The sequence below is a fragment of the Phragmites australis genome, chromosome 1, assembly GCF_958298935.1.
Source record: "Phragmites australis chromosome 1, lpPhrAust1.1, whole genome shotgun sequence".
Lineage (NCBI taxonomy): Eukaryota > Viridiplantae > Streptophyta > Magnoliopsida > Poales > Poaceae > Phragmites > Phragmites australis.
Genome location: NC_084921.1, coordinates 43922692 through 43983639, shown reverse-complemented (window position 1 = coordinate 43983639; position 60948 = coordinate 43922692). Strand labels below are relative to the sequence as shown.

At 44.8% G+C, this 60948-nt stretch overlaps 7 protein-coding genes and 1 non-coding gene across 9 annotated transcripts in view; 4 read left to right on the top strand and 4 right to left on the bottom strand.

The window, feature by feature from the left end:
• The first annotated feature begins 510 nt into the window (after positions 1–510).
• On the top strand, positions 511–18421 carry LOC133921301 (probable protein ABIL5). 2 transcript variants are annotated; one of them, XM_062366124.1, is made up of 8 exons: positions 511–856; positions 947–1029; positions 16098–16245; positions 16474–16573; positions 17032–17071; positions 17165–17265; positions 17692–17771; positions 17954–18421. In XM_062366124.1, the coding sequence occupies exons 1-8, from the start codon at positions 713–715 to the stop codon at positions 18044–18046; spliced, it is 789 nt and encodes a 262-aa protein (XP_062222108.1). In that variant the 5' UTR covers positions 511–712; the 3' UTR covers positions 18047–18421. The 2 variants fall into 2 exon arrangements, with proteins under 2 accessions (XP_062222108.1, XP_062222102.1); XM_062366118.1 differs by having other exon boundaries at positions 17671–17771.
• Positions 18422–21721: 3300 nt separating this feature from the next.
• Positions 21722–25736, top strand: LOC133885181 (homeobox-leucine zipper protein ROC9). Its single transcript, XM_062324849.1, has 11 exons — positions 21722–21784; positions 21928–22184; positions 22803–22920; positions 23010–23213; positions 23302–23700; positions 23841–23942; positions 24019–24231; positions 24554–24728; positions 24804–25081; positions 25159–25245; positions 25341–25736. Exons 1-11 carry the CDS (start codon positions 21722–21724, stop codon positions 25734–25736), a joined length of 2292 nt encoding a protein of 763 aa, XP_062180833.1.
• Positions 25737–26889: 1153 nt separating this feature from the next.
• On the top strand, positions 26890–31661 carry LOC133921292 (aspartate aminotransferase, cytoplasmic). The gene is made up of 12 exons (XM_062366108.1): positions 26890–27172; positions 27326–27397; positions 27499–27560; positions 28156–28239; positions 28430–28529; positions 28618–28738; positions 28969–29132; positions 29270–29407; positions 30171–30292; positions 30409–30503; positions 30945–31065; positions 31327–31661. Exons 1-12 carry the CDS (start codon positions 26972–26974, stop codon positions 31406–31408), a joined length of 1362 nt encoding a protein of 453 aa, XP_062222092.1. The 5' UTR covers positions 26890–26971; the 3' UTR covers positions 31409–31661.
• Positions 31662–32050: 389 nt separating this feature from the next.
• On the bottom strand, positions 32051–35164 carry LOC133921284 (rop guanine nucleotide exchange factor 9-like). The gene is made up of 8 exons (XM_062366096.1): positions 34614–35164; positions 34274–34512; positions 34000–34116; positions 33774–33928; positions 33607–33681; positions 33164–33439; positions 32716–33036; positions 32051–32626 (listed from the first exon to the last, which is right to left on the bottom strand). Exons 2-8 carry the CDS (start codon positions 34506–34508, stop codon positions 32225–32227), a joined length of 1581 nt encoding a protein of 526 aa, XP_062222080.1. The 5' UTR covers positions 34509–34512; positions 34614–35164; the 3' UTR covers positions 32051–32224.
• A 524-nt stretch (positions 35165–35688) lies between these two features.
• TRNAY-GUA (transfer RNA tyrosine (anticodon GUA)) lies at positions 35689–35774 on the top strand. The gene is given in 2 exon segments: positions 35689–35725; positions 35739–35774. It is a non-coding gene; the product is annotated as a tRNA-Tyr (tRNA).
• Positions 35770–36695, bottom strand: LOC133889714 (uncharacterized). Its single transcript, XM_062330175.1, has 2 exons — positions 36373–36695; positions 35770–36259 (listed from the first exon to the last, which is right to left on the bottom strand). The coding sequence occupies exons 1-2, from the start codon at positions 36508–36510 to the stop codon at positions 36116–36118; spliced, it is 282 nt and encodes a 93-aa protein (XP_062186159.1). The 5' UTR covers positions 36511–36695; the 3' UTR covers positions 35770–36115.
• A 9164-nt stretch (positions 36696–45859) lies between these two features.
• Positions 45860–49837, bottom strand: LOC133921275 (nucleobase-ascorbate transporter 2-like). Its single transcript, XM_062366084.1, has 14 exons — positions 49341–49837; positions 49159–49256; positions 48859–49035; positions 48677–48777; positions 48451–48526; positions 48271–48330; positions 47991–48175; positions 47478–47574; positions 47296–47382; positions 47150–47208; positions 46977–47068; positions 46808–46885; positions 46547–46707; positions 45860–46428 (listed from the first exon to the last, which is right to left on the bottom strand). Exons 1-14 carry the CDS (start codon positions 49429–49431, stop codon positions 46219–46221), a joined length of 1572 nt encoding a protein of 523 aa, XP_062222068.1. The 5' UTR covers positions 49432–49837; the 3' UTR covers positions 45860–46218.
• A 2949-nt stretch (positions 49838–52786) lies between these two features.
• The window catches only part of LOC133921267 (uncharacterized), a 9660-nt gene continuing 1498 nt past the window's right edge, over positions 52787–60948 (bottom strand). The window contains exons 3-8 of the mRNA XM_062366071.1: positions 60112–60368; positions 54680–54881; positions 53958–54077; positions 53778–53863; positions 53587–53699; positions 52787–53115 (exon numbers count right to left, since the gene is read on the bottom strand). Coding sequence (XP_062222055.1) covers positions 53049–53115; positions 53587–53699; positions 53778–53863; positions 53958–54077; positions 54680–54881; positions 60112–60368 — 845 coding nt within the window. The 3' untranslated portion in view covers positions 52787–53048. The remainder of the gene's footprint in view (positions 53116–53586; positions 53700–53777; positions 53864–53957; positions 54078–54679; positions 54882–60111; positions 60369–60948) is intronic.

The window sequence follows — 60948 nt, the reverse complement described above, 5'->3', positions numbered from 1 at the left end:
GCTTAGGTCGGCACGGGCCCGGCATGCATATACCCGATTGTTTTCTATTTTTTATATATATTTTTAATTTTGTAGCTATTTTTATCTATTTTTTATATTTTTATCTATTCTATATATATTTTTAATGTTTTCGGGCTATTCCAATGGACCGCCTGTGGCTCTGTGCCCACCGGACCGACTATGCCCGCCGGACCGACCATGCCGCCGGGCCGAAATCGTACCCGGAACGGCTCGACAAGACACGGTGACCACCAGACCGTGCCGTGGGCTGGGCAGAGGCACATGAACCGGCACGACATGACCCGTTACAGTAGATGAGCCGTTCGGGGCATACTGTAGGCGAACCGTGTCGAGCTAGGCTCATACCCATCTCTGATACTTGGAACGAAACAAAACACTAGACACAAAATCCAACCGGCACCACCTGCTGCAGACTCGCAAGTTCATAACCGCGCGCCCGTGACGAGCCCAGCACCAGCACGGCGCTTCGTTTCCCCCTCTGCCGCTCCGCGCCAAGGGGAGATCACGTGACCGCCTGCTCGCGTTGTCTCCTTGCCCCCTCACTTTACGCGCGTCTCCATCAGCCGTCTCAGTAGCAGTACTCTTCGTAAGCCGGCCGAAGCAGAGGGTGCAGGCAAGCAGCGCGCTTACCACCCGCTGTCCTCCTACAGTGCTGTTGGTCCTGCTCTCCACGTTCCAGAGACATCCGGAGATGGATGCAGAGGCCGGCAAGGCGAGGGTGCAGCAGCAGGGGGCGGCGTCCAGCGCGTCGACGAGCAGCTCGGTGGTGCCGTTCGACAGGTCGTCGCCGCGGCTCGGCGCGCCCGGCGCGGAGAGCTTCCACGGCGCGCTCAAGGTTGAGCACTGAACAGTTCGTCAGTTTCGCTTGATCGTGTCGCGCCGCATGCTTGTAGTAAGCTTACGGATTGGCGCGTCTTGGCTACAGGAGCTCAAGGATCTGCGGTTCCAGCTGCAAGAGGCCGCGGACTGCTGCGAGAAGGCGTTCCTCAACACTGAGAAAAAGAAGCTGTAAGTGCAAAGCTTATCCCCCATTCTCTGCTGAGCTACCTCTTAATCTCTCGTTCCTGTTGCTCCATCTCTCTAAAACATTGTCTCACACAGCACATCCATGTTAGATTTAATTCTTCACTTAACCATCATAATTGCTAGTCCTAAGATCAAACACCTCAAATACGGAAGTGTGAGTTGTTTACCTGCGCTCGGTGACGTCATCTTGATAGGTGTTGATGGTGAGGTGATGTAGAGCGTCGGCGAAGACGTGCTAGTCGATGAAGCCGAAGGTCGTCGACAATGTTAGCTGGTGAGGAAGTAGTCGGTGTAGACGAGTCGTTGCAGTGCCGGTGTGATGGAGTCGCTGACCACGACGGTGATGCGACGGTAGCCTTTACCCCACTGTTGCGCACGTCAAGATCGAGTTACCAATATAGGGGTGTTAAACCTAGCACCTACACATCTCGCACAGGCCTCGTCACCCCCCTTTTATTTATGGCGCACAGCGCGGGCCGCAACCAAGAATTGGTTGCTCTTCCGATCAGAGCGCGTGTGGGGATCAGCCTTCCCCTTATTTCTCGATCAGTTAGGGTGCACGTTAGGAGATAAGACCAATATCAATATTCAACATTTTCTCCCTTGATCGTAAGGCTAACATTATGAGCTCACTTTCAATGAAATAGCATACCAAGGCAAAACATTACAACGACTAATAAAATGTCACTGAAACTCAAATACTTATAGTATATTATTCCATCTCAAAATGAATATTTGTTATGTTTAATGGGAGTTGGTTTGCTTTAAGGTTCTCTTATCCAGAATCACAGGCTTTTCAATAATCACAAAAAAATATGAGGTGGCAAGATTTTAGTGAGCGGCGTCGTAAGCATTAACTTAGTATTTACATGCTTGACATTGATAGTTTAATTCTGGATTCTATCCTTCATAATATAATACTTAATGTCGATATGTTTGATAGTACCACTCGACTTGTTATTACTCGTATAGAAAAACTAAGCATAACATAAGTAGATTCATAATACTGTCTTACATTCTTAACTCCGAGATAACATAAGTTTTTTAGTCATATAGCCTGCTCGGTAGCCTCATAACATACCACAAACTCAGTTTGCATCGTTAATGATATCGTAAGTGTCTGTTTGAAGCTTTTTCACGATATAGCTCTTCTAGCGAGGGTGGGGATAAAACATATCATGGATTACTTAACATACACATACCTCACAAACGTATTCTTAAACATGAGCACGTAGTGCTTAGTACCTAAAAAACACGAAAGGATTTCTTAAGGGCTTTCCAATGATCCAATCCTGAATTTTATTGATATTTGTCAAGAATCTTGATTATAAAACTAAATTAGGGCGTATACATAATGCTTCTTATACCTAAACCACAAACAACTGACTTCATTTGATCAGTTTCATAATGATTCATCAGACATCATATATTAAAATGTCTCAAACTTATTACCTTTACAATAGGAGTAGGCGAGGCAGAGCACTTATGCATATTGTATTTCGTTAGTACTCTGTCAATGTATGTCTTTGGACCTATCTTGGTGAATATCATTATAAAGGACGTAAAAGCTTCACTGATATTCTTCTTATGACTAAGATGGTTAGTTTACTCATTCTAAACTTTACTTAAATGCAGTTATCAATTTTCTTATGATTTGAACCAAAACGAAAGAAAACATTAGTTAAGCTTTATTATTATCAATCCCTTCTCTTTGAGCGTTGCTTTGAATCTTTCGATGTTTTCCTATAGAATCACTCTTTGTTTTGTAGACCTATTTACAGCCTACTGTTTTGGCTCTATCGGGAGTTTCTACTAAGTTTTATTCAACATTATCGCTCATAAACTTTAATTGATCCTTCATGGCATTAATACACTCAGGCGAACATTCTTTAGATGAGTTGGCATTTTCTGGGGCTATGAGGCTCATCGTTAGGTATTTCATTAGGAATTTTAGAAAACTCAACAACTCCCCCTCATTTATGCAATGGTCAAAGTCAGATGAGTCTAAAAAGGTGGAGAAATGATTCCTTAGTGATTATTCTTCCCCTCAAAATATGGTCAAAAAGACTGTCACGGTTTTGAGTAAGTTTCATTATTCACATCATAAATATTCAGAGATATCAAGAACTCATTCAGTGGAAGTAAGACTAATAATTTCTTAACTTAATGATGCAATTATTCTCTCCAAAATTACATTAATAACCATAATCGCCCAATGGAAAAACTAAATAAATATTCCTGTGAGGAACTGTCCAAATAGTATTCTAATTAATCATCAGGACGATCATTTGATTAATCACGGCCATGATGATTAACCGGAATACCATCCTAGTAGTCCCGCACGTGTTTTGTGCCCAAGATCGGAACACATATCTTTCCAATATTTAGCATCACAACAAAGCTTAAGAAAGAGCACATAATTAAATTCTATTACAAATTCTTAAGCATTCGACCATTTACAACAATTTACAATAAAATATTAGAGAAACTACACATCAGAAAAGTAACACCTATCAAGACCAAAAGCTAGGTGAAACCATGTACCCTTAGGCTCTATCCAAAAGCACGCCGCACGAGTAGATAGCATTACTCTTGCCCGCCACCAGTATCATGAAAGAGCAGTGTGAGTGCGAAGGTACTCGCAAGACTTAATCCATATTGGGTACATATAATAACCCGACTCCAAAGATTATACAATTGAGCCATTATCAAGGATTAGGCCACAAAGTTCAATAAATTCATATGTGTAAGCAACATTAATACCTAGATGTGAGCACCTATACTAAACCACAACTACCTTTCTATCTTGTAACCATCCACTTGTACATGAAAGTAAGTGGAATCATCTCATGTAAACAACTAACATCACCCATCATAACCAACATGCCATACCAAAACCCCAAAGTGGGAACTCTACGACCGATGCATATGGACAAAAGCTTGCTCAATAACCGAGAGAGCGATAATTCGAATTGATTTTACACTGTGCAGGAGGTACTTCTGGACCCACATGACATGAGACCACCGCATACATAGTCTGTCAGCTGCGAGTGATGATTCACATACTAGCCGTTCACGTACCCACCCTAAACCTTTGTCCCCATGCCCGATGTATGTGGAGGCCACAGAGACCCCGAGCATACTACGATCTACCGACGCTCTACAAGCCCTTGGTTGAATGCGGCGCCTTACGATACTTGACTTACCCATCCTATATCCGAGTAAATGGTAAGTACAGAAAAGTGCTAAAGCCAACAACACCGATGATCAGTGCTTAACCGATGCAAGTGGTCTATGGTATCCGGGATTCTCTCTCGATCTACCCCTAGCACCACCCACATCTCGTCTCATCCTCACATCACATACCACCCAATATCATAATCATAATCAGTATGAACATTAAGCAAACCCTATGCTCATGAACAATGGTTGAACTATTGCTCGTCTTCTACCGATGATCTAAGCATTGCTAAGCATTTCAAATAACTCCTAAGTTAGACATCAATAATGTTGCCAAGGTTACAAAAATAGGGATAACCAACAACTCAAGGTAGAGGTAATGCAATTCATCACATAGGTTCTACTCATCTAAACCCAACAATGGACTCACTACTCATGCAAACATACATAAAATATAATTTATCAAGTTATACAATACGAGATCCAAAGTAGTAGGTTAAGTATGTCTAGATGTTTGCCTTGCTGCTGCAGGTGCTTCGCTCACGTTCAGAACCGATCCAGCGTCAATCTCGACCATGAACAACGACGACGCATCACTCTCTAAACAGAATGCGAATGCATCGAATAAATAAATGAATGATGAAAAAACGTGCACAGTATCCATGCTTGAGTATTAAGAGAGCGCCGATGTCGGAGGGTGAACTCCTCAAGCAGAGATCCGGAGGGACCCCCTTTGAAATTCGGCCGGGGGGGATGATTCTGAATCTGTTTGCGGGTGAAATAAATGGGCGTAAATACGATGGCAGGTGGAATGGAAGGATCGAATGCAAGAGTAGTAAATGCACAGGAGGTTTTTTAGACAGGTTCGGGCCGCACTGAGCGTAATACCCTACTCCTGTGTGTGCTATAAATGCACTGAGAATGTCTCTCAGAGATATTACTGGTTACAAGAATATTTGTCTATCCTAGAGCTTCGGGCTCATTGTTCTTCGGTGATCTCAGCTTCTATGCTTGTACTGGACCTCTGTCTTCTTCCTCGGCTTCTTCCTTGTCCGAGAGTCATCTATCTGTCTTCTGAGAGTCCTCTCTCTGTGTCGACCGACCCTTCCTTAAATACTCGCCGGTGGTAGCGTGCCCAGAAAGGGATGGCACGAGTTCCAAGGCGCCATAAATGGAAAGCAACCATCATGAGCTGCTGCGCGAAGTGACGGGGGGGGGGGGGGGTGTTGAAAACGCGCCCCCATCCGGTCTTGTTCGTCATGATGTCGTTCTGCAACAGGCGCCGCGGGGAGGGCCCACCGGGCAGCCACTGAACGGCCCGGCGTGCTCGCTCGGTCTTGCATACCTGACACAGCAGGGCGGCAGGCGGGGCGCCTTAGGCTTCGCGATGTTATCCTGAGGCGCGCCGGATGATGCGGGATGGGACCCGTGCATTAAATGTCCCCACGCCCTCCTGCCAGAATGTGACAGGGACTGCCAGCAAGCGTGGGGGGAGCAGTTGGAGGCGACAAGGCCACGCGCCCTCTTAAATGCGGCATCGGGCCTTTCACCAGCTGACACCTCACCACTGGGCCTCTGTTGGGGCCACTGGCGAAAGACTTCTTAGGCCGTCGGGGAACCGAGTGCTCGGGGGTCGCTGTTCACAGCCCCGAGCACTCTCTCCCGGATATGCCCTTTCTTGGTCCTCGGGGAACCGAGTGCTCGGGGGCCACTGTTCGCGACCCCGAGCACTCTCTCCCGGAATCTGACTGATCGGGTCCTCGGGGAACGGAGTGCTCGGGGGCCACTGCTCGCGACCACGAGCACTCTCTCCCGGAACTGACTTCCTTTGGGTCTTCGGGGTACTCGGGTGCTCGGGGGCCGCTACTCGCAGTCCCAAGCACCCCCTTCCCGGTACTCGGCTTTTCTGGTCGTCGGGGGACTTGAGTGCTCGGGGGCCACTGCCCGCAACCCCGAGCACTCTCTTCCCGGCACTTGGTCTTCTCGGGTCATCGGTGAACTCGAATACCCGGGGACCACTATTCATGGCCCCGAGCACCCTCTCCCGGGACTTAGTCTTCTCGGACCTCGGGGAGATGATCCCCGCGAGGGGGCGCCACGTGACAACTTGCTGATCTGGCCTCGGGACTCGGGGACCCCTGGTTCCTGTGTCACCGACAGCCGAGTTTCGAAAACATTTGCAAACGATCGTCAAATGACTCGGGTTGAAAAAGGTTCGAACCTCCAATAAGGCGACCTAAGCTCATAAGGATTTGAGTAACTGGTTGTCAGACCGCAGGTATTTTGGTGGTCATTGACTGAGGTTCTGATCTCCAATATGGCGGTTAGACCGACCTGATCGGCGATCTGACCACGAGTCCATGCTGACATCACCTTTGCAAAGTCGCCGGTGAAGACTCTGGCGAAACCTTTGACTACGAAGGGTACCAAAACGCTCTAGGAGAGTAGTGGAGTGCTTCTAGGATGGTTGGATAACTTTCACCGAGGCAAACATAGAAAACACCACTAATGGGATCTAAGCCAAGGTTGAGCTTGGGCCTAAATGAAATGAGGACCGATTCAAGCTCGAAAATGACTGGGAAATGGTAGGGGATGTCTCACCTTAGTGTAGGGAATCTTGCTAGCGGACCAATCCACTCTGGAGAAGCTCCGATTTGGAGATCGAACTCTAAGATGGTGTATGGGCTTGCGGTTGGATGAATTTTCCTCCGACGAGGGAGAAGAGGGGAGGAGCTAGGGGAAACCTCCAGGAAGCTCGAGGGAGTCCCCTTCGTCAATCTCCGGTCGTCGAAGCCATCGAGGTGATATCTTCTTCTCTCTCTAGGGCTTGAGTGAGGGGGAGAGTGAGAGAGCAAAAGAAAAGGATAGAGCGAGAGAAAGTGTGATCGATCTCCTTAATGAGCGCTCTGTGTACTGGCGGTTAGACCGTGGGGAGCCCCGGTCGGACCACAGTAGCGGTTTGGTGCTGAAAACTTGATTCTATTCCCTAATTTCTATTATTCTTCATCTCCAAGACATTTAGGGTTTTCCTACAGAGCTCTAAACTATCTCCAAGTACTTTTGAAACATGCTTAACTCAATTTAATAACCAAATACATATAAACATAACGTTATGATGATTGTACTTGCTTAATTACGTAATTAATGTGTTGGGACGTGACAAACCTCCCCCCTCCCCTTAAAAGAATCTCGACCCGAGATTCGGCAAACTCAGGAAAAAAAGGTGATGGCGATAAAGTGGAATGGTATCTCCCACAAACGGAAAGGAATTTTGTCAAAATTCATCGATGGAACGAAATGATAGTTATTGGGCCTCATAGGAGCTGGTGTCCAGACCGTAGCTATGCTCGGTCAGCCGTGGCTTGGTTAGACTGTGGGGATAGCGGTTAGACCAAAATCTATACAGAGAGTTTTGGATTCTAAACGACTCTGGCAATCAGACTGGCAGACTAACAGTGGTCAGACCGCCAAGAGTATATTCTCCCGGTTCGAAAGGTTTCTAAGTGCAATCCCTTGGGAACAACTTTCCATTCCACATGGTGATAACTATAGACATGATCCTTTGGGAACAGCTTTCCATTCGACATGGTGATAACTATAGACATGTGAGATGTTCTAATCGTGCAAAATTACAATGATATTCACTATTCTCAAAAAGTTTAGGATATTCGGAGTGGATTTGATCCTCACACTCCCAAGTCGCTTCGTCTTCCAAGTGATTGCTCTATTGGACTTTGATGAATTTAATATAGTGCTGTCAAGTCTTGTGTTCCGCTTCATCTAAGATTCGAATTGGTCGCTCGCAATATGAGAGATCCGGTTGCAATTTTTGATTTTGCAATTTCAATGACTTCGATTGGAACTTAAAGACATTTCTTTAGTTGCGAGACATGGAACACATTGTGAACGGTAGAGAGGGATGGAGACAAGTCCAATTGATAGGCCACCTCTCCACGTCGAGTAATGATTTGGAATAGTCTCACATATCAAGATGCTAGCTTTCCTCTGACTTGAAAGCGTCAAACTCCTTTGAGTGGAGATACTTTAAAATAGACGAAATCCCCAATAGCGAATGCAAGCTCTCATCAGCGATAATTCACATAACTCTTCTGTCGTGATTGAGCCGTGAGCAAACACTGGCGGATAGTCTTGACACGATCTTCTGCCTCCTTGACCAAGTCTGGACCCAAGAAAACCCATTCGCCGGACATGGACCAATTTAACGGCGCTTGACATCTCCTCTCATAGAGAGCTTCAAACGGAACCATCTGGACGCTGGATTGATAACTGATGTTGTATGAAAACTCTACAAACAGCAAACAAAGCTCCCATTTCTTCCCATAGGTGAGCACACAAGCCTGCAACATGTCTTTCACAATTTGATTCACCCTCTCGATTTGACCATTGGTTTGAGGATGGTAGGCCGTGTTGTGGAACAATTCGGTTCCCATGGCCTCTTGGAGGCTTCTCCAGAAGTGAGAGGTGAACTAAGTGCCCCGATCGGAAACTATCTTCTTTGTAATTTTGTGAAGGAAAACAATCCGCGAGAGGTACAACTTAGCATACTACTTTGCATTGTATTGAGTCTTCACAGGAAGAAAATGTGCAGACTTGGTGAGACGATCCATGATAACCCAAATGGAATCATAGCCTTGAGAGATCTTGGGCAATCCGGTTATGAAATCTATACCGATCTCCTCCCACTTCCAGGAGGGGATAGGTACGGGCTAAAGTGTACCGGCCAGCTTGAAGTGTTCGGCCTGCAACCTCCAGCAAACATGACATTCGGCAACATACTGAGCAATCTCACGCTTCATGCGAGTCCACCAAAATATGAGCTTGAGGTTTTGGTACATCTTGGTTCTCCCAGGACGCCAACGAGTGTTCGGCCTGCAACCTCCGGCAAACATGACATTCGGCAACATACTGAGCAATCTCACGCTTCATGCGGGTCCACCAAAATCTGAGCTTGAGGTCCTGGTACATCTTGGTTCTCCCAGGACGCCAACGATTTTGTGGTCGCTGCTCTGCTGCCCCCATGTCTGGGTATGTTCGGCGGGTGCACCCGAAATGCATCTGTGTTCCCCATCAATCCAGCAGTCATCTTGATGTGCCAAGCATGTCACGGCGTGTTGAATCATGTTTTCTACTCGACCTCTACAGGGCGCTCCCGGATCTACAGCGACGCAACTGGAACGTGAGCCCTAATCCTAGCACCACCATCCTAAGCCACCGCCGCTTGATCTCCTACTCTGGTTAGTTCCTGGCTGTTCTACCTTGTCATGACATGTTCTAAGAAATATCAAAACCTTTTATTCAAACTATTTCTTGAATATCACAGCCAATCTTCGGAAACACGCATGTCTTCTTCGCTATGTCTGCGCGTGGCCACCACCGAACCTGGGAGCGTTCGTTGATGTTTTGCCACTACCTCATAACTCCTCTGTCAAGATCAACCATAAATCTGAGTTTGCCTTCTCGCGTTCTACACCATGCTCTCCTCAATATATTGAAACTCACTGCTGCTCGACGTTGACGTCAGTGACTGCCACCGCCGTCGCCTGTGTCCTCCATCGCCGGTGACACCGAGAGCCCACCGCCGGCCATCGCCCTGTTCTGTTCTCTCTGTCCTCTTTGTTGGTATGCGCAATTGCAAGAAACCCCCTCCCTTTCTCTCTTTTAGTTATGTCTTTATCTCCTTTTCAAGATGTCTACATGTAGCCCCTGCCTTCTATAGTCAATTTTGATCCGGTCTTCATAATTCAAAGAGAGTTTATCATTTCAAATCATATTCAGCGATATTCAAATAGAGTTTATCATTTCAAATCTTTTTCAGCGAATTTCATCTAAATTCCAAGCCACTTTGTAAATTCATCTAAATTTGGCAAGTTTCCATCAAATCATCCTTGTTCATGTCCGATGATTAATTGGTCACGTAGTACTATATAATTCTATATATTATTTTAATAGCTAGATGCATATCAGATGGCTTCAATGTGTAGCTCTCACATATTGTTGCACATAGGATATGAATTCAATATTAAAATAATATTTATAAAATTATATAACATCTCACATGTCAATATTCTCGGACATATTTGTACGTCCTTCTCTGACAAAACCCTAGTTTTTGTTGTCTTCATGTTGAATCCAATCAACCCAGCTCTTTCTTCATTGAAAGCCTCAATCCTTGTTCTGTCCTCTTTTGATTTGTAGGTTTTATTTTGTATTTATTTAGTTTTGATTTTTATTGCATGTCTTCGCGGGTAGAGTACGACGTGTCTGTAAGAATCGATGATCTGCAAAGTCAAGACTTCGAGATATCCTAGGACCTAGTTTATGAAGATCCCTGAGCAGCATACAGGCAAGTGTCCTTAACATCTTGCACCTATTTTAGGATATTTATGTTAGTTGTTTATCCTTCTTGCATGCTTGTCTAAATTGAAAACCTATAAGTAGGGTTTATTAGATTTTGTCTGATTATCCTTGTCGTCGTTGATCAAGTCATGAGAAATAAATGGTAGATATGCTAGTCGTTGTCATGGGTGGGTTATGAGTTAAACTTGACTAATGATTATGCAACACGAACTGGGTATGGTAATCTTTTGTAGCAACATGGTATAGAGATCCTAACAGGATGGTTGGTTTGAGGATGGTGCAAGAAGGCGCATGTGTTGTGTTGCATAGTGGGAATGTGTTTGTTCCTGTGTTGGATCCTAAGGACCGGTAAGCATGTAACCCGGCTAAACAGCGCAACCACGAGGCCTATATGGGTACGACCTGGCCAATTAATTAGCCACCCCTATGATTCTATGGGCACCAGTGGACGGTTGAGTGGCACAAGAGGGGACTTTTGTAGTGTGTAATCACTGTTAGCTGTGAAATCTTAGTGGATACTTACAGGTCAGCGGGAGCTTTATAAAGGCCTTGTAGTGATCTCCTAGCAGCATATCATAGGAAGTGTGCAAGTGCTTGATCAGCACGGCAACATGGAGACTGTCACCTGGTAACGCGGGTGATGAAATCACGACTCATGGGTAAAGTATGCAAACTCTGCAGAGTATAAAATTGATCAATCAGTCGTTCTCACGGTCAAGAGCGACTTGGACTTCTTCTTGATTAGTTGGGATCTTAGATGGTTGGCTTTGGTAGTAGGGTGGTGGTAAACCCGATGAGTTGAGAGCCGGATATGAAATATCTAGTGAGTTTGGTATTCATATGAAATCCGATGAGTTGTTCCTCTTATTTAAGTTGTGTCTTTATACCTAGCAAAGAGGATGTCTATTTCTTGGGATTATAGGTTAAGGTTGCTTAGTGCAGTAAACTAGTGTCTAACTATTTTCTTGACTTAAGCCTCATATCATGCTTTTCTACACTTGCGGAGTACGATATGTACTCACACTTGCTATTTCAAATAATAAATGCTGATCAGTTGGAGAATACTACGCGGATATCAAAGAAGTTGAAGGCTACAATGAAGACAGAGCGTCTTAGGTCGTATTGCCCCCAGTCGATTGTCTGTGATGTGCCCTGAAGCTTTCGTTGGAGTCGTTGGAGTTTTCTCTTGTTCTTTCACTGCTATTTTAAAACTCTGGTATTTATTATAATAAAGTTGTTTTTATTCGATACAGTATTGTTTATCACTGATGATATACATGTATGATAAAATTTATCCTAACATATATGTAGTTTGCATACGATTTGGCCTTATAAAATCGGGTGTAACAGAAGCTCCTTGGGAAGAACACGAATGGACCAAGCACATGAATTGTAGAGGAATCACAATCATTGCATGAGACAAAAGTGACAATTCTGCGCACAAGTGTTGCTCACTGTCTCCATCAGAAGATTGTTCCTCCCTCTTGCGCTTCTTCTCATCTTGATACATCTTCATTTTGTACTCCACCATAATAGATTTGATCACCAACATGTTGAAATCATCAAAGCCATGTGTGGAGAGCCTCTCTTGCATCTTGGTGGAAAGCCCGTCCATGAAGTACTCTTGCTTTCGCTTGTTAGTGGAGACAAACTCGTGCATATTGAGCCAAATCGTTAAACTCCTGCACATAATCCATCACAGACTTGTCCCCTTGCTTTATATTAAGGAACTCCTGCCTTTTGATGTCCCTCACACCCTTAGGGATGTAGGAAGCACGGAAAGCTATGTGAATTTTTAAGTACTTTTGAAATATGCTTAACTTAATTTAACAACTAAATATGTATAAACATAACGTCATGATGGTTATGCATGCTTAATTACGTAATTAATGTGTTGAGACGTGACAATTCCTTCTGAAGGAAGGAATATGAAAATATTATTAAGTTGAAGAATGAAACCACCATCTAATACTAATGGCAGTGCTCTGACGGCTCCAACTTCATCTTTCTTCTATTGGCAACTCTAAGACTTGCTCCTCCTCTTTTATGGTTCACACGGTATAGAATGTCTGCAATGAGTTGGCAACATACGCAATGGTACCTGAGTCAATGAAATAAGGGAGAAATTAACATAAGAAGATTCATGAATAAACGTTAGTATATTATTACCCTTTCTTGCAAGCCACTTCAGTAAACTAGGATAGTCCTTTTGGTAATATTCTTTCTTATTGCAGAAGTGGCAACCATCATTCTCAGTTTCTACAGTGTCAGGGGTAGAAGGAGTAAGTGTCTGGGGCGCCCTCTGCGTTGCCTTGTCGTGCTTAGCAATGAAAAACAATTTCTTCTTAGGTTTATAATCCGCTTAGAATTTCCTTTTGTATTTTGGGTTGCTTACTTGATTAATATAATCTTTATTTTCAGCTATCAGTCTCTCTTCCTCTTGGACACATATTGTGATCAAGTCACTCATGGTTCATTTTTCTTTCTAAGTATTGTAGTTAATCTTAAAGGGAGAAAATTTAGGAGGGAGAGAGGTCATAATGAAATAGATAAGAAAATCATCAAAGATTTTCATTTTCATGCTCTTGAGTTTGGCAGCCATATCTATCATCATCATGATGTGTTCTCTTATACCGTCGAACCCATAATTGTACTTAGTGTTAGGGAGCTTCTGAATCGATGCACTAGCATAAACCTTGGAGGTGCCTTTGAATTGCTCTCCGCAGATGCTAAGTACGTCTTAGCTTTTTCTGAGGTTGGGACTGCTCCCCTTATAGCTTCTGAAATCGAGTTTCTCGTTATCATAAGACACATACGGTTGAACCGCTCCCACTTCTTAGAATGTGCATCATAAGTTTTATTTACATCATAATTCTTCACACCAATGACAAGAGCAGTGGGAGTATCAACCAGGAGTGCATAGTCAAGGTCCAAAACACCAAAGACAACCATCACTTTAGCTTTCCAAGCGGGGAAGTTGTTCCCCCTAAGTTGATCTATATCGTCAATTGTGGTGGCAACAGAGAAAGTGTTAAGAGCTGAAGAAAAGATTTGGCAAGATTAGAGAATCATCATGAAATAATATTTGCACGAAATTATTCCTATGTTGGTCTGTTTAAAATCATGCAAAACTCAATTCCAATCCGTATCACTGTTGGGCAGAAAATGGAAAAAAAATTAATAGATGAACAATAAATGGCCCACAATTATAATCAACGTTGGTCAAAAAGTAATTATGGAATTTCATCAAATTAATCGTAAAAAATAGCACATGATCGAAAAAAACGTTGGTCAGTACGCAACCACAGCCAAAATAACATCAAAATTCTCTACATAAATTTTCCCGTTGGTTCCAATATATCCAGAGAAATATTCATAAATTTTGGTGCATAAAATGTCATTATTCGGGCCATCATGAATTTTTGTACATTATAAATTATTTATTTGGGCCAATTATCATCAAAAATAAATTAATTACGGTGCATGAAGAAATAACGTTATAAATCCCTAGAAAAATTACTTCAGAGAAGTAACCTTAAATTTTGGTACATTAAAAAACATTAAATTTGGGCTATAATCCAGTGTATAAAGGTTAAACATTATTAAATCACTGAATAAATCAATTAAATGGAAGAAGCCCAAAAAAAACCTTCATGAAAGCGGCCCAAAAGATTATGTGGCCCATAAGTTGGCTCAGCCGGAAGCGCAAACGAGCGAGGCGGCCCAAAGAGTCCTGTGACAACCCTTTATTCTCGCCGACCCATCCAACAAAGAGAGCATTCGGTCGTCGTTGGATCAAAATCGATGGTCTACCGGCAATTTCACGAGGTCAAAACCTCTGGCTGGTCGGAACCCTAAACCTATAACCATTCCCCCGTCTCCTCTGAGAAAACGCGGCGACCGAAAGAGAGAGGAGTGGCGATGGAGAGCCATTGTCGTCAACCATCCGCGAGAAAAACAGAGAGAGAGAGAGAGAGAGAGAGAGAGAGTGGCAATGGCGAGCCACTACCGCCAGTCACCCGTGGGAGAAGGCAGGAGTGTCGGAATGGGCCTACCCGTCGGAGCGCGTGTGCGGCCAAGGTCACGCACGCCTACGTCAGTTGGTCTGTGGTGGTGCCCATGTAAATGGTGTGCTAGGCGAGAAGGCGCGCACTCAAAATTGACGGTGGTTGCGAGGCGGAAACACCGCCAACTTAGGAATCCACACGTGCTCAAGGTGGAGAAGACGGATCCACCGGAGAGGATGTGGAACATGGCTCTGGCGGCCTCAAGAACAACATCAGCGCGGATGAATACGTAAGATCTGCCTCCTCCTCTTAGATTTAGGGTTCTGATTTGGGAATTTAGGGTCGGATTTAGGGATTAGGTTTCGGATTTGGAGATTTGGTTTCGGTATTGGGGGAATTGGGGATTTCTTAGGGTTTTGCCTTAGGTTTTCTTGATTTCCTCAATTCCCCTCCATCTTACATGCTTGCCCGAACTTAACCCCCCACACCCCAAACCGAATTCATTTAGTCTATCCTGAGTATAAAATGGCATACACAAACACACATACATACATAAACATGCTATAATTTATTATCAAAAACTCTAATCCGAGCCTAATTATCTTGAAACATGAACATATGTGCCTAATTCGACGCTAAATTAGGGAAAATCATCACTTGAACATGCATAATTAACATTAATCCGAGACATGAACAACCTAAAACATGAACTTTTGCATTGATACGAGCCTAGAAGTGAACTTAAATCGCATAATTGATCATCAATGTACTTAAACCGATAAAAAGATTGGGACTAAATGACCACTAGTTGATGTCAACCGATCATAATACAACATCATTAAACTTAATTCAGTTTGATAAAGGCTAGTTAAGCTCTGATACCAAATGTTAGACTTAATTCTTCACTTAACCATAATAATTGCAAGCCCTAAGATCAAACACCCTAAATGCGGAAGCGTGAGGTGTTTACCTGCATTCGGTGATGCCATCTTGATGGGTGTTGACAGTGAGGTGATGTAGAGCGTCGGTGAAGACGTGCTGGTCGGTGAAGCTGGAAGTCATCGACGATGTTAGGTGGTGAGGAAGTAGTCGGTGTAGACGCATCGGTGCAGTGCTGACGTGATGGAGTCGTTCACCACGATGGTGATGCGGCAGCGGCCTTCACCCTGCTGCTGCGCACGCCAAGATCGGGTTGCGAATATTAGAGGTGTCAAACCTAGCACGTACATACCTCACATTGGCGCCGTCACCGCCCCTTCTATTTATGTTACGTAGCACAGGATGAGACCGCAACCAAGAATTGGTTACGCTCCCAATCAAAGCACGTGTGGAGATCGGTCTCCCCCTTATTTCTCATTCAGTTAGGGTGCACATTAGGAGATAAGGCCGAGATTAATATTCGAAAATCAATGGTATCCCTTTCGAGTTTATTTTCCCTTTTTCATGGAGTTAACAAGTATGTGCTTCATTTCCGTGCATATGCAGGATTCTGGAGGGTACAAAGAGTTACGTCTGCGGTGCGATTGTAGCTGTGATTGATCACTTGGGGACTGTTTCGTCCAAGCTTGAGCACAAGTTGCAGGAGAAAACAGACATCACACCGACAGAACGAAAGATCAACTTCTTGAAACAGGTCGCGGTATTCTTTAATTGCAACAAACAATGCTAATAAACAGACAACAGTTTCCAACATCGAGCCGTTCTATGATCACAAAGTTGATGGAAAAGAGTACTCGTTACTTCAGTGATCTACATCATGTTTTTCTCATTTCAAAAGTTATTAAAACTTTTCTATGACTGCCAATGAACAATGACCAAATGATACCTTAATGGTTCACTGATTTTCTCTTCTTGGCACCAGAGGCTTTTGACATGCGAACATTATGCAATTTCCCTGAAGCTTTTGACTGCACGAGGGGACCCTGATGCCATTAAATATCATCGTCGTTACATCGCACAATGTAAAATTTCTTAATTTTGCTTGCATACTATATTTCATATCTCAGTTCTTACTAGTGAATAATTAGGAGATTGCTCTATGATAGCAACTGCAGCGTGAATTACCTACCTTGAAAATGTAGCACATATTCATCACAAAAGAATGAAAGATCGTAACATTCCTTATGCAATTTATCAACATATTTATGTAATCATATGATCAGATATGATTCCTGTCTGAATATTGCTAGTCACGTGAAGCTTATTTGTTTATAGCATCGACTAGATTATTTGCATCAATACACGTTAAATCAATTACCATCTTTCATATAACCTAGCCACTTCCACCCCTCAGTTCTAGCGAAGAAGGATTGCATAATTTTATTCAGTCTTATTTTGCTCGAATCTATCAATATTAACTGGTTTCTGGATAGCTTCGGTTGTGCTATTATTGACTAACTACTGCTATATTCTTCAACAGGTATTCAAAGGAGCAAAGAGGAAAATTGTGCTACCTCTAGGTTTATTCTCATTACTTGTTAGTTTGATCATTTTATTTTATTTTTTATGTATGGTCTGCATTATGTAATTATATTTCCAATATTGTTTTACAGTAAAGATGATCCAAAACTTCCGGAAATTTTCCGCCCAAGCCCAATAGTATCTGGAGCTACTCTTATCAAGCCATATGATGTTCAACTTCAATCAGCCATTGGTAATACTAATATGTAGTATTCTGGTCATGTTAATATTAAAAAAAATGTGGTTATTAATACGATCAGTGTTTAATTAGGTTATAGTGTTGCTCATTTAAATAATCCCTTATCATATCTTCATTCTTCTAAGTATTCCTTTCTAAAGCATTGACTAAGCAAAACTTAGACAATGTTATCTGAATAGGTATTTTCTTGCGAGAGTGTGACCATAAACAAATCAACAGAGGGGACAATACTGTCTTTAGATTTTTTTTTAAAAAAAATCGTATGAATGTTCATCATTTCTTCAAATTGCTGTCAACATATTTTTGCAACTTTACCTTTCTTTTTGTAAATTTGTTCATAAGAGAAAAACGGTATACTTTTATTCTTACTCGTTATCATGTTTCCATGAATCACGATAGATGTACCAAAATTCTTGTTAGGGAAAGAACATACCATGGCAACTGCAAATGTTGATGAAAGCCCAAGGGTCATAAGAAGGTCTTCTTCTTTTAGAGCAGAGGTATATATCGCTTCTTTTAGTATGTTTTTCGACAAGTGACAATTATTTCTACCTAATATGTTCTCTAGGCACTATATTCTATAGACACAACCAAATAAATCAAATTCTATCGAAACTATGTAAAGATTTTTTGTGACAGTTTATGCTGATGATAAGAAGATTTTTCTTTGAACTTTTTGCAGAATGTTCACGCTGTTCTAGTTGATCACAAGAAGAAGGCCAATCATGGGAGTAACATCTTGTCATTTCTAAAGAAAACTTGGCGACATGCATAGAATCAAAAGAGCGCCAACAAGATAGTGTAGTAGAATTGGTCCTACCGGCCATGCAATGCTTTAACAAGAGCACTAGTACTGGATGCATTTGTGCAATGGACTAGGTCCTCAGAATTCTTTGAACCATTTGTCCATTTTTTTTGTTTCGTATAAATAGGAAAACAGAGGACTAGCAATAGGAAGATGGCCACTGATCATTTTGTATTTTCTGAGTTCTGCATAGGAGCAGCAAAATTAGGGATGCAAGTGGGTTGGGTTTTGTGGGCTTTGAGGCCCGTTTAATCACAATTATAGTTATATTTTTGCATCTACTTTTATACTAATGAGTGGAAAATGAAATAGTGTGCGGACTCTTATGCGGGCTAGTGGATTGTCCGCTTGCATATCTAAGTGAAATGCACGCCCGAGGTTAGAATGCATGCGGCATGTGCATTATCCGCAAAGGCGCATTTCTTTGGAGCCTGGATAAGTTGTGATCAGATTCTGTGTTGTTTGGAATAACTCGCCACTCCGCCGATAAACACGAGACATTCCCTGGCTAGTTCGGTGGCAATATTGGTTATCGTAGTATCGAAAATGATGACTAAAGAGGGGTAAATAAGTGTATTAATAAATTTCTTGAGAAATTGATAATCTTTTCCTATTTAAACACACAACACATCTCTACAAGAGAATCGTAACATAAATACGCAATGGAAAAACTACACCTATACAGAAATCCAGAAAGTCCGAAGAAAAATCAAAAATCAAACTAGAAGATTCAACAAAGAGTGAGTCTCATGGTTAATATCGAATACTAGGTTCTACAGCAAATCAATTCATGACTTATCTCCACACAAAGGTTAAATCTTGAGAAAAAATCACTCAAGAATAAAGAGATGAACACCGGATGAAGAAGATCTCCAAGATGATGGTCTAAAAACAAAGGAATTCAAGATCTTATCATATATACATGTGTATGTGAATTTTATGCATTTATCATCAAGAAGAACAACCTCTCAAGGTATTAAAATTTTAGCTCAAAATGAAAAACAAAAATCAATACTGAAGGAAACCAAGAGAAGAAAACTAGAAGGATGGGAATTCAAGAATATAAAATAAAATAAACTTCATTACTCAAAGAATTCAACCATATTTTAAGCAGATTACAAAGATTTTCCTCTCAAAACTCTCACTATTACATAGGCTAAGCATTTATCCTCTTCTCCTCTAAAATCCTAGCATAATACTCTCATATGGGTGGCAAAAGGGGCTCAAATAGCTGGTTCATTCTCTCTCATAGCTCTACCCCTCTATTTACAAGCATAGAAAACTTGACCTCCAAGTTTTCTAACTTTTTCACAAAATACTTCTCTCTTGTAGTACACTCCTATCTACTATCGTGGGTATTTTGGTCCATTTTCTTCTCTATTCATCAGACGGTCTCGACACCTTCACGACTTGACTTTTCCTCGATGCAAGCTTTACGATGATGCCACGTACTCCTCCAATCCTCCCACGGTTCTGAGACCAAACCGTAAAACCCTAGCATGCTTCTCAAAGCGTGACTAGTCGCCATTTGTTTCCACCTGAAGCAAGCGCTTCGATAATGACACGTGTCCTTCATTTTGCAATCTTGACCGCCGGCAAGTCTCTCCCGATCTCGATTCCTCGAGCCACCTTGTCGCTTGCTCTAGTATCCCCATTCACTTGACTTTGTCAACATGCCATCTTCATCCTTCATTTCATGTTTTGCTTGACATTCATGCGTACAGCTAGGATCACCCTTGACTCCGTCCGACCCTCCTTGATCATCCAGCACCAAGCACCCGCTTAGCCACGATCACACGCCGTCGACCGTCAAGTTCCATCCGTCACCTATACACCTTGAAACAAGCAAACATATTTCTCCACACTCCAAAACATCTTCAGATTAACACAAAATTAAAAACTTCAACTCAGAGCACATCCTGTACAAAACGTGAACACTGGATGTTCCGGTGTGTTCTGCTCCTGAACACCAGATCATCCGGTAAGTATAACACTATCTGTTCCAGAATTTTTTTTTCTCTCTATAAGAAAAGATCCGATGAAAGCTTCCAGTGATCTCATATCCATCATTGGATAATCCAGCACGTACCAATCCACCGAACCATCCTTCTGCAACATCTCTAAAACAAAATGCCTGGTGCATTATCCGGTATTCATAATCTCAACACTGGACTATCTGGCGTACATAATCAAACTTGGTGTAAAATTTTTTCTCTCTACAGAAAATACTCCGGCACTCTCAAAGTCCATCACCAGACTATCCAGTGTTTGCTTCCATTTCTTCTTCAACGCTGAAAATACTTCAATGCTCACTTCACCGTAACACCGGAATATCTGGTGTAGTCAAAAAATTACATACCGGATGTTCCGGTAAGACATAATTTACTAGGCTCTGAAACAATTTACTCTAATTCAAACTATAGTTAGTCATAAATAAGATCACACACAAACTCATGCCTACCAAAATTATTTCAAATTCAACATTATCAATGACTCATCACATACAAATCAAGACACATTTTAACTTTATTTGTCAGTTACTTAGCACAGCATTCCAAAGAACATACGCAGCCAAAAAATCAGATCAAATTTGTTCTGTAGTATTGCACGATTGAACGCATGCGCTGAAACATGCGAATAGAGATCTTGTTATAGCTAGCAGCAGAGCAGGCGGTGTTCTTCGTTTCCACTGGGCCGGGACTGTTGGTTGATCTCGGCTAACAAACAGACCGAGTCCTAAGGGGCTAGACCCACCTACACGCGTCTTGATCGGAGGCGGAAACCAACTTTTGGTTTCGGTCCCGTTCCGTGCAGCGTAACAATAAATAAGGGGGAGCCGGCACCTACGTGATGATCCTTTTTTGGACGCAAGGGTTAGCCTCTTCCCAATATCTCAAAACTCTAACACGATCGTTAGGGCGTTGTCAACGGAGCAAAGACCGACGCCACTGCCGGCCTTCTCCCGACGTTCTGCATCAACATCGATCTCACCGAGCCAGCCACCACTACTTCGACTACACACCGGCTCCACCAATGATCTACTCCAACTCATCTACGCCTATACCGACGTGTTCACGCCTTTCATCTTTATCCGATAGCGTCACCGACAAACAGTTAGTGCTCACGTTTCCGCAATTAAGATATATCTGTTGTTAGAGCTAATGTTTATGTGAAATAGACCGTATCATGCATTAACAGGGACAACAAGAGGGGATCGAGATTCTTCGGGGTTGCTGGGCGATCTCCAGAACTACGACGGCACGACGCCGAGCAGTAGCTGGCTCTGGCCACAAGGCAGCCACTTTCAAATGCGTTTGCATCATCATATCTCATTCAAGAAGCAACGCCCGCTGCACACGTACCCTGCGCACATAACCACCATTCAATCCCTAACTGCCAGTCTCTGCCTCTCCTGCAAGCAGACACGAGGTAGCTAGTACCACTAGTCGTAAAGCCTCCTGCAGATCTCGCGCTCACGTAATTTCTCTGTTCGCTTCCTCTTCATGCCAATCGATAAAGCTTCTCAACCCTACAAAAGAAAGGTCCTTCGAGCCTGCAATCCATCGGCTATTCCATCTACGCTGCGCTCTCTAGCATAGGCGTTTCGGTCTCCAGCTGCTAGCTCCGTTGCCGGCCGGGCCGCACATGGGAACCAGCCAGCCACGCACCCAGGACTTCTTCCCAGCTCCGGCGCTCTCCCTCTCACTTGTCCGTCGCGGCCGATCGACCCTACCTCCTCGCATATTCATATAGCGCATGCATGCACCGTGCACGCATGGATATACGTACGAGTTCTCGTGCTTGATTTCGTGGGTTTCTTGACATGTGTCCGCTTTGTTTTCTTTGCGTAGGCGGGTGCATTCGCCGGGAATGCACCGGCGGCGGCGGGTAGAGAGGAAGGGGAAGAGGGCGACGAGGGAGATGGCGGGATTAGAGGCGGCCTGCGACCAGGCGACGCCGTGGAGATCAGCAGCGAGAACACGGGACCAGCCGGCAGCCAGTCCGGCGGTGCCTCCTGGGAGGAAGGCGGTCCTGACGGTGGGGGTGATAACAAGAAGAGAAAGAGCTACCACAGACACACCACTGAACAGATTAGGATCATGGAAGCGTGAGTTTTTATCCTCCCCTTTGCAATCTATTGTCACAGACGTTCTTGAGTCACGATCGACGACGTTGCTCAAGTTGAGCTCGCCATGGGTGAAACGCATCCGTGCATGCAAAAAGACACGAGTTTTGTTTAGGGAAGACACGGAGAGGTGTGCCTTGGGCCGGCCGGCCTAGGGATAAGGGCGTTAGAGGGAGAATAATTCTATAAAACCTAGTCTCGTATATTTGTGATCTAGATTTAATTTATAATGTGACATGTGATAAAAATTATCATAAAACTTATGATAAAATTAGAGAAAATCATGTGTGAGGAAAAAAATCGTCTTATGTCACACTATAATTTAAGTTTCGATCGCAAATACACAAAACCAGGTCTCATAGATTATTTTCGACGTTAGGGGTGCCTGATAAGGGCACATGGGCTAGAAAGATTCAAGCCCAGCAGGCACACAAGGCCTAAGAAAAAGTACACTAGCAGAACACATACAGTTGTCAGGATCAAAACCGTATTCACTCGAGGAAAACATACCTTATGCCACCCGAACTAAACGAAAGGTCCTGCAGATTCTTGTTGGCCCGCTGGCTGAGGTGTTTTGGATTCTGATCAAATGACCTGCAGGGTATTCAAGGAGTCCCCACATCCAGATGAGAAGCAGCGGCAGCAGCTCAGCAAGCAGCTCGGCCTCTCTGCACGCCAAGTCAAGTTCTGGTTTCAGAACCGACGAACTCAGATCAAGGTAGATTAGTCGCCCGCCACCGCATGCTTGCCGATCAATGAGCCACCGATTGCATGGCTACTGCTAACTTTTGGGTTTACTTTGTTCAGGCAATTCAGGAGCGGCACGAGAACTCGCTGCTCAAGTCCGAGCTGGAGAAGCTCCAGGAGGAGAACCGCGCCATGCGAGAGCTCATCAGGAAATCGTCAGACTGTCCGAGTTGTGGCGTCGCGACCTCCAGCGACGCCACCGCCGCCGCCGTGGTCACCGGAGAGCAGCTGCTGCGGCTGGAGAACACCAGGCTCAAAGCCGAGGTTTGCATGCATGCACCACCAAATCTTAGGCCTCTGCTACGTGGTTGCAAACACTGACACAGCGGAAGTGGAACACCGTGCCATTCAGATGGAGAGGCTTCGCGGGACGCTGGGAAAAGCCGCCGCCGATGAGCTTGCCTCCCCGGCCTTGCCGTCGTGCTCCGCGCGCACCATCCAGATCAACAGCAGGAGCTCGTTGGACGGCTACGTCGATGGCGGCGCCTTGGGCCACGACAAGACTAGGATCCTGAAGCTGACCGGCCGCGCGCTGGACGAGCTGACGACGATGTGCTCCTCCGGGGAGCCGCTCTGGGTACCGAGCGTAGAGACCGGTCGGGACGTTCTGGACTACGACGAGTACGTGCGGCTTTTCCGGTGCGACGACGATTCCGGCTACTGGCTGGCCGGGTGGTCGGTTGAGGCGTCCAGAGAAACCGGGGTTGTGTACCTTGACACGACGCAGCTTGTGCGTGCTTTCATGGATGTGGTATACCATCAATCTTCGCATAACCTGTTCACTACTTCAGTTTTTTTATATAATGTTCAGTAATTCAGTGTGTGCGGAGATTGTGAATGTACACAGTGCACGAGTCACCTAATTTGCATCTCTGAATTTTTTTTATGCAGAACCAATGGAAGGAGCTGTTTCCTTCCATGATCTCGAAAGCGTCGACGCTGGGTGTGATCCATGCAGGCGATAACGATGACCAAGACGGCGTCGTGCAATTGGTAATCCAAGACATGTTGTCATCTCCTCCTGATAGAAGAATGATCTATGTAAATTCTGACCGTTTGCTGCCTTCAGATGTTTGCAGAGCTCCAGATGCTGACACCGATGGTGCCCGCAAGAGAGCTCTACTTCCTTCGCCACTGCAAGAAGCTTGCTACAGATAAATGGGCTATCATGGACTTCTCCTTTGACAAGGTTGAACCTGCTGCACAAACGTCGTCGACGGAGAAGTCCTTGAGGAAGCCCTCAGGGTGCATCATAGAAGAGCAGACCAACGGCCGTTGCAAGGTAACACAATTCCACGAACAGTTCGAACAGATTTCTTTATTTCGAACAGATTTCTTCTCTTTGACGAAAGGCCTCGGTGTGCCCTTGCATGTTAATGACGTCCCGGAATTTACATAGTGTCCTCATCTATCTATTATGCCATAGCGTAGTATGGCGTGAACGGAAGGTGTGTGTCGAGCATGTAGTTGCTTACGATTGTAATCAAATTTTGAGTAACCTATAAAGAACCCTCTTTATTCGCAAAAAAAAAAAAGTAATAGCCGTTTTTTGGACCAAATTGCTCTGTGCAAGGGCTAAGGATTCATGTGTCATGTGCGAACAGGTGACCTGGGTAGAGCACACCACATGCCGCAAGGCCACGGTCCCGTCGATGTACCGGACGGCGACCGCAGGCGACCTGGCGTTCGGCGCGAGGCGCTGGGTGGCGGCGCTCCAGCTCCAGTGCGAGAGGATGGTCTTCTCGGTGGCGACCAACATTCCGACGAGGGACTCGAGTGGTAGAGACCGCTGCTGATATGCATCGTATGCCGCATGGCTGATGGCCAGCTTATAACAGGAGAACGCTTGCGCAGGGGTTCCCACGCTCGCAGGCAGAAGGAGCGTCCTGAAACTCGCGCACCGGATGACATCGAGCCTGTGTCGCGGCATCGGCGGATCGCGGGACCTGGCATGGAGCAAGGCATCGAATGCTGACGCCGGTTGCGACATCCGGGTGACGTCCCGGAAGAACGCCGGCGACGACCCTGGTGAGCCGCAAGGGCTGATCTCCTGCGCCGTGCTGTCGGCTTGGCTGCCGGTGGGTCCGACGGCTCTCTTCGACTTCCTGAGGGATGAAACACGGCGGCACGAGGTGAGTGAATCTTTTTCATCAAATCGTTGCATTGCATGACCACGTAGGCCGTGATCTTTTTCGTCAAATCGTGACAGTGGGACATGATGCTACCTGGACGATCCGTTCAGAGCTGCGTGAATCTAGCGAAGGGGAAGGACCGCGGCAACCGCGTCACGGCCTACGTAAGTTTCAGCTCGATCGTTGGCAACAGAAGCTCAACTAATCTCAGATGGAAAACCAATCTGATCGATCACACTGCTGCTTTCGGATGTCTCAGGCTGCGAAATCATCCGCGGCGGAGCAGAATGGCAAGTGGATCCTCCAGGACAGCTGCACCAACCCCTGCGAGTCGATCGTCGCGTACGCGCCGATCGACGCCGCGATCCTGCAGCCGGTGATCGACGGGCACGACTCGAGCAGCGTTGCCGTCCTGCCGTGCGGCCTCGCGGTGATGCCGGACGGGCTGGACTCCAGGCCCGCGGTGATCACGTCGAGGAAGGAGGACAGGACCGCGGAGGCGGCGGGGTCGCTGGTCACCGTGGCGTTCCAGGTGCTGTCCAGCTCGTCGCCGACGGATGACGCGCTTCCACCGGATTCCGTGGAGACCGTGACGGACCTGGTCTCCTGCACATTGAGCAACATCAAGAAAGCACTGAGGTGCGAGGACTTCTAATTCACGGGAGGTTTGGCGCGCGAAGATGATGTCACGTCGTGCAAGCGGACTCGAATCTTGTTTGCATAAGGATTTACGATGCAATCTTCCTACAGAACACATATAGACGCAGGATGTGTACAGCTGAAAGGATCTCATACATACTTGGATGTTGGAACGTGTAGAATCGTGTCACAAACTCAATAGTGAACTTTGTTGTTCGTTGTGAGCTCAGTATTGATCTCCCAATTTCTTCAACGGATCCGGCCACCGCACGACGTGATCTCCCAATCTCTACACTGAGACCGGACCATTACCGGTCTCTTCAACAGATTCGGCCACCGGATCGCTCTGTACGTCGATCTCCCAATCGTGTATGCCCCTTGTGCACGGACTAGAGCTTCGGCAAAAATAATATCGGCATACATATGGATGAAGTTTTGCTTTTTCTATCATAAGACTCAGAATGTACTCCGTTGAACTAAATATATACTTTTACTATGCCAAATAAATATACAAATAAACTAAAATAGTTACACAGATTTGATCATGGTGTACCCAACGTGCAACCCGCACACACCTCGATAACAAAACCGCACATCATGGAGCTTGCCCTTGCCGGCACGTTACGTTTTCCGAGACCGGTGTGGGATCGTCTAAGGGCATGTGCAGCATGTACCGGTGTGGGATCGTCTAAGGGCATGTGCAGCATATATATGTTATTATTTGAATTGACTGTAAGTAATTTAAATAACACTTAATTGTTAAATGATATGTGAAAAATTAAGATCACAAATAATAGACGTCATCCATATAATAGACAAAATAATATCTATAAGAATGATTGATTGATATTTTATATCGTATGTTAATTAATAGGTAATATCTTTCTTTTTTATTTTTTATTCGTCCACGTCAAATATAGATTTTTTTTCTTTTCTAAACTGTTGATGTCCCTAATTGTACTTGCAATAATAAACAAACCGCTCGGGCCACACGAGAATGGGTACAAAAATATCACTCTGCCACGCCTGCCCCACGCCTCCACGGCACCGAACAAGTTTCCGCGTGCGCACACGCCGCCACGGGTGCTCACCGAAAACAGCCGTCCACGTCAGTCCCCCGGCCGCGCCCGCGCCCGCCGTTTTATACGCGACCCGGCGGGCGCACCCGGGTCGCGCACGCTTTTCCCCACGTCCCCCTCGCTCTCGGTTCCCCCGCCCACACCGGGCACGCACGCGCCGCGGCGCGCCCAGATGGAACCCGCTAACGTGCGCGCGGCGCAGGAACCCAGCGCCGACCGCAGGTTAAGTACGCTGGTGCGCCACCTGCTGCCTTCCTCCCCACGAAGAACAGCGGACACCCCCGCCACCCTCGAATCGTTTCCCACCATGGCGTCGCAGGGATCCTCCGTCTTCGCCGCCCTCGCGCAGGCCCCGGAAGACCCCATCCTCGGGGTAAGCCCTTTCCTTCGCCTCCCCTTCCTTCCCCCGGCGATCTCACTCCCTGTTCGGCTGTTCCCCTGCCGGTCAGTCGCTGGGTTTCGACGCGATCGCGGGGCCTCGTGGATCTGCTCGGGGTGATCGGTGCTTATTTGGTTCCTGGCGCAGGTGACGGTCGCGTACAACAAGGATCCCAGCCCAGTTAAGGTCAACCTCGGCGTCGGGGCCTACCGGACCGAGGTGAGACGAGTTTTGGGGATTTTTTTTGTTGAACTTTTCTTCATTTTTGTTTTGGATTCGAGGTGGGTTTGACGCTCCGGTTCGTGTTTTGATCGGAGCAGGAAGGGAAGCCCCTCGTGCTGAATGTGGTCAGGCGCGCCGAGCAGATGCTGATAAATAATCCGTAAGTTTGATGCGAAATCAGATGATTCGCACGAGTTCGTCGCCTCCGAAGTAATTGAAATTTAAGGCTCCCACCAAGTGAAAAAAAATATCGGATTTAACTAATCACTAGATCTAAACTCTGGATAGTACCATCTAAAAAAAAACTCTGGATAATACACATCTTATCTTAGTTTGACTAATACTAACTATTTCACCAGATTAATTATTGACTCGTGTCTTGTGCTTGTAATTGTAAGTGATCTTTTTATTGTACCTAGTTCTTTCAACTATTTGAGCTATTTCCTCTGCTTAACACTGGGTCCGCTCTATTATACTGTCGTGTAGAATTAGCTAATGTAGTCAATCTTGCAGTTGCGGGTATCGATTTGCCTTCTGGTTTTTTGTTGTTACCTGGCCCATCATTTCTCTGTAGATGCACCTGGAAAGTTGACGCCAATTTCAATTTTTTGCGAGGGATACTTTGTCGTTTTGCAAGCACTGCAATGTGTCCTACTTTTATCGTGTGTATACTATCTTCTGCATGTGAAAAAGTGTCTGTGGAAACTTACGATCTTTGGAGCTTTATCTTACACTTATTTCCTTGCTATGGCTAGGTCACGTATTAAGGAGTACTTACCAATCACTGGGTTGGCTGAATTCAATAAGCTGAGCGCTAAGCTTATCTTCGGTGCTGACAGGTATTTTTCTGTGTGACTTATCCACCCATTTCCTCTCGTTGATGATATTTATGTGTCAACTGTGCGGTCTTCATATTGAAGTTTAAAATTGTTTTAACTTAATACAGTTTTCCTTCAATTTCCTAGCTACTTGTGGTTAATCCTAGTTTTACTAATTTAGAAAACTATTATTTTCTTTCAAATGTTCCAGTCCTGCTATCCAGGAGAACAGGGTTGCTACAGTACAATGCTTGTCAGGAACTGGTTCTTTAAGAGTGGGAGGTGAATTCCTTGCAAGACACTATCATGAAGTAAAGAACCATACTTGACTCCTTTTTTTTATTTGCTGCTACACTTGACTGTAATGCATGATTGCTAAATCATACACATATCTTCCAGCGCACTATCTACATCCCACAACCAACCTGGGGAAATCACCCAAAAGTATTCACCTTGTCTGGCTTGACTGTGAGGAGCTACCGCTACTATGATCCTGCAACCCGTGGACTTGATTTCAAAGGTATTAACTTCGATATTTCATGCTAGATTGAGTAGATCTGCTCTGATGATGTGAGTGTCTATGAGTTTCATGTGCAAGTTCACAAGTGTGTTATAAGTTCCATGTTCTTCTAAAAAATATTGTGCAATGCATACTTATTCCAAGATTGTGCACATATGTTCATTGGATTGTGGTAGGAGGTGCATGGACCTGTCTTATTTATCCAAGATTTGTTTCTCTTCTTTTTACAGGACTGTTAGAAGACCTCAGTTCCGCTCCTTCAGGTTCAATTGTACTGCTTCATGCTTGTGCCCACAACCCTACTGGAGTAGATCCTACCATTGATCAGTGGGAACAGATGAGGCAGCTGATGAGATCGAAATCATTGCTTCCATTCTTTGATAGTGCTTATCAAGTACATAACTGACCTACCTAATACTGAAAATTGATTTCACCTTGCAAAGTAATGCTGATATAGCTGTGGAAAAACACAGCTGGCTGTCTGATATCATCACCGGCCACAAATTTGTTGAATGTTTGTACACATGACAGGGCTTTGCTAGTGGAAGTCTTGATAAAGATGCCCAGTCAGTGCGCATGTTTGTTGCTGATGGTGGTGAGTTGCTCATGGCTCAAAGCTACGCCAAGAACATGGGATTGTATGGAGAGCGTGTTGGCGCTTTAAGCATTGTAAGAGATCTTCCTTCTAGTTCATGTTGATTTTACCTTAGTTCTCAGTCTGGAGATCAAGGTTGCGGGCATCTTCCTCTGCTGTTCACAGATTACAATATTACTGGTGAACATGTAAACCAGGGTCATCCTCCCCTTGTCTTTATAGATAACTAATATAACTTACAAACATGTAACTCTGAGCTTAATGTTATAGGGTTGATTGGTGCCTAGAAAATCCTGTTTTGTACGTGAAATTTGCCTTTTTGACTTTATTTCCTACTTGTCACTTGATTTATGTTGATGCCGAAAGTTTTAAGTGGACTATCGAATTGCCTTTGTTGTCTTTATCGGTTTGTTATGGGGAATAAGAAAGAAGTATATTTCAGTGAACAGTTGAGTTTGGCAATCACTTGTAGCCACTAACTACTAGTACAATTTTAGCCTTCAGCTAGGATTGATTTCTTTTGTCTTGTCTTCGAAACTAAAATGATATTTGTTAATGTAGCAATGTAGTCTTCAATGATGCAAAGTTACAGAGGAGAGTAAGAGAACACTCTGACTTTTACATACTTACTAGTTACAAATTGCATGACTCCAAAGATCTCTGATCTGTTAAAAAGGGCATGACTTTTATGCCTTCATTAGTTAATTGTTGAAAGAAGATACTTGTTCTAGATTGATATCCATCGGGATTAACTTTTATGGAGCATCCTTTCTTTTGTAAAGTGCTACTAGTGTATGAGCCTCAGAAGGTCATATTCATTGCAACTTCATGTTTCAGGTTTGTGGAAGTGCAGATGTAGCTGTTAGGGTTGAAAGTCAACTCAAACTTGTGATTAGACCTATGTATTCAAACCCTCCTCTTCATGGTGCCTCTATCGTGGCAACCATACTCAAGGACAGGTATTATTCTTGTTACTGTAGATGAGATTTGTTGCAATGCCATGTTTATGGGTGGATCCAAAGAATAACATGCAGTCCTTAATCCCTGTTGTTGACTATATTTCTGACTTTGTTAGAGAGATGTTCATCGAATGGACTGTGGAACTGAAGGCCATGGCTGATAGGATAATTAGCATGAGGCAACAGCTTTTTGATGCGCTGAAAGCCAGAGGTACTAGTTTCTGGCTACTCCTGTTTCCTCTCTGCTGGCAATTTGGTTAAATGTTCTTACCATTTCTTGCTTGATATTTTATTGCAACTATGCAACTTGGTGCCATTGGTCTTCTTTCTCTTAATACGTTTGCTCTAAGTTAACAGTTCTACTGCGGCTAGATGGTTATAGTAGTAACAAAAATCTTTTGGGTTGTCAGCAAGACAGCAACGATTTTACAATAATAGAGCTTCCTTTTTTCACCTTCAGAATTAATTTATCAAATTCCCCAGCTTAAAATCTTCATAATCCATGTGTAGTGTTTGGCGTGCACTGATAAAGCTGTGCTGGCAGTGTTTGTATAGATTTATCATATTTAAAAGGCTCTATGGTATATTTGGGCTGCGCCAGTCAGATCCTGGCCCTATCACAAAAGTGCTAACTCTTGTTAACATCATGCAGGAACGCCTGGAGATTGGAGCCACATCATTAAGCAGATTGGGATGTTTACATTCACTGGGCTCAAGAGCGAGCAAGTGGCCTTCATGAGGCAAGAATACCACATTTACATGACATCCGATGGGTAAATGTCTAATTCAACCATTTTACATAAGTTTGTAGCTGTATTTTTATACCTTTTAAGCTAGTTACTACTTAAAGGGGCTATGTTTGGAGGTCTTCAGTATCATATTTGTGATCGGTTCAGAAGTACTTTTAAGATCATACTTTTCAGCAACCTTGATCAGCTATCCAACGTTGATCTAGCGGCTAAGGTTAGTTTTTATTAGCTTATGAGGGAAGTCCCAACTGACACTGCTGTCTGGTATATATGTCCCTCTTGCAGGAGGATCAGTATGGCTGGTTTGAGCACCAAGACTGTGCCCCATCTTGCAGATGCCATTCACGCTGCAGTTACGCAGCTGTGAATGATAGCATCGCGCCTTCCGTGAATAAAATCTGAAACGCCTACAGCAGTGTCCTAAGGATTCAGCTAGTGGTATTTACTGGCTGACCTCCTGTAATTTGCCTTGTAATACACATGTTCGACTCTGTTATTGGGGCAGTTTTGTACTGACGGATTAAAGATTATGGTGTTTTCCGATCTCTTAATAAGATGCACATGTAATGCTTTTACTCCGCAGTGATAATTATTTATCTTGCAGCGGTAGGAGTAATAGTTCAGTTTGTGAAGCTGCACTTTGGCTGCTGTATTTTTCCTCAGTTCAGAGGTTTGTTAATTAGTAATAGTATGTCTTACTGCTTATTCAAGTGGTAACTAAGGGTCAAAATTATGATTCTAGAATATACTTTGTGCTTGCAATGCTTTGTAGCTGTGCTGATTGGTACTTGTTTTACTCCAAAAAAGGTGCCGCTTGGGCTCAGTTTATGGCTGGAAAATGGATACAGCAGTTGCCATGCTTCTGTATTTCCAGTGTTAGCAGGTTCAGGGCTTGATTATTTACTATCTCACATCTGTACGTTGGAAGTCATGAGCTCTAAATTTCTCTATTTATTGATGTCTCTAGATCTGATCATCTGATACATTAGTCTGCCCGTTGGAATCGTACTCGCCAGTCTGCAAAATCAGGAAGTCAAATAGTCAACACGACGGGCTACCCAAGCGAGAGCCTAGTTTGATCCAACATATATATGTACACTACTGCACACGATACATTCAAAATCTCGTGCCGCGCCGTCGTCTCTAATGGCGACCTGTCGGGCTTCTATGCCCCGTGCCGTCTCTAATGGCGACCTGTCGGGCTTCTATGCCCACCGAGGAAGTCCAGCTTCTCCATGTACGTCTGCTTCAAGTTCGTCATGATGTTGGGCAGTTTCATCAGCCTTCCGTCGTCCTGCGCCGGCGGCTCGGGGGGCGGCGGGGGCGACCTGTCGTCGTTCTTCGCCTCGGCGTCGCCGGTCCAGCCCATGAAGTCCAGCAGTGTCATGCTTTGATCCTCCTCCTCGCCTGCCTCCTGGGGTTCATGGCGTTCCGCGGCCTCCTCTGCCGCTGGCGGCGCGTTCTTCTTGGCCTTCTCCTTGGCGAGGTTGTCGGCGTCGATGACGTCCTCTATCTGGGACATGACGTTGAAGGCCACGCTCTCCAGGACCCTGGAGTAGCTCTCCAGGAGTGAAAACCCGACGTCCTAGTGGCCAAGGCAATACATTACTCCAGCTGACAGAGCAAGATCGCCAAGAAAATTAGCAGAAACCACCAAGTGTTGTGCATCCTCACCCTGTTTTCTTGTATCTTGGCGATGTCTAGGGTGGACTGGGGGATGCCGGGAAACCTGTGCTTGATGATGAGCAGAAGCGTCTGCGCCCGCTCCTCGAACTGCTCCCTCTTCTCCTGGCTGACGGCGGAGCCCCACGCCGACTTGCCGTCCTTGTTGTGCACCTTCCTGTTCCAGATGATCACCGACGCCTCGATCCGGTCCTTGAGGTCCAGGATCTTGTGCTCCGACGTTAGGTCCACCGTCGACAGGAACACGTCCGGGTCGAACTCCACGTCCGTGATGATCCGGTACAGCGCGTCCCCGAGGCTCGCCCTCCCGTTCTGCCACAAGCCAGCCCAGGAAAACAATTCATCAGTTCAATGGCCAACTCAGAGCAAGTTTGGACAAACTGTTTGTGCATCGTCGATTGATCATGTGAAGAAGGGACGTGAGTAGTGATCACTCAACCTTGGGGAGAGTGTCTAGATACGTCTCCGGGATGTTCATCTCCATGAGGCAGTTGGCGTTGATGGCCATCGCCGCCTTGAGCACCTGGTTCACCAGCTCCTTCTGGTGCTGGAGCCAGCCTCTGGAGGACGGGGATAGCCCGTTCGGAGGGACCTTGACGATCGGTATCCACCACTTCTCATCTGACCTTTGCGACCCTTCATTGTCACTATCTGGACACGAGTCGCGCTTCACGTACCAAAACTCGTTGCGGTCCTTGAAGTTGTCGAGGTAATCCTGCTCGCGGTGAAGACCAGAGAGTTAACATCTTCTCCGGACTCCAGACTGTTTCAGACTTTCAGTAATGCGTGTGCCGATCCAGTGGTAAGCCTTTCAAGTTTCCAGCCAGTAGACAAGAAATTCTGTAAGCGTCGAGATATCGATCGGAAGATGACGGCGCTTACCAGAAGCATCGTGTCGATTTTGCGCAGCGCTGGTATGTTCGCCTGGAGATCCCTTCTCTGTTGCGTCCCCATCACCTGCGACGAGCAGAATCAGATAACAGAATATTAGAACCGGAGAGGAAGATGCTCGATCTGGGAATGGCAATGGCATGCAGAGGTTGCCCAACCTCCATTTCGGTGCCGTTGTCCAGGACTTGTTTCTTGGCGACGAACTCGACGATGTGATCGGCGACGGACAGAAGCCAGCCGACTTCTTTCTTCCACCTCGCCTTTCTGTCCGGGGCCATGGGCTCCAACTTCCGTTGCTCGCCGAAGACAGAAGCTGATGAACGGCGCAGATGAAAATTGGTGATCTCACCACAGAGATTACAATCTTGGCAAGTAGCCAGTCACCTGCGAGATTGGTGATGGCGTTGGAGAGGGCGAGCGCGGAGGGCACCCCTTTCCCGGACCCCGACATGTCCTCCCCGAGTAGCAGCTTGGCGAACTTCTCCTTCATCAGCTCCATCTCTGCATGCAACGCAACACGCAAGCGTCTGACGCCTCGTCGAAACCGGAGCCGCGCGCGAAGCGCAAGTGTGACAGACTCGACGCACTGGTCCAAGATCGCGTGGCGTACACGCAGTTACACGCGCGCCGGCCGGCTGACCGACCGATCTCGACTTACCGGAATGTCCCCCGCCGTGGTCATCCTTGGCGAGGCGCGACTTGGGCGCGGCGCTGTCCTTGTCGAGCACGGCGCCGATCTTGAGCGACCCGCCCGGCGGCTCGTTGTTGGACCCCTGGCTCCTGAACATGAGCTCCTCGTCGGCCGGCAGGCCCCGATCCTCCTCCAGCACCATGCTCTGCGACCGCCGCACCGAGCTCCGCCGCTCCAGCTGCGCCCCGCCGCTCGCCGCCATCTATCTTCCGTCAAATCATCACACCCCCATGACGACGGCAGCAAAAAGGATTCGATGGCGGGACATGAAAACGGAGAGAGAAAGATCACCATGATGCCGGCGTACCTGTAAAGGGTGCAACTTTCGGGGCCTCGAGCGGAGCGCGAGAATCGCAATGTCGCCGGAAAGGATGAGCCAAGATTATGCGCGCGCAGAGAGAAAACCAAAAAGAAAGACGGGGTCGAATGATTAGCTCCGAATGGATGATTCCTGTGGGTCTCTGCAATCCAAGAATTCGGTTCCTTCCATCATCAATCCGTCTTGTCCTGGTGGCGAAGGGAAAAGGGGAGTATAATTATGGAGGGGCACTCGCTTTATTATTAGAAAGCGCGTGCCATTCTTAGCCTCCCTGCTTCCGGCATTGAGCGGTCGGGGAGTGGGTGGCAACTAGAAGAGGAGGAAGAAGCTCTCTCGCTCCTTCTTGCTCGATACGTGGTCTACTCTACTTGTTCACCCACACAGATATGAGCGTGAGCGGATTGTCGAATTTGTTTGTGCATGAAACCCAAGAGAGTATACTAGTTCTCTGAGGAACGTGGCTAGTGTAAAAGAACTCTCCGTGATGAACCCGTACCAGCTGAACGCCACAGCCTCATCATCCGTTGGTATGCTGTATGCATCAAAATTTCCAAATGATGTCCTTCTATGTCAGGGGATGTAGCTAGAAACTTCTAGACAAACAACTTACTAGTATCGCGTACCAAATCAAGAGACAATCTGGTCAACTTTGCCTGTCTGGAATGTGAATATGCCATCTTCACGTAACATGTCCCTGGCTAATAGTTGCTGCAATCGAAGCCACAGTTCAGCAAGATCGTACATCTTCATTGAATGGCCTCAGTTGCAGGTACCAATAACGCCATCAATATATATCCACCTCACTTTCTGTCGGTCCATCCTCCAGTCTATCGGCAACCAGTTCCTGAACTCTACGTTTGAATCCATACTGCAAATACTGAACGTTGGTGCTACTACAGTAAGGGCTCTTGGATCAAAATGACTTTTTCATGCGTAAAATATGCAGATGAAAGCGAGGAGATGGTGAAATAACAGAATACGATCGATGTATGCCGTCTCGTTTACGCATGAGAGAACTTACAAATCACAGAATATTATAATTCCAAGAGATACATTAACGCATCCGACCTTAGCTCAGTTGGTAGAGCGGAGGACTGTAGTATGTGCAGATGAATCCTTAGGTCGCTGGTTCGAATCCGGCAGGTCGGAATTTTTTTTGCTTATTTTTTTAAAAAATTCATTACAAATATGGACTGCGGTGTGCAGGTCTGATCCTATTGGATCTGCTTGCTGCCAAGAATTCCTTACCGTGATCCCCTATAATTTCAACAATTCATTCGCATTCCAATTTTGAATCAATTCATCCGTATGAATTTCATATACGCATGCGTATTTTCTCCAAAAAAAAATAATAAATACCCACACCCTACTTGCAATCTCCCACTGCGTTGCATCTTATCCTGCGAGTACATTTTGACATTCACACTAGCTGCCGTCTCGTCGACATCAAGACCGGAGCGGCACAAGAATAAGGCCGTGATTGCTAGCTGTTACGCTGCTGCCCCTTTGAAGACGAGGAACCTGAGCGACTCCAGCCTGAAGTAGATGAAGCTTCCTTTGCTGTGCGTGAAGTAGCAGCCGAAGCTGGAGCCCACGACGCATTGCCATCCCGGGCCATGGATCGTGTCAAACTCCTGCAGCCATCCATCCAATCGAGTTTTTATTTTTTATTCATCTCCACTTGTACGCTTATTGAGTCTCCATCTTCGAGAGCAGATGGTTGACAGGTTGAGGATGGGACGATTACCTTCTTGATGTGAGCCGCGATGCTCCGGCAGTCGAGGACGTCGAAGCGGTCGAGGGCCCTGGACGCCGCCGACATCGCCTGCGCCTGCATCTTCACCGGCATGTCGGTGTCCTCCACCATCGCCTTCCCTTCCAGCATCGTCTCCGCTCTCTTCCTGTCCTGCTGGCACGCACCGCTCTATGATTATGATCCCAAGGAGGAGAAAACACACAGAGACGCGAGCAGATATGTGTGCTACTCCGTCCTCCTCGATCCATATATAGACAGAGGACGCGTACAGGGATGTCACATTGATTATGAAGGAAAATAGATCTTTAAAAGTGAGGAGCTCTGTCTACAAGATATAGGCCATAATCATGAGGGTATGTGAAGGTCATGTGGACCGTTTGCAAGCTCCGTCACATAGACCGGAGCTTGGGCCCTAGAGGCACAGTTTTTAATCGTTCGGTGCTGTGATTAGTTTGTGATTTGTGAACCTGGAAACGATGGGCGTTTTGCCGGGTTGGATATGGTCACGTCCAATCTTTCGCTGGGGTGGGCGTGTGGATTTCGGCGTGCCGATCGATTTCGCAAAACCCGGGCTTGTAATTCAAAGAGCAACATAGCAAATACGGAATGGCTTGATAGTGGTCTCTCTATCCATGGCGTGTACTCCACATCAGCGCGAGGCTGGAAAGTCTCCGGGCTGATCTGATCTCCGCGTATAAAGAAATCAGCTGGGCCTAGTTTATTCGTAGCATGCGTTCCGGATGGGAGCTCGGTCCTGATCCACGGGTACACACATCCCTGTGTGCAGCCCACCCTTGCTCTCCTTTTGTTTTCGAAAGGACCTTGCTCTCCTAATCCACGGGAATATTTCGAGGGTATGGCATGTCAATCGTGTGGCACGGTTGCAGGTTGCAACCAACCATTTCATTCCCCGCTAATTCACTTGTACTGCGCATGTATGAAATTCATGAAATTTGTTAGTGTTTGTCCGTGACGAGTTTTAGTTCTTTGTTGAGGTAATTCATCTGCACATTTTCAGTCCTCGGAAAGAAAGATCTACAGCTGCTAATGCTACATTGGGACTACATGCGTGTGCAAGTTTTTCCATTTTTTTAGCGGTTAGCGGAGCGTGTGCTTTTGCTGGGCCATCATGCCCACGGACGCTACAGCCCACATATCTTCAAACAACCCAGCGCTTGCACCTCCGTCGGCCCATGAGCGTAGAACGGCCCGGCCGCACCGCGCGTCCAGACCGAAACCGTCGATGGCAACGTGCGGAGAACGGACCGCGCCCCTCCTGCGCGGAGCGCCCGGGCGGAAACCGCCAGTCACGCCGCTGCAGGGGCGTGCCGCGTACGTAACGTAGCCCGCCGCCGAAGCGCCAACACGCCGCACCGCGCTCGCGCTAGCTTACCACCGTCCTCCTCCCGTGCGGACTGTGGATGCAGCCACGCGCGGGAGAATTTTTTATATATATATTTTCAAATATTTAAAGATTACTTAGTTTAAATAAGATCTCGTCCATTGAACAGATGAGATTTTCTGATCCTATCTGCAGTGAATTTAATAATCGGAATGAGAAAGATATCATCTATTCAACAATCGAGAACTTACTCCCGCCCGTTGAACAGGCGAGACCTTCGTAGCTATGACGCCACGTGGACCCACCCAAAAAGTCTCGTCCGTTCAGCGGGCGAAATCTTTTGAGTATTTAGACCGGTGCGGCTGGCCCTACCAACATCAGTATCTTATTTCATTCCTATTTAGCCAAGAGGAGAGGAAAGGAGAGGGAGGAGAGCGGAGGGAGATTTATGCGGTGAAAGCCTTGCTGGAAAAAAGAGGTAATTTTTTTTATGTTTTTTAACAAAGCCGATAGGATAGCAACTAGTGCTAGATTTTGATATAGATTAGATATTAGATTTAGGTTTTGTTTTACAAAGTTATTAAGATATTCACTAAACATAAGTTAAAATGTAAATCTAGTTTTAGAATTAGGGTCAGATATAGTTCCACAATTAGATTATATTTATACGTATATTTTAGCAATTAGATGTAGTATTTAGACATATGTTAGGTATTAGATGTGGGATTTAGACATAGTATAGTCATAATTGATATGATAGATGTAGTATTTAGATATGTTTGGTGTAGCGAATCATGAATATGTTGTTGTAGTATAGATTACATGTTGGGCTACGTTTGTAATGAATTTTACATTATAGATGTAGTTTAACATGATTCTTTCTATTCTATCGCAATACTGTCATAGTTTTTGTTGATGTTTGTCAGGTATGTCGGATATATGACCGTTAATGATTTTTTACAGGAACTGTGAAATCTTATATGATCCGAAAGGGGTAGTATTGTCTGTATTTAAGTCAATAGACAAATGTATATCTAGACTAATACACAAAAGTGTTGGACACTTGTATGCTTAGTTGATGCGGGGTTTCAAAATAGACCCCGAGGTTCAAGAGATGACCATTAGCATTATGAGCAACCTTTTCAGAGAAGGTGTGTATCGGGAGGTGTTCCCTCTCTAGGAAGATGAAGTGTGGAAGAGGTACCTGTAGGATGTTGTACACAAAGATTGACCTCCTATGTTGCTTGTGCAATGGAAGAATAAGGAGGCAATTGGTGAGATACAGGTTAGAGGGTACGCGGAGGAGGAGGGTGATGAGGAAGAGTATGGTGAAGATGTCGATCCGGATGGTGTATATTCATCGGATTATCCAATTGAACTGACCGGTGAGACAGATGAGGGGGAACGAATCCCTTCTCTAATTGAACAGATAGAGCAGGATGATCTTCGGGCTGATGGAACTCCTGAGTATGACATCTCGGATGATGAGGACAATACTTCGGTTCCCACGGACTGGAACAATCCAAACTTTAACAAACTTATGGTGAATGAGGGGATCAAGTGGCCTGAGAGTATAAGCAGAATGAGGTAACCAATACGCTAGGTATCCTACCAGTCAGGCCATGAAGGAATATGATGTAAAGTGCACGATGTGACTCAATGGATGACCTTACTTCGATGATAGTTTTATGTTGTCAAGTCAAGTATGAAGGAATATGATATGAAGTGCGCGAATGAGGGTTGCCCATGATAGGTGTACGACTTTAAGGGGAAGTGGGTTAACTATTGTGAGGTATCGATTGTAGTCGACCATACTTACATGATGGATGAACTTGAGCCCAGCCACAGGAACATTACCTCAGCCTTTGTCGCTAATGTGATGTATGTCCAGGTTGTTCACAACCTGAACTACGAACCAGGGTCTATAATCAGGCAAATTGAGGATGAGTATAAGTATACTACCAACTACAAAAAGGCATGAAGGGAGAAGAGGAAGGCAATTGAGATGAGGTTCATGACCTACGAAGCATCATATGACAATCTACCACATTTGCTGCAGACCATTGCTCGAAGAAATCCGGGGATGTATTACAATATTGATAAGTACACATTGTTGTCCAAACCTGGTAAGTACGTCCCGAAGCGATGTTTCTTCGCAATAGGGGCATGTATCAAAGCTTTCAAGCATTGTTGGTCTATCCTATGCATCGACGCTACTTTCTTTATCGGTAAATTCACGGGAAAGATCCTGACTGCTATTAGGGTTGATGGGAATAATCAAGTTCTATCGTTTTCCTTTGCATTTGTGGAGAGTGAGAACGTCGGTAGTTGGTATTGGTTTATGCACCATGTGAGGACGATAATTATTGGTGCTCGGTCAAACATGTGCATTATACATGACTGGCATGCAGGGATGCTTAAGGCAATTGTGGAGTTGCAAAATGGAATAGACGATGGCTTGATTGGACCTGTGTGGCCAGATCTGCAGAGTAGGTAGTGCATGAAGTATTTGAGTGCAAACTTCTTCTACCAATTCAAGAACAAGAATAAGAACCTCATGAACATGTTCAAGAGGTTGTGCGATCAGAACTAGCAGCGAAAGTTCGATGCTCTTTGGAAAACATTGGATGATTTGATGAAGAAGCAAACACATGAGCGTGTAGGGAGGCCCGTTGTGAGGACCCATCCAAACAGTATTCAAATTAATCATCAGGTGGATCATTATTCATAATCCAACCTCGACGATTAACCCGAATACTATTCCGACAGTCCCAGCACGTGTTTTGTGCCCAAGGATCGGAATACATGCCTCCAACTGATGATTAATAAAGAGTAAGTAATAAATATTTATATTACAAATATTAAGCATGTAATAAGTTATCACAATTTACAGCAAAAGAGAGCTAGAAGGAGACTAAAATCTGCTCAACTCCTAACCAGCAAAATAACTAAGCAGAGGAAGACTAAAAGCTATACAACAAAAGGATATGGAGCCACATGTCCTTAGGCTCTATACTAAAATACTGAGTTCGGAGTAGAGTGTGTTACTCCTGCTCGTCACCCTGATCGGCAGGCACAAAGTAGCCAAACACCGCCTCTTCCTCAACGACAGGAGTACCTGAAAGCGTAGGTATGAGTACGAAGATACTCGCGAGACTTAAACCATATAGAGCACATATACATAGCTCGACTTCAAGGATTATGCATTGATCATTAGCAAGGATGAACCACAAGTTAAGTAAAACATATGCACTAAGCATCCTAAACATATGTGTGAGCGATTGAGATTTAACCAAAACATATGAGAACTACCCTGCAACTAACAACTGAACAAGTGTATCTGTAAACCACATGTATCAACAAGTAACAAGTGCCGACAATCACCATCTCCCACATACCAAACCACAAACCATACTCGAAACTCTACGACCGGGTGCAAATGAAACAATAGCATGCTCATGACTGAGAGCACGGCAGTTCGAATTGTTTATACACCTTGCAGGAGATACTCCTGGACTCACACGACTCGGGGACCATACGGCTTGTGCCACCCGCTAAAGTGCACACAAGGGAGTACCCGTGTCAACCTTTCCCAACCAGCCCCAACCGTGTGCAACATGCAACTCTCGGCGTGGCAGTACCAGAACTACTCCCGGAGCAAACTAGTACCGCTTACAAGCTCGCCTGCTCACACCGTCGTTGTTCAGGCCCCACAAAGCCACAACTGCGAAGGTATTCGGCTCGTCTTACCATTAGATCGGCATGTGGTGAGTAAGGTAAGTGCTAAAGCCAACTAACCCGACGATCGGCCTTAAACGATGCAAGCGGTCTATAATGTCCGGTCTTCCTCTACCGACCTACCCAGGGGAACTCCACATCCGGGCAAGATAAAACACCATCCTAACACCGCCCACATCTCGTCTTATACTCACCACTCATACAACCATCCCAATCTCAACAAGTGTGCATAATCATAAGAAGGTCCTATATTCGCGAACAACGGGATGAGCCGTCGTTTGACTTCTACTGAATGACCTAAGCATGGCTAAGCATATAAGTCGAACTCGTGTCTAAACATTGACAACACCTCACGGATACAAGGAATGTAAATACACAAGTATTCAAAGTAGAAGAATGCAATCGGCATAGGTTTTACCCATTGGTACCCGACACTGACTCACTAAATATGCATACATACATAAGCATAATTTATCAATTTTAGACTTATCCAATTACACAAGAGGGATCAATATGCTTAGTTGCTTGCCTTGCTGTTCAGGTGGATCTCCTTTGCTCTCCTGGAAAATCGGCTCGACGTTCTCTAAAAAGAATAACGCGTGCAATGTCATGAGTATGGATGAAATGCAACAATGCATGTCATATGATGCGTAAAACATGTTAAAAGTGCAAACATGCGAATTAGAATAAAATTTGGACTCAAACCCATTTGAAGAGTTACTCGAAGTGCGGAACCTCCGGACATATGCGGACTATCCGCAAAATTCTGCGGAACATCCGGACATTCACGCAGCTTAGGCAAACTCCGAACTATCCGGAGAATTCTCCGGATACTCCGAACATGTGCGAACCCTCCAGACTTATCCGGACACTCCGGACATTGACAGGAAATGTGTTTTCGCCGATTCGTTAATCGATTCAACTTGAACACTAGACACACTTTAACTAAACATGGTCATACACTATATAAGGGGTTTATATCCAATTAATTACGCAATGTTAAAGATTGAAACCATTTCAATGACTCATTAAACCTTAGCGCGTATTTCATTAACCAACGGAATTCAAACACTCATCTCATTGCTCATAGTATTTTTAATGTGTAGAGCATGTTAATACAAAGCTAACAGAAGTGGTTTCATAATTTTAGAACATGGCAACAACTAACCATGATCTAAACAAGTAGAAACACATTTAATTATCTCACTAATTCTCAAAAGTATTTTCTGGAGTTCCAACATTTTTAACATGTAGTTTATACTCATAAGAAGCTAACGCAACTGGTCTCACGTCATTTGGAGTTCGGATGAATTAATTATGAATTTTACAAGACTCAACACGCCTGATGAATAGTAAGTCCGGACCCTCCGCACTTTTCTGCGGAACCTCTGTATTTTTTCGGACTATCCGCACTTTTCTGCAGAGGTTCCGGACTTTTCAGAACTACTCCTATTTGAGAGGAAATTTTGCCAAATCGATTTGCGGTCTTTTCCACTCCAAAGGGGATATGTTTGGGAGAGTTTAGAGAGTCTAGAACTCAACTAACCACCTAGCAACTCAATTCCTAACTTAATTTCATCAAAATCCTCATTTTTATCCAAAACATCAAGAACTCATGAACTTTGCTAAAACTCGAAATCGACCAACCAAACCACGAATTCTTACCATGGGGAGCCTAAGGGACTTACCCACAGAGCTTGTGAAGGTTGGTGACCACCGGGAAATGGAGGAAACGCTTGGGAGACGATGAATTCCGATGTTCTTCACGTTTCGACTTAGAACACCAAAAGACACCAAAATTGGTTCGAATCCTTCGGGAAAACGAAAATGAATTGGATGGATGAGTAGCTTATGAGCTCTAGAATGCAATGGTACCACATGCATACCTCCAATCCTTCACTTGAGCTCGGATTTGAGAATAAATGGAGAGAGGAAGTGAGAGCTTGAGTGGGGAGGGGGAAGCTCCAGCTGCTGCACGTGTGGGAGTGAGGGAGCTGGTGGGAGAGAGAGAGAGAGAGTAGGTGGCCTGCCTATTTAAGTAGTTGGAGGGTGGGGCCCATATGTAAGTGAAAGGTGTCCATTTTCGCTGCGAAATCAATTCTTTGATCTCCCGTATTTCTTTCTCTCATCCAAATAATTTCATACAAATGCATTAACATTCCGAATTATGATTACACAAAAATTAAATATAATGCTTCAAAAGCATGATTATGCTTAATCGCGTGATTAAGAATTTGGGTCGTGACACCCGTGACGAGGCCGAAGGACGTACCCATATCTCTTGAGTCCCTACCCTGTATCTCTTGAGTCCCTGCCAAATGACAATGAAGTCGGCATCACCCGAAGGAACGGGTCATCTACCAGGTCATTTAGCGAGTAGAATGAGAATGAGCTCAAGGAGAAGTGAGCTCTCCTCTACAACACAAATAGGTCTAGGTACGGTATTATAACTACAAATTTAGTAGATGTTTACAACTGGGTGATGAAAGGTGTGAGGGGATTGCCGCTGGTGAGGATTGTAGAGTTCATACTTCAAGGGACATGCAAGTATTTTAGGGACCGTTATGCTGTAGCGCACATGATGTTGAATAATGCTAGTATGATTTATGGGACGAAGATGACTAAGTACATGGAAGACAAGGCGGAGAAGGCAAAGATGCACCGGGTGAAGATCATGGGAACTGCACAGCACATATACGAAATTCTATGCAGCGACAAAGGAATGAGAGGAGCCAAACAAGAGAGAGTTATCCACGAGTGCACCATCTTTGATGACATGTGCGTTTGCACCTGCTACAAGCCGATGCTACTGCATAAGTCATGCTCTTATGTGATTTCCGCATGTGCTATGACAAGGATGAGGACTTGAAGGTACGTCTTTGACTACTTTAAGAAGGAAGCTCTGTTCAACATTTGGAACTATGAGGTCTATGGTTTTGAGATTTATGGTTCTTTCATGAAAGAACCTGGGCCCGATGCTGAGTTCATACTTGATCCTGACAAGATGAAGCAGAAAAGGAGCAACGCTGGACTACGAGGCTTCGTAATGACATGGATGAAATAAAAACTGGACGTCACGTGAAATGGTGCAGCAAGTGTAACAGAATAGGACACATTTACAAAAAATACACCGTTGGTATCCCAAATGTGAATCTCAGGGAAGCAGGTCCTTCCGGGTCTGTTGCAGATAGGAGACGTCCTCGTAGTCGTCTATTGTCGGCTTCGTCGGCTCATTGAGATCGATTGATGTTGTAATTTATGATGTGATGGATATTCATATACACACTATTGTACTTTATTGTGTTAGTACCAAGACGGTCACAATGTGCGAGGTTGTAATGTGTTATGTTATGATTTGCTCATATATTTATGTATGATTTGAACAATCTATTATACCATGTTATATGTTGGATGCTTACTTATTCAGTTCTCACAAATAAAGACCAGTCTAGACCAGGTCTATACCGGTTGACACTTTTTACTCTTTGTTTGTTTTGCATATAAAAATATAAATAATTTATGAACATACAGGTATGACGTAACTGGAGCTGCTCGACCCATAGATCGACGTCAGGCACCATTCGTTGCAGGCTGAGGACCTCTTGTTACTTTGACCTTGTGTGTCATATGAGCTCATGAGGATTGATGAGCGTTGGATCCCGAGGTTTGTTAATTTTGAATTTACGATTTTATACGGATTTAGATACGATATTAGTCGCTAAATGTAGTATGTTTGCATGTTGTGTGCTGTGGGCCTACTTCCGTTGTGTCAGCTTGTGGAGGTGGACGCGTTGGCGGGGGTCTCGGAGGCGGTGATGCGATTCAGCTACATCAGGGTCCTCCTTGCGGCCCTTGTCGACAAGTGGCGTCTTGAGACGCATACGTTCCACCTCCCGTGCGGCAAGATGACGCCCACGCTGGAGGATGTCCTGCTCCTGATGGGCCTACCTTGCGCGGGTGCCGTTGTAAGTGGTAGGGATGTGGGCGTGGGCTAGCGGGATGAGATGCTGAGCCACTTCTCCGTCGTTGAACGGAGGAACAACGGAGCCCCGTTTAGACCTTTTTTAGCGATTGAGAAACACGACCCGACGAAGACATTTCTAGTTCAGTTTGTGATACATGTCTTTTAATGGTTTGAGATCTCCTTTACATTATTAACAGATACAGATATTTGTACTTTTTACCTGTTTGAAAGGCGGATACCCGGCGGCGGCAGCTGCTCCACGCGACCAGGGGCAGTGCAGTGAGCCACTCCACTCCATGGTGCTTCTGCCGCGGTCAAGCGCACGGGCCAGAGCGGACGCGTGCGCCCTGGAGTGGAGCGTGCGCATCCAGCACCAAGGTCTGCCTCTTTCCTTCAGACGTCAGGTCAGGCCAGGTCAGTCCAATACGGGTTCGGTTCCCTGCTCTATCCTTGTTTGTCAGGTCAGGCGCGAGCAACATTCGCTTGGACTTGGAGATAACAACTCTAAAGCTACTTCTAGCGCACCCGATGATATGCACCGAAGTACAACGGTGGTCGACCATTTTTGCAGGGTGGGGCAAACACATTATCACTGTGTGGCAGTGTGGGTTCGGCAAGCCAGCACGTTGCGACTGCAAACACGAACAACAAATCAAACGAATGAAACAATGGCAACCTCTAATACGCCTCTGCTCAGCATTCTGAGTTCTTCGCGAACAAACATGCACACAACCACGTCGGCGAGCGAACTTTCATTTTCGTCCCTCTTTTTTCCTCCACCAGATTGCGCGGCTTAAGAGGGAGGGAAGAAGCGGTTGAGGTTGAAGGGCAAGCTGTAGAACTCCTCGTTCCTGCTGTCCCCTTTGAACGACCTGAACGGCACCCACCACGGCATCCCCCGGTCCTTGGCCTCGTTCACCTCCAGCGTGTTGTCTAGGAAGACGGCAACGATGAGCCCAACGGTTGGCGGCGACGAGAAGATGGTGTTGATGTAGTCGTTGAACTGCATTTCGAGTCATACAAAGTTAACGAGGATCTTCAGAAGAAGAGGTATTCCTGAAACTAGTCCTATGATTCTATCTTATTAGGTGTTTGACTTTGAACGGTAAAGGGAGACGAACCCATCCAGCTTTTGTGTGCGCAGGACCACGTTGAGCAGCCATGGTGTACCGGAAGAAGTACTCCGGCACGGATAAGCCAAGGAAGATGGAGACGCCGACAATAAAGAGGTTGCGCATGGAGTTCATGTTAGTGAACTGCAAGAAGGACAGCCCCACTGCAGCTGAAAGTCGGACAAAGGCAAAGCGTCAGTCTAGACATAACCAAAGCGTGGGCTGCCCACATTACTCATATCAGATGGCGCAGGAATCAGGATGACTAACCAACGAGTCCAAACAAGACGCAGTACACGGCTGCAAAGATTGTGAATGGGATAGAAAGAAACAGTGCACCGAATTTCCCTGCACGAGATAAATGGAAATTTAGGAACTGTCCACTTTCGGCGACATAATCTGCAAACATTCAATTACTAGATGATGAACAGTGGCTCACCCAACATGGAGAAAAAGATCATGAAACCAGCAGAGATCTGTATAACCCGTCGGCTCCCAATCCTTGTCGATCCTAGCAACCCAACATTCTCGCTGCGTTGTTCCAGGTAGTATCAAGGCTTGAGGAAATATCCGTAAAGTCACAATAATGAAAAAAATGGCATACAAACTCACACTGAGACAGTGGAGCCAGTCCCCGTTCCAAATAGCCCATCAAGAAGGATACCGATTCCCTGTTAGTTCACAGAGCATCTTTTCAGTTTTCAACAGCTGACAGAACATGAAAAGGAGAACAAACATGGGTCCAAGAAAGTATTTACCTGCCACCCAATGCCCCTACTCAGGATATGAGCTGGGGGTGGAGTCGCACTTGCAAGACGAGCTGCAGCTTTGTAAGAAGCTGTGGACTGTCCAAGAGAGACATTGTTAAGGTCAATGCTCCATTTTAGTGAGACTGAAAGCAATGAATCCTTCAAACTTGCAATGCAACTAGAGGCATCACCTCTATTAGTGAGACCAAAACAGCAGCCACCATACCAAATGATTGGCCAGCATTGAAGGTTGGTGCCCCCCATTGCAGAGGATAAGGGATCTTGATCCTGGAACAAGTAAATATATCAGTGTGCAGAAAAAGAATAAACTGTGAGATAAATTGCACTAAGGTTGTGGGACCAATCTGGCATTCTTTGTTACCCCCATTGGAATGGAGTGTGTGGTTTGACTTCACACGGTCTCCAAAATTGAACTTTGAACATTGTTTCCTTATGATATATTATTGATATTCAAACCATGAGTACCTTCAAACAAATCTAACAATGCTACTTTTATTCATTGAACACATATACTGTTTAGACTAAAAATTGGTTAAAATTTACAAAATTTGACTCCGTTATATAATCTCTAACTGTATGAATAGCGAAGCTCCTGATACTAGGTAGAACATAGAACATCTTTACTTTTGAACCTTTCACATTTACACGATAGAATCAGGGATAAGATTGGCAAGGGGACTAACCATGGGGCAGAAGAGATCAGATTAGCTCGGTCAGTGCGGCAGTTGATCTGAGTCACTTCAGTGCTGTGCTTGTAAGCACCACCTGAAGTGAGGATTTGAGCATATGCCCAGACCAATGTGATGCAGATGAAAAGGGAGAACCTTTCCAGTATGGGAATGTCTCTTATTTGTACATTCTTCAGATACTAAGAATTAAACGCAAAAATTAGACATGTTTAACTTCTCAGGCTGAATTTGAGCGATAGTAAAGACTGAGATAACTGGAGTTTGTTTGTCAAACCTGAGAAAACACGACAAAGAGAATCAACATTGGCAACCCAACCTCAACGCATCTCCCAACCTGATGCAATATCAGACATCAATTGAATGAACGAACTATTCTTTATCAACATATACACGTCTTGCGTCATGCGGACAAATTGCGAATACGAAATGAATATGGAGACAAAGCAAGCGGTACCACAGGGAATCCTCTTTCGAAAAGGCCAAATCCGAGCAGCGCAACCACTGGGGCCATCCCCACTGGACTGAAGAATCTGAAAATAGCACCTATGACCATCAGTAGTGCCTAGCCACTGACTGAACTGAAATGCATATGAAGCAATATGTTCTAAAACACTACTACTGCTTGGGCATTTTTTTCCAAGATACTAGAATGCTTAGCAGTGTGAACTGTGAAGAAGCACCTGGAGAAAATACCCCACAGCTGGCTGTAGCCCAGAATGATCTGAATGCTAGAGGACACTATCAGTGCACCCTGTATCGCCCTCATGGTCTGGAGGAACCTCTGCTCAATCACAGATGAACAACAGCTGATTAGAGCACCTCCTCGTCAGAAACAGCAGAATGGACACGAGCAATTGCTCACCTCGTGGCCATCGGGTATCCCCGCGAGCGACGAGTCCTGGATGATGGCCACTATCGGGATCACGAACGCGTACGACCCGCCGATCACCGTCGGCAGCCGTGTCCCGAAGAGGGACTGCAGCAGCGTGTTTATCCCGGTCACGAACAGCAGCGTCTGCACCACCCTCACCCTGTCCCCCTGCAACACAACCACCAGCAGGCAGCAGCACCCAAACGGAAGGCCCCAAAACATCACATCACTAAACTGATGCTGCCAAGAACCGACACAAAGCTCGAGAAGCGCAAGGCAGGAGCTACTCACATCGTCGCCGCCCATCGCGGGAACCAGCACCGTGGGGATCATCACCGCCGTGCCCAGCGCCAGTATGTAGTGCTGGAAGCCCAGTATGATCGCCTCGCCTGGACAGCAAAAAAAGAACACGATTCAGAGCGGAATCCCAACCGAAATGTGAAAGTCTTTTAACTCTCAGCTTCGAGACGCACCCCAGGGAGGGTTGGAGTCGATGCAGTACTCGAACCCCTGGAGCTGCTCCATGGGCGGATGGCTGATCTCATCCAGCTTCACCTCCGCCATTCCCCCTTTCCTACGAAAGAAACCGCAGGAAACGGGACACGAAGTGCCCTGCCTCTCGGTCTCGCAGCAGCACGATCTCCTCGCTTAAGCAGCCGGCCGCTGCACACGGACTCTGTGTGATCGATTCCTGCGTGCTCGCTCGCTTCTCCTTCTTGGTCTCTCGAAAAGGCAAGAAGAAGCCAGCCAGGTGGTGGAAACGTCTCCACCGGCAGCCGCACTTTGCACGAACCGGGACGAAATTTGTTAGAGAAAAAGTCGCGAGGATTGGGGAGAGGGAGACAGACGGCGAGAGAAAGACACTAGCAGAGCGACTCCGCACACTGGCCAGCGCTCTAGCAGCAGCAGTAGTGACGCTCTCTTTCTTCCCCTCTCTTTTTATCCTTCGGTTTTGCTCCTGGGTTTAATGCTTTCTCGCCTCTCTTTTAATCCTTCCGGGCAACTGGCCGTTGGTTTTTTTGCTAGGACCGAACTGCCCCTCCGGTGTCCCGTACGGCAGTACCCCAGTTTTTCACCTCGTGCTCGGGCTACAACATTTCATCTTCGGATCGCAGGATGCTAGCTTCGTAGCACTAATTACTTTTCACCTTTTATTGATCCCAAAGTTCAATTGTTTAGTAGATCAGATATCATGTCCAAGTTAGTAGTAATAGAATACAATTAGTTAATTATTAAACACAAAAGTTAACTTTCAACTTTCGCATGAAGGAACACAAACCTTCATTTTCACCTTCAACCATTCTCCCCCTTGGATAACTACGATCAGCACCCAAAAAAAATTACTCTGTAATGTACGATTGTTACAAGTTAAACCAGATATCCGACCATTCAGGTTGCCACGGAGCCAAGTAAAAGGAAAATGGATTGTACAAGAACATCTCCTGATTCCGGTTAACCGATGGAACAATTGCTCCAATTAGATATCTACAGCGTCACCTGATGGCCTGGTCCAAGACCAGAGGACATTTGCTTTTTTTACCGCTTATAATGCTATATTTGTTTCAGCTAGAGGTTGTAAATTGTGATTTAAAATCATAAGTTAAAATAAATAGGTCATCATCACCATTCAATGTGTAACAATTCAATTTATATATTGTAACAATTCAGCAATTTAGATTCCACCAGCTTCTTACAATCTAACTTTTTATAATCTTCGACTGAAACAAACAGTCATTAAAATATTGCACCGAGTGTGCACGTCAGCGTGTGTCTCTGTCTATTGCCCCACGAGAGAGAGTAAAGTTACCATTGGTGGCCGCTCGTCGTGTTGTGTGGTCCGATTGATGATTGCATAGAGCGAAGAGAGAAGCACAAGCGCCATCGGCTCTGCCTCTGGCCATGATGCTACGAAGCAAGGTCCTCGCGCGGTTGGGCCATGCACATAGATCCACAGAGGAAAGCGATATGAGAGATGTCTGCCTGACCGCGTGGATGGAAGTAAATTTTATAAAATCATGTTAAGAAATATTCTTATAAGATCTCATCCATGTCATACATCCTATGATTCAATAACTAGGCTGAAGAAAACAGAAAAAAAACAAAAATAAAATCTTATATAGAATTTGCTTCTTGAGTAAAGCCCACTAAATGCGCCGCTACGCCTCTGCCGCTGGTCGTAAGACACCTGCCGACCGTGCCCATAGTTCAAAAAACTGACGGTAACCGCTCAAAAATCGCGATAACCGACCTTCTCGGTCCGGTTCGGTTTTAGAAACCAAACGGTAACCGAATTTGAATTCAAAAAATTCGAAATTTTTTTCAAAACATTCAAAAAAAATCTTTAAAAAACTAGACACAATTCTAAGACCTTCTGTGAAAAAAAAATTCAAAAATAACGTCGTTTGCATCATATTCTATAGGGAGGAAGTTTGAAAAAAATTGAAACGTGTGGCTCAGTTATTAACTCATGTTAAGGAAAAATTTAACATGCAAATACATATTTTTCTTGTGTAAAATGTATTTTAAGAGAATCTTTAAATTTGATTTCACTTTATTTAGAGTTTTATTAATTTCTCTATAATTTTTACAAAGTTCACAAGCATAAAGTGAATATGTTAAGAAACAGCATTGTAATTAACTTTTTCATATCTACTATTATTTTTCCTATGTAAATCATAGTATAAATAAGCTAATGAAAGTGGTTTTACTAATTTTTGAGGTGTGATGGATCAGTTATGAATTAATCTAGTCGCAACCCATTTACATAATCATGCATGTTACAATAATTAATTCATAAGTTCATGTATTTTTAAAAGACATAGGATCATGTAAGAAGACTAATAAAATTAGTTTTATAATTTTTGGATTAGCAAAGAGTAAACTATGCATTTAACTTGGTTTAACAAATACAATTTCTCACAGAAAATTTTGAAATTTTTATGAGTATAAATACTTTTATCATGTAGATCATATTACAAGGAAACCAACAAAATTTGTTTCACTTGATTTGAAGCTAAGATGAATTAGTTATTGATTTTACAATATTAAGATAATTTTTGAATTTTTTGTTGAACTTCATTGAAAATCGAGAAAACCGTTCGATAAATCGAGGAAACCGAGCGGTTACCGAGAAAATCGAGCAGTTACTGACAATACGAAAAATTCAAGAAAACCACTCGATAAATCGCAAAAACCATTGCTAACCGGTCCAAACCGACCGGTTACCGAACGGCTAAAATCACAATTTTTTTTCTAAATTTTAAATTTTACCAAATAAATTTTGTCCGAATTTTTTTAATTTTTAACCGCGGTAACCGAATTACCGCCGGAGCTCGGTCGGTAAGTGAACCTTGACCGTGCCATGGTGTTCAGCGACAACAGGGGAAGCCACGAGCGACGCGAAAAACTCTTAACTTTTACTCGCCGGACAGGCGTGGTTCGGGTCCTGTGCCCTTCCGCGGCTGGGTCCCGCCAATCAACGAGTAATTTATTACGGTTACTGCTGCCGGATAGAGGCCAACAGCGAAGTCCCATTGCAATTGCTTGCCTGCCCCTGCCAGATCTACGGACCACGGGCCCTGGTGGTCTGCTGCACTGTGGTGAATTGATGGGCGTGAATTCAGCAGACTAATCAGCCGCAAAGTGCCAGATAAGGTGGTTGCCCTGCCAGTTGGTAGTGGTCACTTCAGTTTCCAGCAGTCCAGCCTTGAATTTGAGGTGACTAGGTGAGGGATGTCGTTGGGTTAACTTTAGGGGCCCTTGTGCTTCTGTAGCACACTCTACGCTATACGCATTTCGTACCTCCACCGCACTGTTACACTGCGTGTTCGCCATCAGCCGAATTGCAGGCTGCGTTACTTCATCCCCGAAACATGACATGGAGACCATGAGCGGAGTCCAACCGACGAAGTTGGATTCGTACGAGCCAACGAGCAATGTGATTATCAGTTTTGTTAAGAGTGAACTGTTTGGCTTAGAGATGCTAGTTAACACTTGACAAATTCCAACATTTTAGCAGCACAGACAAATGAACACTGAAGACAACACACACAGTTCTTGGCTATACAATAGTAGGGGGGGGGGGGGGCAGAATGCCCCCAGTTCTTTTTCTTCTTCTTGGCATAAAATGCTCAGTTCCTAGTACATTCATTGATCAAAAAGAAAAAACAAAAGATGCAGCTCTAAGATCTTCTGTCTGGCTTATAATCGCTTGCCCTCTTCTCTTCAGCCTCTTTTCGCTTTTGTTGCCTGGAAAATAAAATAGAAAGGTATAATGGAAAGAATAATAGGGGGTGAGGTACTAAAATACACAGTTCGTGGAAATAAATATTTCATATTGTCATCCTGTCAATTCACATGGTTACTTTATCAGCTCTGACTCTTTCTCATCATTACATAATAAACAATCACTACATAATTTCAGCCATAATAGCACTACTACGAGATGTTCAAAATTACATGATTTGAAGGAAGAACAGTTTTATCATACGTTTGAAACAACACGATGTAAGCAGTTGTCTTCACAGAAGAAAAAATAAACAAAGCAGGAGACCAAAGATATGAATGTCTGCATTGGTTGATCCGATTAAGGTATATCAAGGACTAACGGCAAGGAGGAAAACACCTAGAAGATAGAAGATTGCTACAACAAGAAACAACATTGTGCTAATTGATAATTTGAACACATTGAAGACAATTGTGCTGAATAACACAACTTACGCAAAAGCAGCAAATCCAGCACCAACATTAGCAGAAGCCAAAAGTGCCGCAGAAACAGTTGATAAATTGTCGTGTCCACTACATACTGTAGGGTTCTTAATATCTCCATCAACCTAGCCAATAATAGCAAAACAGACGTCAGCCCTGAAGATCTGGAAAAAAAATAATGTCTTGACTGGTCGATTAAAAACCTTATCCCATTTTGACTTCTTGTTTGGCCTAGTTTCTTTTTGTACACCTTCCGCAGGTACCGGGAGTGTAGTCACACCAGCTAAAGCTGTCGAGTGTATAACGAGCGCCAAAATATTAAAAATAAAAATGTGATATTAATTTGCCAAACAGAACATGCAACTGCAACATATTCACTATACCTGGAATCTTCGGTATTGATGCACTAATTGGAGGTTGTACACCTCCAGCAATAAATTCAACTTTTGGACTTTTTTTCTTCTCCTGTTCCTTCCTCTCGAGTTCACGCTTCATATCAGCTTCTGCATGTAAATATGTGGTACAAACAAGATCACGATTGGAATACCCTTATGTATGACAAAAGCAAACAGAACTGAATGTTCGAGCAACCGCTGCATTGATTTTGAATAACAAATATTGGCGACTGCACAAGCACATAATCAATAAATAAAATAATTGTGTTTGTTTCAAAAGTAAATAATTCTTTTATAACTTATTACATCAAATATTCTCATCTCAATATAAAGCCAACCACGCACCAGATCATTCCATATTCTGCCCTTCCATCCAATTTGTTGTTATATATACAGATCCGAATATAGCTAGTCGAGCTCTTGTAATGCATTCTATACAAAGTTTGAGGTAAACTTCAGAGCTGTACAGGATCAGATGTGCGTTAAAGCACACATGCACCCTTGGGGCCAGTTCACAGGCTTCTCCGAAAGCACATACCAGGTGGCTTGAACAATGCAATCTTTAATTATTTGATTTTAGCATTAGAAAGCTCCGAAAGCACCAACTGTTCATATTGAGCTCGAAAAGGAAGCTATATTCTAATGCTATATTGTTTATCAAACAGCAAGATACAGCCCAAGATGATAGTATATTGGACAAATATACATACCTATCTCATCATAGTAGTCACTTTTGTCATACCCAAAAGGATCAAAAACGTCTTTACTGAAGTGGGTCCCTATCTGATCGATTTCTTGGTACCGCACAGCATGCTGCAAAAAATCAGGATTTTTGTAGTCCTTTCTGTTGCGCACTTCAGCGTTAAAGCTCTTTCCAGCCCTTTTGTATGCAAGGAACTTGTTAATTTTTTGCTGCAGCAAAAGCAGTGGAGCAGTAGAAAATTAGTCTAAGTAAATATTCACAGTTCGAACCAAAACAAGAATAAGCATTAAGCTGTAAAGAGCTGGAGCGAGGAAAAAAAAGACTACGAGAGATAGTCCCACGAAGATAGCGCAAAACACGCAGAAGATGACTATAGTGGAGTTGAGTGTGAGCAGAAACGAATTGACTGAGGATGTGCACTGTATGAGAAATGTCAGGACAAGTGACACAAAGGTAAACAAGACTCCCAACTAGATGACAGTAACGAGTAGGATTAGCAAGAGGCTCACCATCAGTTAACCGAAGCTGAAGGTTAAGCTCCATGGGAGTCTCAATAGTGTGCTCATCAGTGAGAGAAGAACAATGAAGAAGATCATGAATATACTTCCCTTGGGATAGAAAGAAGCCAAAAAAAAATAGGAGAAATCTCAATGCCAAGAAAGTAGCGAAGAGGATCAAGATCAGATATAAGAAACTGCTCATTGAGACGAGCCTTCACAAATGCAATATACTTAGAATCATCTCTTGTAATGATCATGTCATCAACAAATAAGAGAAGAAGAGTCCGACAACGAGAGGAAGTGTGTACAAAGAGTGAAAGATAATGAGCACTAGCAAAAAAAACCAACAATGATGACAGAAAAACGCGCAAACCATACCCTTAGGAACAGAATACCCTAGCGGTGAGTGCATGTAGACCTCTTACGCAACTCACCATTAAGAAATGCATTCTTGACATCAAACTGGGAGATAGACCAGCAACGCACAGATGCAACAGCAAGAAGAGTACGCACTGTGGTCATGTGGACCCAGAGCAAAAGTCTCATCATAGTCACGACCATACTCCTATTGGAAACCATGGGCAACAAGATGAGCCTTGTAGTGCTCAAGAGAACCATCAGAGCGAGTCTTAACCTTATAAACCCACTTGCACGTGATAGGACAAACATGTGTAGGAAGAGGAACAAGATCCCACATAACGGCGTGCTCAAGAGCAGCAACCTCCTCCGCCATCATATGCTGTCATTCCTATTGAACAACAGCATCACGATAAGAAGACGGCTCTGCAGGAACAACACTAGCAAAGCCAAAGCAACCAGGAGCCTGAATCGAATGGCGATCACGAAGAGAATAACGAGGAGAGAAAAGGAGGAACATAATCACCAAAAGCTCATCAGAAAGCGGCACAACAGAATAGGAGGCAGCACACAAACGACAAGTGTAGTGGAAAGGAAAAGGTTCAACAAGACCAAAAGAAAAAGCATGTGAGGTGGAGGGCAAAGGCGTGAAAGGTACCGAAGAAGGCACAATAGGAGAATGCGCCAACAGTGCCCGAGGAAGAGATTAAAACAGTGATAGGTACAGTAGGAAAAGTGAGAAAAGATAGTTACTCGACCAAGGAATCTGAAGAAGTGGAAGGAGAGGTTCAAGGATAGAAAAGACGAGACTCATCAAAAGTAACATAACGAGAAATACGCATCCGGTGAGCAACAGGATCCCAACACCTATGACCCTTATGCTTAGCACTGTAACCAAGAAAGACACTTAACAGATTGAGCGATCAGTTTGATACGTTCACAGGGGGCGAGAAGAACGTAACAAACACATTCAAAAAGACAAAGCGAGGAGTAGTCAGGAAGGCATCCGCATAGACGCTCAAAAAGAATCCCTCCTTTGAGAGCAGAAGAGAATTGGATATTGACCAAGTATGTGACAGTGGAGACCGCCTCAGCCCAAAAATGAGGTGGAACAGAAGAGGCAATTATAAACGCACGAGCTGCCTTAAGGAAATGATGCTACCGCTCAGCAACACTATTCTGAGCATGAGCTCCAAGACAGGAGAACTGAGATAACGTACCCTATTCAGCAAGAAAGGAACGAAGGTGCACTGAAAGAAATTCGCCAGCAGAGTTAGCACAAAAAACACAAATAGGTGCTGAGTGCGAATCATAGTGGTAAAGCGCTTATATATAGATAACACCTCGCTACGAGAATGTATGAAATAAATCCAAGTGTGGCAAGAGAAATCATCTGTAAACATAATATAGTAGCTATGACCCCCTTTCGAAACGAAAGGAGCCGGACCCCATACATCTGAGTGAACAATATTAAAAGGACATTGAGACACTAACCCATTGTAAGGATAAGGAAGTTGAACCCGTTTACCAAGCTTGACAACCCTAACAATCTAAGGGCATCTCCTGAGACAAACCCTAAAAGAACACAACGAACTAATGAAGATAGGTGCAACCCGCAAACATGACCAAGATGATGATGCCGCTGCTGGAAAGAGCCTGTAGTGAAGGAAGCAGAAAGACCGACGACAGCAACGGAAGGAAGATGAAACCAGTCAAGCTCCAATAGACGCTGAGAATCATGGCATCGAGGGCCAGTACCAACCAAAGCACAGGTGCGATGATCCTGAATATAGCAAAAGTCAGAATCAAGGATAACATGACAATCATGATCATTAAGCTGACCAGTGGGCATGAGCTGCATGGTGAGTTAGGGAACATGAGCAATAGGAAACATGAGCAACAGAAGGAATACTAAAAGAAGTGTTAAGGGTGCCCTGACCAGCAATAGAAAGAGAAGTAACATCAGCAGTAACGACATGAATAGGAGAAATAAGAGGATGAAGCGAAGACAGACTGGAAGAATCAGAAGGCATATGAAAAGATACTCTTGAATCAAGAATCCAAGGAGAAATACCTAACTATGTAGAAGGTGGTCTCTCAATGACGGAAAAGAGAGAAGCAGAACCAACAAAACATGTCAGTACAGAGCCAGAGGTAGCAACCAGGCGACGAAGCAGCGTCACAATCTCCTACTGAGTGTCAGTCGAAGAGATAGTCAAGGAGGTAGTCGAGATAGAAGCACCAGAGAAACATCAAAGATGCTTCTTCTTCTGGTAGCAGTTCGCCTCAACATGATCTTCCTTGCTGAAGTAGGCGCAACGAGGAGGTAGTCGAGGTAGAAGCACCAAAGAAACGTCAAAGACGCTTCTTCTTCTGGTAGCAGTTTGCCTTAACATGGTCATCCTTGCTACAGTAGGCACAGCGAGGGTGACCAACACCACCTGAAGAGGCCGCAAGTGAAGGAGTCACACGAGGAGGAGATGATGGTGTAGTCGAAGATGTAGGTGCAACAAACGGACGAACAACCAACACTGAAAGAAGTAGCAGCAATCCAGAACCACGCAGACGAGTCTCCTCTGAGCGCAGCTACGTAAGAGCCTCAACAAGCGTGACACAAGGGTGTCAAGCAAGCAGCTGAGCTCGGCGCTGCTCGAATTCCGGACAAAGGCGAGTCGGGAACTTGTAGAGGCATCGAAAGTCACGTTCAGCACGCAGATCCAAGCAACACTGACAAGAGTTGCACCCAGCAACAGAAAGAGAGTCCAACTGACGCCACGCATCCGATATCTGAGCATGAAATGCATCAACTGTGGCATCACCTTGCTGAAGAGATTGCTCCTAGCGAACAACAGACAGATAAAGAGCATCCCCAGACAGCTCATAGGTCTGACGAAGATGAGTCACATCTAAAAGGCAGTAGAGAACTCAACAATCTCAGAAGAAAACATGTGCTCCACACTAGCAATCAGAATAGATGTTGGACGAGCATCATCAATAGATGTTGCACGAGCATCATCAACCATCCACTGAGCACATCAGACAACCGATCACAGTACAGCTCCAAAGCTTCCTGATAGGCGAAGACAGCCTTCTCATAGGCAGCGGTGGCGACATCAAAAGCTACTTTGTCACCTATGTCGACAGTCGGCTGCACAAGCTGTCGGAAGCTCAAGGGAAGGCGGACAAGGAACGTCACCACAGAGAACACCCCAAAGACGAAGCCTGCTCATATGGACGTGCATGTGCTGCGTGAAGTCCCAGTAGTTGGCAACATCAAAGATCACCGAGCACCGAGGAACTGAAACGGTGCTCGACGACATCCTGAAGAGGTGACGAACGATGGCGAGAGCGCAAAGGAGAATTGGTGGTTGACGACGAGAGCACAATGAAAAGTGACAAGCGACGACGAGAGCGCAAAGAAAGCGGCGAATGCAGCAAAAAAATTGCCTTTTTTGCTTTTTTTTTTTCCGACTCGGGCTGTGTTACAAAGGTCGGCTCTGTTTCAGAGTTGCCCAAACATAACCGAGAGGCGGCGGTGAGGAGGTAGCCGACGGGAGGCCACCAGCAAAGGAGGCCGGCAAAGAGCCAGCCAGCGAGCGGACGACCAGGTGCGCGGACGGCCAAGCGCGTTGTTCGAGGCCAAGGGCAGATCGACGGCTGCGATGAGCGGCGGACGGCAACTCCGAGCAGAGGCGCCAAGGCCGGCGACGCAGATCAAAACAGGGGTGACGAAAAGGCTGGCGCGTGGCAGATCCGGCCAATCCGATGAGGCGAGCGGGAAGCGATGGCCCGGCGCGAGGAACGGCGTCCCGCCCGAGCACCTCCGTCCTCCCGACGAGGGTGACGAGATCCAACTGAGAAGAGGCAGGCAGACACTCGACGACGGCCGGATCCAAACGGATTCGGAGGGGAGAGATGGGCAACGGAACCAAAGGTGGTGGGGGAAGACGAATCTGACAATTATTGTAGATGAACGGTAGTCAGAAAGGATAGACGCATGAAGTTGCAACACGCAAGGAGAAGAGGAACCCTAACCCTAAATTTTGGCTATATATAACATGTTAGTAATAGCAACTTGTATTCCCTAGAGACCCTGGGCTAGTATATATACACATGTACAAGTGACAATACGCAAGAAACCCCTTATAGTTTGAGAATATTACACATAGCAATATATATATCTAACACCTTCGACACTATCAAAAGTTTTAGAAGAAATAGTTATAAATAGGCAAGTCCAACTGCATGGACAAATATGCATGATTGAATGTAGGGTATACATAAAAATGAAGTAACATCAAGCATAAGAACAGGTGAAGCATAGCTATCGACTATCGCATAGCCTACTCTTAATAATACCCTTGTTGTAGGAACACGTCTGAAAATATATGATATGGTTGTTCAGCAGTGCTTTACCATAACAGGCCAACATAATGGTTTCATCATTTTTAAAAGTAGGTAATGGAGTTCGACAAACGTAATAGCATGATGGTCCAAAGGGAGCTGATATTTTGTATGAAAATGCGACTAAGTAGTTTACGCTGAAACAATAGGTGGGATGATTATTTGGTCAAAAGAAAACCTGTAATGCCGCAGAGCATTTGTTAGCAACAGGTGGAGGAAGGAAACGACTCAACGGATCATCAGATTCACCATTAGTTGAAATATCAGGAGTTTCCTCCATCAGGGCATCTTCAATTTCTGCTCCAGTCACATCCATTGCTGTATCTGTCTCTACTTGGTTCTGCTCAGGTGCATCGGGATGCTGAGGAATTTCTGCTTGAATATTTGGGGTCATAATATGAACAGTACCTGAGACAGTACGTTCTTCAAGATTCCCTAGAAGAGTAAGGAAGGGCTCTATTAGTAATTAAAAGGATGTTTGAAGTTGTAATGACTAAATTGCCCCAAACAGGTAAACAGAAAATAGCACCTTCGCACACTTTTCTACAGAGGTCAGGAATATGTACATCAAGCATTAATTTATTAAGTATAGTTAAGTATAAAAAATATCAAGAATTACAGCTATGTCACCGGTGGCTGCACAAAATAATGAATCGAAAATGCACATATTCTTCGCTGCACATCCAATTCTGGTACAAACTAATGATCATAAGAATTCTTGAGAGCATACGGCATGTGCATGCAAGTAAAATGAAGTCCATTTCACAACATCCTGATACCTACAATGTACTATATGCTGTGTCAAACGCTCACAGCTTTCTACATTTGACTTAGGAAAGGTCTCCGGGCAAGTTTAAAGAATCTACTTAGTTGTTATCAAGGTTACTAACATTAAAAAGAACATAGCAAACACATGAAAATAAGAATCTCTCTTAATGGTCTCTGTTCGGAAAAGGGATGGTCTTAAGAGCATGCTTGTTATCAAACCTGCCAAAGGGTAAAATCAACATATCAA

What these genes read in the sequence shown, in the direction of transcription:
- LOC133921275 (XM_062366084.1), bottom strand. Translation starts at nt 49,431, where the DNA reads ATGGCGGAGGTGAAGCTGGATGAGATCAGCCATCCGCCCATGGAGCAG. An exon ending in CCGCGATGGGCGGCGACGAT is followed by an intron (nt 49,036 to 49,158) that starts GTGAGTAGCTCC and finishes GTTGTGTTGCAG; the next exon opens with GGGGACAGGGTGAGGGTGGT. An exon ending in TCTTTGTCGTGTTTTCTCAG is followed by an intron (nt 48,176 to 48,270) that starts GTTTGACAAACA and finishes TTTAATTCTTAG; the next exon opens with TATCTGAAGAATGTACAAAT.
- LOC133921292 (XM_062366108.1), top strand. Translation starts at nt 26,972, where the DNA reads ATGGAACCCGCTAACGTGCGCGCGGCGCAGGAACCCAGCGCCGACCGC. An exon ending in CCGTGGACTTGATTTCAAAG is followed by an intron (nt 28,739 to 28,968) that starts GTATTAACTTCG and finishes TTCTTTTTACAG; the next exon opens with GACTGTTAGAAGACCTCAGT. An exon ending in ATTTACATGACATCCGATGG is followed by an intron (nt 31,066 to 31,326) that starts GTAAATGTCTAA and finishes TCCCTCTTGCAG; the next exon opens with GAGGATCAGTATGGCTGGTT.
- LOC133921301 (XM_062366118.1), top strand. Translation starts at nt 713, where the DNA reads ATGGATGCAGAGGCCGGCAAGGCGAGGGTGCAGCAGCAGGGGGCGGCG. An exon ending in GCTTCCACGGCGCGCTCAAG is followed by an intron (nt 857 to 946) that starts GTTGAGCACTGA and finishes TCTTGGCTACAG; the next exon opens with GAGCTCAAGGATCTGCGGTT. An exon ending in TCAACTTCAATCAGCCATTG is followed by an intron (nt 17,266 to 17,670) that starts GTAATACTAATA and finishes GAATCACGATAG; the next exon opens with ATGTACCAAAATTCTTGTTA.
- LOC133885181 (XM_062324849.1), top strand. Translation starts at nt 21,722, where the DNA reads ATGGGAACCAGCCAGCCACGCACCCAGGACTTCTTCCCAGCTCCGGCG. An exon ending in TGCGTGCTTTCATGGATGTG is followed by an intron (nt 23,701 to 23,840) that starts GTATACCATCAA and finishes TTTTTTATGCAG; the next exon opens with AACCAATGGAAGGAGCTGTT. An exon ending in AGACCAACGGCCGTTGCAAG is followed by an intron (nt 24,232 to 24,553) that starts GTAACACAATTC and finishes ATGTGCGAACAG; the next exon opens with GTGACCTGGGTAGAGCACAC.
- LOC133921284 (XM_062366096.1), bottom strand. Translation starts at nt 34,508, where the DNA reads ATGGCGGCGAGCGGCGGGGCGCAGCTGGAGCGGCGGAGCTCGGTGCGG. An exon ending in CCACGGCGGGGGACATTCCG is followed by an intron (nt 34,117 to 34,273) that starts GTAAGTCGAGAT and finishes CGTTGCATGCAG; the next exon opens with AGATGGAGCTGATGAAGGAG. An exon ending in CCAAGATACAAGAAAACAGG is followed by an intron (nt 32,627 to 32,715) that starts GTGAGGATGCAC and finishes CTTGGCCACTAG; the next exon opens with GACGTCGGGTTTTCACTCCT.
- LOC133889714 (XM_062330175.1), bottom strand. Translation starts at nt 36,510, where the DNA reads ATGCTGGAAGGGAAGGCGATGGTGGAGGACACCGACATGCCGGTGAAG. An exon ending in TCGCGGCTCACATCAAGAAG is followed by an intron (nt 36,260 to 36,372) that starts GTAATCGTCCCA and finishes GGATGGCTGCAG; the next exon opens with GAGTTTGACACGATCCATGG.